Genomic DNA, 72,089 nt, shown 5'->3' on the forward strand with positions numbered 1-72,089 from the left:
TGTACTAGACCAGACATTGCACATGCAGTGGGAGTATTGAGTAGGTTTATGTCACAACCAGGAAAGGAGCATTTGACAACAGTGAAGTGGGTTTTCAGGTATTTGCGTGGCACTAGTGATTATGGTTTGTGCTACCAAGGAAGACTAGGATTGGACAGAGTGTTGGATATTCGTGGCTTTGCTGATGCAGACTGGGCTGGAGATCTGGATCAGAGAAGATCTACAAGTGGGTATGTTTTTAACCTATTTGGAGGTACAATCAGTTGGATGAGTAAGAAACAATCTGTAGTGGCACTATCAACTACAGAGGCAGAATACATGGCAACCACTCATGCAAGCAAGGAATCAGTTTGGTTGTAGAGATTGTGTTCAAGTATGGGGTTAGTACGGGAAGCTATAAGGATAGACTATGGCAGCCAAAGTGAAATTTTCTTGGAAAAGAACCCTGCATATCATTCAAAGACAAAGCACATTGATGTTCAGTATCACTTTGTGAGGGATATGATAGAAGACAAAAAGGTGTTGCTGGTAAAGGTGGACACTTTGAAGAATACTGCAGATGCACTGAAAAAATCTGTGAGCTCTGAGAAGTTCTCTTGGTGTAGAGAAACAATGAGCATTGCAGGGCTAGATAAATGACTAAGCTTTCTTGTGGAAAGAAAATAACATGTGGGAGAATATTGGGTTGTGTTATATTCTTTCCATGACTAGCCCACGTAGTTAACCGGGGGTTAGAGAGGGGGAAGGTCACAGGGGGTTTAAGGGGTACCCATAACCCCACTTTATGGGGTCCAGGGCAACGCCCTGGAAAATTTTGGTTTTGGACCCTATGTTAGGTTGGGTGGACCCACCTATGGTTTTGTGCATGATTTTCGCACATGTTTTTTGGACGCGATGGTTTTCAGTCCATGGTTTTGGACGTGATGGTTTTTCAGTCCATGGTATTGGATGCTTCGGCATGTATAAATATGTATTGTAACATTGAAAGGAACATCATGAAAAATCAAGCTGGTAGTCCCAATTTTGGGATCTAGGGGAAAATCTTTGTGTATATGTGTTTTATGTGTTATGCTCTTGCATTTTATTTTATGTGTTTTAGAATTCATATGCAGGTAATTTCTGTATGGGGTTAAACCTACAATTACCAACCTCAAGGTTGGGTGGAACCATCTTTTCTACTGAAAACTTAGTTTAGAAAGAGGCAGATAAGTGAAATTATGGAATTATTACTGTGTACTTTCTTACTGGAATGACTATTGTGTGTTTATCTTCTTTCTAGAAAGGTTACTCGGTGTTTAATTTATTTCTAGAAAATTAACTAGAAATATCTGCAATGTATAATCTTTACTGTGTTAAGAGAACTAATGAAGAATTTTTGTTATGTTCCATTTACAAAAAAAAAGTAAATGAGGGGTTTCAGTGTACATATATTTTGTTCTATACAAGGAATGGTAGAGTTATTATTGTGTAAATATGTTTGATATGGGTAACCATTACAAACCCTGAAATATCACAGTGAGACCTTGTACCAAACAGTCTCACAGAGGTAACCTCTATTTATTAAAGAAGCAGTGGGGTCTCTCGGTAAAGAACAATAGTTGATAGTAAACAAAAGATTAATCTTACCTATATATAGAAATGTTGTTGAATATTATGATACACTTACAATAGTAAGTACATTGTATGTCTTTCTAAAATGCTAGGATTTTTCATTAATACATATATGCCTATATAAGAAGGTATATACTAGATAATGTGTGTGTGTGTATATATATATATACACACACACATATATATAAGAAAGATATCAAAAGAACGGAAAAACATTGTAATAAATGAGCAAAGGAATGAGGGTTCTGATATCCTCGGGGAAGATGCCTCGATGAACTCAACCATAGATGAAGTAGGTGTCTCCGACATGAGACCAGGGTGACACCAGCCATAGTAGGCCATCCCAAGTGAATAACAACTTATAAAAAGGAAAAGTTGTAAATTTTTTGTTTAAAGGCTCATTTAACTAAAGATCAAGGCACCAATTGGGCATGAAATATACAAGGTTTTGCTGAAGGATTATTGTTGTTGGCTTTATATATGTCCATCGTCGTATCCATATAATATTGGGGAAGAAAATTAGTAAGTGGTAGAAGTATATAGTAACCCTACTGAGGTTCAACCTCAGGAAGGGACTAGAGGAAATTACCAATGCCCTTATGGAAATGCATGTAATCTATGATAAAAAAAACTTCTAGTTTGTGGACAAGCATGAAGAGAAGATGTAACATAAACGAGACTTCTTATGTTAGAAGTGACCCTATATTAGTATTCTGGGTACTCTAAAGCATCAACTAAAACATGGAAACACATCGGAATGGCGTTGTTGACGCTAAAAAAGGTACCAATTTCACACTAGTTTTAGTAAGTAAAAAGCGAGCAAGTTTAAATTGAACTTCCATAATATGGAAATTTAATATGAAAGAAATACAATAGCCCTAACATATAGGAAATAATCGAGTCAACATTGAATCATTTAGGCCCGATGGACACAAAAGATTCAAGACTGGTGTTGAAATTTAGACTCATAACACCAGTTCATGCAATTATTTTATATTTGGTCTATTTTTATAAGGAAAATGTTAGGTTGGCTAAAGTGGGTGATATTTGTAACTCTAATAACAAATATTTGATTTGAAATTAGCACAAGAAGGTCAATAGAAAACATGTAGGCTAGATTTCATGGGAAATCTAGTAGAACTATGGGAAATTTAAACGAAATAATGATTTTAAAAAAAAAAAAAACACTAAAGGTAAAACACAGGAAATATGCTACACATGACAGTGAATATATCTATATATATCTATATATATATATACATACTTTAATAATTCTGTTGTCCTAATGTGGATTAAAGTTGTGAATGATTAGCACCTTGAGATAAGTTGATATAATAAAGTAAACAAGAGTAAAAGGTCGTTAAATTTCAGGGGTGATATAATAAAACTGCAGGACATTATATAACAAGATCAAATGATACAATTGTAATTATGATGAAAATGTTGAACTAAGTCCTTGCTGGTTTGATGCCTTTTCTTAAAATTATGGCTATTATCATAAGCTGAAAAGGGAAATATACATATATGTACATGTATAAGGATATGAGGAACATTCGACAATGAATGGGTATATCACATTATATTGTCTTAACATGCCTATGTGTGATGACCTCGGGAAATGTAAATATTGGAATTTTACTGTAGTAAAAGATAGAATTGAAAGACTGTTTTTTTTTTTTTAAGTCTAATTATATTATTTTGTGAGTTAAATATATATTGAAAAGAAATATATACTTCTTGAAATGCTGGCAACCTCTGAAAGGAAGATTGGAAGAGGAAATCAGTTATGAAAACTAGATGAAACTACCCTCCCTAACTGGAGAGACCTCCAAGGGAAAAAGGGGGGTAGAGACAAAAATTATGTGCTGTAGAGACAGACAGAAAAACAAACAAAAAAACTGGTTAAGTCTGGTTAGGACCAGATAACCAGGCACAAGTTGCATGTATCTTGTTGAGGGATGTAGGCCCGCAAGATAGCTCGGGGGGAGATTCCAGTCTTGGCGATGGGTCTCGTGGTTGGGTGGACAAGAGCAAAACATGGATGACAGGTGAACTTCTGAAGCATATATATACAAATCTGGCGTACCAGGTATGTAACAGTTTTTGAAGAAAATTAGTTCAACAGTGATTGTAGATAATGCTGTTAGCTAAAATCACAGTAGTTGGCAGTGAAGACCCATTACATTATAAAAATCCCACACCAATATTATGTTGCTGTAATATATCTGGTTCAAGCAAATATTACTGATTTATTGTTAGATAACTGTTAAAGGGAAAACCTGATGTGGACATGCTATTGGTAGCTTCAACAAAAAAATATAAACAATAATTCGGAGATCAAAAGTACTGTGTAGGTTTTCCAAACAGTTAGTGCATAAATAGAATGACTAAGTTATCTTTAAATAACTTGAGTTTATCCATTATTCAAAAGAAGGAATGTAACAGGCCTCGAGCTATTTTAGACTGCCAGCCAGGGTTATCAGAACTGAAATATGAAAACCCGTTGGACGAATCATCTTAACGTTACAGTGTGAACATAGTTTAGAGTCTAGAAACTACATGAGTCTGTGGTAGCAAGAAATAGTTTGCTTAAACTGTGAAACAATTACATGTAACTAAAAAAAAAAAATACTGAAAGAGGTAAATATTATGAGAATGATTAACTTAAGAGAAGATTCAAGAGGAATATGAACCAAAACTAGATTCCGTAGTATTCCAATCAATGGACAACGAAATGCAACCGCATAAATCACTATAGTCGTGGTCGTGGATACGACAACGAGAGTATATACATGCATATACATACATTCAAACCAATTAAACACATATACTCCGTAATGACCATAACATTCTCATTACAAATTAAGCTTGTTAACAGTAAAAACCCATATGCTGGTAAGAACAGAATTCCGTATCAGTTAAAAGGAGCATTTAAACAAAACGAGCAGCAAGGAAATAATATCTTTCCTACCCTTCTTAAGGACAATGGAAAACAGTTGTAGCTTGAAAACCGGAGATTATATACAATCCACAAGACAAGATTAAACATCTAACCAATTCAGAATGGCAAGTCCAATTAATATTGGGACGAGCACGCTGAAATACAAACGGCACGCTATTAAAACTATCCGAGAAAAAACCAGATTTGAACCGACATTTACAGAGCAAGCTTTTATTCCAGGAAAACGATGAAACTGGAAGTGAAAATGAAATATATTCATCAAAATATAAATAAAACACCCTTTGAACAGAGGGGTCCATATTCAGTGGCCAATTCAACAATGGCCCTTATCATTTATACATAAACAATTACATCTGGTTGACTAATCATAGAAAAACAAGTTTGCCTTCAAATAATTCAATTGTTGTAAAAGGTTAAGGCATATCCCGCGCAAGGGAACCGACTGTTCCTCACAACCCAACAGGGTAAGCCGGGAACACGAAACCTGGGAATACGAAAACATATGCAAAACCATGAGGATCCTGTCCTGGGAATCCTCGCTCGGATTATAGAAAGCAGGAAGCCAGTAAACAAAAAAAAAGAAAAGAAAACAAGCATGTATGAATCACAGCCGACTCAGGCACATCAAGGGAAAACCCCAGTCATCGCATCAGGACCTTATGGCCGATTTGCATACCTGGCACGCAGTGGAGGAGGTCGGAACGGTGAAGGCCGTCAATCCGCAAGCAGAGAGGTTGCATCGCTATGATCCTTACCTTCATACGACAAATGACAAGAGACAAACTGTTAAAAGACGCATGCAGATCTAGCAGTGAAACTCGTAAGAAAACGCATGCAGAACTAGTAGCAAAACCCGTAAGAAGGAAATAACATATGGCGAAAACTGTGGCTAATTTCTAAAAAATGAAACATTACCTGCATGGTAACTCTGGGAAATTAAGCATAAATCCTCTGAGCTGTTGATGAAGCCCTGGAGGAGGCGAAAAATGAAAACGAGTCCAAAGAGCGAAGAGACAAGCATAATCTGAAAGCCATTCCAGAACCAAATGAGCCGCGAGGGAAACTCCAAATGTTTATGAAGCGCTCTCAAACCCTTAGACGGATCTCTGCCCTCAGATCTGAGTCAATAGATCTCCACCATAGGAAAGGAGCGGGAACCCAAGGCGTGAAGGCCGAGGGTACGAAGAACGACGAGTCACATGGCCAAGCAGGTGAGCCAGGACACCTGTGCTGGGGCATTAAACAGCTGCCATGAAATCTTAATAGCCACCAACAACTCATCGCCGGAAAAGTTACCGGTCGTAACAATGCATACATTCCGATTGCCGAATAAATACACATGTAAACCATGCAAACGAGCCGAACCGTGAACCAATTAACTATATAGTTTGTCAGGGAATAAAATATGTCCAAATTGTATCAATTCCGAATGGCTATACGTAATGATATTCTATGTGCGACAAATAGTTACGTTAAGGGGTTATGTAAGGTTATCATAAGTTTACCATAAAAAAAAAATTACTTTTATGTATTGTGGAAGGGTCGTGACAAATTGGTATCAGAGCATGGTTACAATACTGTGACCTCTGGAACAGCATGTTAAAAATGTACAGATAACCATCTCATATGTCTGTAAGATGGAGAACTAAATAAACTAACTCCTTTTCTTGTTCCATTTTTAGGGGTGAGACACAGGGAAAAAAACGCAAATAGACAATAGACAGAAAAACAGTGATTATGCAGAGAGCTGGCAGCGCTTCGCATAGATCGATGGCAGGTCAAGAACCTGCAGCAAATCCTCGGGACAACCCAGAGCTGTGGGTACAGCTGGGCGAGGAGACACGTAGCACAAACCTTGCAATACTAGAGACGGTTCAGGAACTGAAGAATGAGATGGCACGATTACGAGAGGATAATGCACGACTGACGGTGGAACAGGAAAGAATTCTGAAAAGTTTGTCAGATAGGCAGAACCCACCACTAGCTAATCCCAGTGCGGAACAGCAGAGAATGACAGAAGAACGAAACTATCAATCTGAACCTGAAAAATCAGAAGAAAGGGAGGACCATTCTGATAATGTATTCGAACAGCAGACTTCAAAACGTCAGAGAGTGGAGCTATAGGGAGAATTTCGAAAAATTAAACCCCCACATTTTGATGGGGAACAGGAAGAAGCGGCTGAAGCATGGTTAATTAACATGAACAAATATTTTCAGTTGTATGAATATGACCACAACCTGAAGGCACGATTGGCCATCTTCCAGTTACAAGGTAAAGCAACCCTGTGGTGGGAGGAGGTCAAGATCGTCAAGGGGGTAAGCGAACGGACCATAACATGGGAGAAGTTTCAGAAATACTTCAAAGAAAGATATCTGACTGAGTGCTTCTATGACAAAAAAGAAAGGGAATTCCACGATTTACGGTTGGGACAACAGACTATGGACGAGTTTATCAACCATTTTACCTCCCTGCTTCGCTATGTGCCCTATATTAAGGAAGAGAAAGCCAAGGTGCAAAGATTTGTTAGTAGTTTACCTCTATATATAAGAGAAAGGATTGAGTTTGACAATCCTAGGACGATGGATGAAGCTATCCGCAAGGCTAGAATCTATTACCAGCAGAATAAACAGAAAGGAGATGCTCCAAATAAAAGATGGAATGAAAAAAGAGGTAACAAAACAGTTGGGAATAGTAAAGGAAGTCATAGCAGTGGAAGTAGGGGAGCTGGCAAAGGGCAGAACAGCAGAGCTATATCAAGAGGGTCACTCAGGGCTAGGCCAATCAGTGAGTCTAGAGTGAGTGAACAGCCTGTTAGGCCGGAGGGCGAAGGAATGGCCAGACCTCCAGTTCAATGCTGGGGCTGTGGAGGACCACACTACGTCAAAAACTGTCCGCAGCGAAAGGGTGCTGATCAGATATCTCAGATTCATGAAGCATCGACTGTTGGTGAAGTGGGACGTAGCGTACCAAGGATTAACGCAGCCTTGGATGACCGTCAGGCGGAATACCAGCCGACTATGGTGGAATTTGAAGGTAAAATTTCGAATCTTCCTATAGCTGTACTAATTGACCCAGGAGCTACTTTAAGTTATATTAGTCCAAAGATAGTCGAACAGTGTAAGTTACAATCTGAAAAATTCAAGAATCCATGGCTGGTACAGCTAGCTACGGGGGCCAAGAGACGGGTCTTGGCAAAAATTAATAATTGCTCTTTAACCGTAGCAGGACAGCCAGTAGTAGCAGATCTGAATGTACTTCCTTTGGGCTCATATGACGTCCTGATTGGGATGGATTGGCTAGAAAAACATTGGTCACTAGTAAACTGCAAAACAAAAACCATTTATTACAAAGATGACCTTGGAGAAAAACAAGAAATGCAAGGGATTAAGCGCCCCGTGCAGCTCCGGCCAATCACTGCATCCCAACTAGCTAAATGTATCAAGAAAAGATGTCAAATTTATGCCATTCAGGTAGGCTATGCAAATTCAAAAGATAAAGCAGCCACACTGGAAAACATTCCTGTGATACAAGAATTTGCGGATGTTTTTCCAGAGGAGATACCCGGGCTGCCACCTAAAAGAGATATAGACTTTACCATTGAATTGACACCGGGGGCAGCACCAGTGTCGAGGGCACCTTATCGAATGAGCGTACCTGAATTGACAGAATTAAAAATGCAACTGCAAGAGCTACTAGACAAGAATTATATTCGCCCCAGTGTATCGCCATGGGGAGCCCCAGTGTTATTTGTCAAGAAAAAAGATGGAACGCTTCGAATGTGTATAGATTATCGTCAGCTGAACAAGCTCACGGTCAAAAATAAATATCCTTTACCTCGGATTGATGAACTTTTCGATCAAGTGAAGGGTGCAACAGTATTCTCTAAGATCGATTTGCGATCAGGTTACCATCAGATTAGGATTAAAGAGGAAGATATTGCTAAAACAACTTTCAGGACACGGTATGGACACTACGAGTTTGTAGTGCTACCTTTTGGGTTGACCAATGCACCCGCCACCTTTATGTGTTTAATGAACAACGTGTTTCATGGGTTTTTGGATAAATTTGTGCTAATATTTATTGATGATATTCTGATTTACTCCCGTTCTAAGGAGGAGCACGAGGAACATCTCAGATTGGTGTTACAAACTCTTCGAGAACACCAGTTGTATGCTAAGTTCAGCAAGTGTGAATTCTTTAAGGAGGAAATACAGTACTTAGGCCATATAATTACAAAGGAAGGGATTGCAGTGGACCCGGAAAAGATAAGGACTATAATGGAATGGCCCGTACCAAAGGATGTGGCAGACATCAGGTCCTTTATGGGGCTAGCTGGTTATTATAGAAGATTCGTAGAAGGTTTTTCAAGGGTAGCATACCCTATCACCTCATTGCAGAAAAAAGGAAGAGTATTCAAATGGACCTTAGAGTGTCAGCAGAGTTTTGAGCAACTTAAACATTTACTCACCACCGCACCCATCTTGAGTATAGCTGATCCTAACAAGGACTACGTGGTATGTACTGATGCAAGTAAAGAAGGTGTGGGCAGTGTATTGATGCAAGAAGGAAGAGTGATCGCGTACGAATCAAGAAAGCTAAAGGAGCATGAGCAGAAATATTCTGCATACGATTTAGAATTGGCAGCCGTTATTCACGCACTAAAGATGTGGCGGCATTATCTCATGGGGAGAAAATTTTTGTTGCTAATGGATCACCACAGTTTGACAAATTATTTCAGCCAACCTACCTTAAATACGAGGCAAGCCCGCTGGGCGGATTTTCTAAGTGGTTTTGACTTCGAAATCAAGCACTTGAAAGGGAAGGAGAACCGTGTGGCCGACGCATTAAGTCGGAAGGCGCAATGTTTGTATGAAATTTCGTCCAGTAAATGGAGGAATCCTTTGATTGAAATGATAAAAATAGCAGCAGATCAAGACGCTGAATATCAGCAAATAAAACAGCAGGTGCAGCAATCTTCCAGCGGGAAAAATCAACAAGGATATGAATTGGATGATGCTGGAATGTTGTACTATAATAAGAGGCTGTATGTACCTAATAAGGATAGTCTTAGAAATCTGGTGTTGGATGAGTTTCACATCAGCCACTATGCAGGACATCCAGGGTACCAAAAAATGATCACCGCCCTTCGAAAAGAGTACCATTGGCCGGGAATGAAAAAGAATGTAGCTGAGTACCTAGCAAGGTGTTTGGAGTGTCAACAGATTAAAGCGGAGCATCTACACCCAGCAGGGCTATTACAACCTTTACCCATTCCGGAATGGAAATGGGAAACTATTTCTATGGATTTTATAACAGGACTACCACGGACAAAAAAGAACAACGATTCTATTATGGTAGTGGTAGACAAGCTGAGTAAGGCAGCACACTTTATACCTGTGCAGTCCACTTATAGGGCTGTGCAAATTGCTCACATTTTTATGCAGAATGTGTTCAAGCTGCATGGACTTCCGAAGACAATAATATCTGATCGTGATGTAAAGTTCACATCAACTTTTTGGAGGGCATTGTTTACCGAACTGGGAACACAGCTGAACTTCAGCACAGCCTATCATCCCCAGACCGATGGTCAAACAGAACGAGTCAACCAAGTAGTGGAGGACATGCTAAGGGCATGCGTAATGCAGAAACCAACTCAGTGGGAGGAATATTTACATTTGATTGAATTCGCATATAACAATGGATATCATACATCAACCCAAATGAGCCCCTTTGAGGTCTTGTATGGGCGGAAATGCCGCACACCCTCAAGCTGGGGTGGACCTGAGGATAAATTAAGATTGGGGCCAGAAATGCTCAAAGAAATGGAGGACATGGTTAAAAGGGTACGGACTAATTTAAAGGCTGCTCAGGACAGACAAAAGAGCTTTGCAGATCGGAAAAGAAGGTTCAAAGAATACCAGGTCGGTGACCATGTTTATGTGAGGATCCAAGCCAGGAAGAGTACCCTGCAATGGAGCGGTTGTGCCAAACTTGCACCTCGTTATTTTGGACCTTTTCAGGTCTTGGCAAGAGTGGGGCCGGTGGCTTACCAACTCGCCCTGCCAAGCCATATTAGAATCCACAACGTCTTCCATGTTTCTATACTAAAAAAATATGTTTACGACCCTAAACATGTGATCAAATGGCAGGATGTACGGGTAAGAACTAATCTGGTTGATCTAATTAAATTTTTATTCCAGAAAGGGAGTGACTGGAATTGTTGTTGATTGCAAGTCGAACCGGAAGGCGAGGTTCTGGTCGAGCCACTGAACATCCTCGATCGGAGAAAAGTGCAGCTGCGGAAGCGAGCTATTACCCAAGTTAAAGTGCAGTGGCAGCACTATGGGCCTGATGAGGCCACTTGGGAAGATGAAGAGCTCATTAAAAAGGCTTACCCGGAATTGTTTATGGGGATCAGACATCGGGACGATGTCCAATCTCAGGAGGGGGAGATGTGATGACCCCGGGAAATGTAAATATTGGAATTTTACTGTAGTAAAAGATAGAATTGAAAGACTTTTTTTTTTTTTTAACTCTAATTATATTATTTTATTGTGAGTTAAATATATATTGAAAAGAAATATATACTTCTTGAAATGCTGGCAACCTCTGAAAGGAAGATTGGAAGAGGAAATCAGTTATGAAAACTGGATGAAACTACCCTCCCTAACTGGAGAGACCTCCAAGGGAAAAAGGGGGGTAGAGACAAAAATTCTGTGCTGTAGAGACAGACAGAAAAAAAAACAAAAAAACTGGTTAAGTCTGGTTAGGACCAGATAACCAGGCACAAGTTGCATGTATCTTGTTGAGGGCTGTAGGCCTGCAAGATAGCTCGGGGGGAGATTCCAGTCTTGGCGATGGGTCTCGTGGTTGGGTGGACAAGAGCAAAACATGGATGACAGGTGAACTTCTGAAGCATATATATACAAATCTGGCGAACCAGGTATGTAACAGTTTTTGAAGAAAATTAGTTCAACAGTGATTGTAGATAATGATGTTAGCTAAAATCACAGTAGTTGGCAGTGAAGACCCATTACATTATAAAAATCCCACATCAATATTATGTTGCTATAATATATCTGGTTCAGGCAAATATTACTGATTTATTGTTAGATAACTGTTAAAGGGAAAACCTGATGTGGACATGCTATTGGCAGCTTCAACAAAAAAATATAAACAATAAGTCGGAGATCAAAAGTACTATGTAGGTTTTCCGAACAGTTAGTGCATAAATAGAATGACTAAGTTATCTTTAAATAACTTGAGTTTATCCATTATTCAAAAGAAGGAATGTAACAGGCCTCGAGCTATTTTATACTGCCAGCCAGGGTTATCAGAACTGAAATATGAAAACCCGCTGGACGAATCATCTTAACGTTACAGTGTGAACATAGTTTAGAGTCTAGAAACTACATGAGTCTGTGGTAGCAAGAAATAGTTTGCTTAAACTGTGAAACAATTACATGTAACTAAAAAAAAATATACCGAAAGAGGTAAATATTACGAGAATGACTAACTTAAGAGAAGATTCAAGAGGAATATGAACCAAAACTAGATTCCGTAGTATTCCAATCAATGGACAACGAAATGCAACCGCGTAAATCACTATAGTCGTGGTCGTGGATACGACAGCGGGAGTATATACATGTATATACATACATTCAAACCAATTAAACACATATACTCCGTAATGACCATAACATTCTCATTACAAATTAAGCTTGTTAACAGTAAAAACCCATATGCTGGTAAGAACAGAATTCCGTATCAGTTAAAAGGAGCATTTAAACAAAACGAGCAGCAAGGAAATAATAACTTTCCTACCCTTCTTAAGGACAATGGCAAACTACTGTAGCTTGAAAACCGGAGATTATATACAATCCACAGGACAAGATTAAACATCTAACCGATTCAGAATGGTAAGTCCAATTAATATCGGGACGAGCACGCTGAAATACAAATGACACGCTATTAAAACTATCTGAGAAAACCAGATTTGAACCGACATTTACAGAGCAAGCTTTTATTCCAGGAAAACGATGAAACTGGAAGTGCAAATGAAATATATTCATCAAAATATAAATAAAACACCCTTCGAACAGAGGGGTCCATATTCAGCGGCCAGTTCAACAATGGCCCTTATCATTTATACATAAACAATTACATCTGGTCGACTAATCATAGAAAAACAAGTTTGCCTTCAAATAATTCAATTGTTTTAAAAGGTTAAGGCATATCCCGCGCAAGGGAACCGACTGTTCCTCACAACCCAACAGGGTAAGCTGGGAACACGAAACCTGGGAATACGAAAACATATGCAAAACCATGAGGATCCTGTCCTGGGAATCCTCGCTCGGATTATAGAAAGCAGGAAGCCAGTAAACAAAAAAAAGAAAGAAAAGAAAACAAGCATGTATGAATTACAGCCGACTCAGGAATATCAAGGGAAAACCCCAGTCATCGCATTAGGACCTTATGGCCGATTTGCATACCTGGCACGCGGCGGAGGAGGTCGGAACGCTGAAGGCCGTCAACCCGCAAGCAGAGAGGTTGCATCGCTATAATCCTTACCTTCATATGCCCAAATGACAAGAGACAAACTGTTAAAAGACGCATGCAGAACTAGCAGTGAAACTCGTAAGAAAACGCATGCAGAACTAGTAGCAAAACCCGTAAGAAGGAAATAACATATGGCGAAAACTGTGGCTAATTTCTAAAAAATGAAACATTACCTGCATGGTAACTCCGGGAAATTAAGCATAAATCCTCTGAGCTGTTGATGAAGCCCTGGAGGAGGCGAAAAATGAAAACGAGTCCAAAGAGCGAAGAGACAAGCAGAATCCGAAAGCCATTCCAGAACCAAATGAGCCGCGAGGGAAACTCCAAATGTTTATGAAGCGCTCTCAAACCCTTAGACGGATCTCTGCCCTCAGATCTGAGTCAATAGATCTCCACCGTAGGAAAGGAGCAGGAACCCAAGGCGTGAAGGCCGAGGGTACGAAGAATGGCGTGTCACATGGCCAAGCAGGTGAGCCAGGACACCTGTGCTGGGGCATTAAATAGCTGCCATGAAATTTTAATAGCCACCAACAACTCATCGTCGGAAAAGTTACCCGGTCGTAACACTGCATACATTCCTATTGCCAAATAAATACACATGTAAACCATGCAAATGAGCCGAACCGTGAACCAATTAACTATATAGTTTGTCAGGGAATAAAATATGTCCAAATTGTATCAATTCCGAACGACTATGCGTAATGATATTCTATGTGCGACAAATAGTTACGTTAAGGGGTTATGTAAGGTTATCGTAAGTTTACCATAAAAAAAAATTACTTTTATGTATTGTGGAAGGGTCGTGACACTATGGATGGTGGGTTCAAGTAAAACAATGATTAGAAATGAATAAATAGCTGAGTAAGATATGGCACCTAGTTTAACTAAATTTAAAATCGAGAAAGGAGAATGTTAATGGCACATTAGAAGTAGTATTCACACCTGTTGACATGGAATAAATAACTCAATCACGACCCTATGGATACAAATGGAGTTGAGTTAAATGATTGACTAGAACTATTGCTTACAAATACCATGTCGAGATAACTACACCAAGGTAATGTATTGAGAAATATTGTTGCAAGACTTGGTGATTTTAAGAATAATATATTATTTCACGTAGTGCTCTTAAGTCACCATAGTGATTCTATTAGCACTATTATGTGCTTTTAAGCATAAAGAAGAACAAAAGTAAAGGAGGAAACCTTTAAAAAAAACTAATTGAATTATAAAACTTTGATTAAGACTTCTACGTGAAATGGTAAGTGGTAAGCGGATAAATAATGTGGATGAAATCATGTCCACTTAAGCAGAATAAAAAGAATTCAGCAAAATGACTGCTGCGAACACATCAAGTTAAGAATGTTAATCCTTTTACCAAACCACATGAACCTAAAGGCTACATGAATTGAGTAACTTGTTGACCAAATGAAGTGAGTAATATAATAGATACATAAAAAATAAAAAAAAATATATCTCTGGATATATATGGAAGAAAATTACATACAATGTTTATGCATCATCGGCAATGTGATAGGGAAAAAAGCCAAAAACTGAATGTAGGCTGCAAAGTGGACTTGGTGTTGCATTAGATTCCAAATAATTCAATTACTAGATAAAAAGGGGGTAATCCAAGATGAACATAATTAAGCTACTTGGACAAGTAGACATCCTTATATTAAAGGAAAATAATAGAAGCCATCCTAAACATTACTCGTGTAAAACTAGTATGCATAAACATTTGAATGAAGATAAAGGCGTAGTAGTGCTAATTAGTACAATTTCTCATCAGGGACAAGAATGATTGAATTCTGATCATATTATTATAGCACAAACAAAGTTGATACCTTTGTGGACTGAAATTTGTAGTAGAACTACTTGGAGTGGTCTTGTCGATTGGTGAAATCATTGAGTAAATAAAAGAATTTACAATGATGTGGTTATAATGATGCTAGTAACTCATAATGAGTGTAGGTTATTAACCCTTGCTGGATTGTGATGTGTGCTAATGATATTTGATGGGTATATAAATAACAACTGATAATGTAGTAATGAAGATTGAAACAATATATGTATATATGATCTTAAATAAGTATTGATGAGAAACTAATGACCACAAGGGTGGTGAATGTAAGCCAAACTGGAAAGGACGACCATAATTATAATTGAACCTCTGTGTGTTCTCATTTAGAGGAAATGATGCTACAGAACAGGTGGTTACCACATTAAGTATGGTGCAAGTACTTCAACAGAGAAAGATTACCTGTGAATATGGGAATAAATATTTTATGCATAAGAAAATTCCAACCTGTGTTGAAGGCTAGGAAACACCGAGGATGGTGTTTCACTCAAGAGGGGAAGATGTAACACCCCCAGTGAAAAGAAAATAGTTAACTTACTTTTACTTTAGTAATTCTATGAATTGTAGGAAATTTAATATTTTACTATTTACCGCAGTTAAAAGAATGTGGTTTTAATTGTGGGATGAAAAGGCTAAAACATATAAATGGACATATATGAATGCATGTTTGATTTTATTAAAATTTCATAATGTCTTTTCCTTGTTATGAACGAGGATTGGGAAGAAATGCTAGAGAAAGCTTACCCCAGGTAGTTGGACAGTTATGGGCAAGGTAGTTACCTACCCAAACTCCTCCATTGGAAATAAAAAATTCCAAGAGAAGGCCAAGAGGGTATTGTGTGAACCTGAGGCAAGAGGAGGAAAGAGAATAGAGGAATCAAACTCTTGAGTTGGTTGGCCAGTGGAGTCTATCTGAGGCTTTAAAGCTCAGACTTACGGTTTGGGGCTAAGTCTGGTTAAGATCAGATAGCCTGAATAAAAGTTTACTAAAATGTCCTATAAGATACCTCGGTGTGCAACAAGCTCGGGGGGAGGTGCAGGGGAAAGTATGGCCTCAAGGTTGGGAGGAGCATATTTTTCCCAATGATTGCAATATAAGGAATTTGGTAGAATAACAGAGAATACTTCTGCTAACCCTGTATCTATATGTGATTATAATTTTGAAATGTGAGGATTTAACATATATATATATATATATATGCGATGTCTTGATAGAACAGTAATTAGTTCTAGAAACTTTATTGATCTCAAAGGAGGCAACAAACTTTGAGAGAGAATATGGAAAGTATAGTAAAGAAAGAGAAATTGTGTAATATTAGCTTAACTGTAAATAGCATGTTATCATGTGACAATCCTCAATTAGTTTAGAGTCTCAATCAATATATATATATATATGAAACAAAAATTAGAAAAATAAAGTGACTAAGTTATTTGAAATACACAATTCAATATTACAGTGATTAGGCTAGGGAGTAGAAGGGTTAGTCCTCGGTCTCATCTAGAAAATGGAAGACTAGGCGACAATCCCTAAATTGTCCTCGGCAATAGAAAATATAAATCCTCACTGGCATGTTATACTGTAAAAGAACAAAAAGGAAATACTTGGTTCTCTTTCAAAAATATGAATGTTCTAATTATTAGTTAACAATAATTCCTGTAAGTAGGCATAAATGTGAGTTTAAGTGCTTCAATGCAAACCATAACTGTAAGTGAACGGTCTCAATAATTTCTTCCAAGAATGGACATTAAAGGGTAAACAAGGATAAGAGAAACACTTTACCAACTTTCACAATAATATTGTATCTTTACAATGATAAAAAGAGGATCATGCTTAATTACTATATATTTCGTTTGACAGAAAAGAGGATAATCTACAAAACTTAAACAAACTATTTGTATTAACACAGTTTTTCACTCTCCTTGAAGGGTTGCATTCTTGTAGAGATTGTACAATTATCACAAAAATGTACACAAGAAAAAAAAACTGTGAAAATTCCCTAATGGGTTTTCCACATTGAAAAAAAAAACTACAAATTTATGAACTTCTTCCCATTTGGAATCGGGGAGAGGCAAATTTCACACCTGCAATCATGTAGCAAGAACAGGTAAGAAATTGTGAAAGTATAACTAAACAAACCACCCAACAAAACCCTATTTGTGACATACCTGTGTCATGCATCAATAGTAAAATGGGTAAGTTTAGTTCAGAACTGAGTAGTCTTTAAATGAAGAGAAAATAAAAACGCATATGCAGGATAACCCTAACTTGACACATTGAACAAGAGGAACCATGCGGGAACAACCCAACCAGTATTTGAGATAACTGGGTTGGTTAACTATGAACAACATGTCCAACAGAGGGAAAATAGAAGAAAACCCTTATTGTGTGCATATAATACCTGTAGAGAGGTAAAAAAGCGGATAGGAAACCCGGGAACGGACAAGAAGGAACTTCATCGAGTTCTTGCAAGAAAAACATGAAAAGTTGAGATAAATAAAAGGACCAGTGAACAAGTTATGAAGAAATTATAGTAGAGCTCATCGTTGAAAGTAAAACATAAACCCTAAAGGAGAGGAGCACCGCCATGACCGGAATGTGATGTCCAGGAGAGGAATAAGAGTTCTCATGCTCTGTAACAATGTTTGAAACTTGTTGAATGGACAAACCGTCACCAATGCTGAGAGCCAAAGCCACCACATTAGAGAAAGCGAATGAAACTCCTCGTTGGGTAAAGGGTAGGTTAGTTTCTCTCTAACCATCCCGATGAGTTCACTCTGTCCGATGGGCTCGAATATGGAGGATCGTTGATCAACAACTAGATGTTAGAAATTGTAATTACTTCCGAATGTGGAGTTAGCTAAAACTTAGAGAGTGAGTTAACTGAGTGATTGAGTGTTTGAATGTTTAGTAAAGTTGAGTTAAGTGATAGATGACTTTTAGTGTGTGGTTGCATGTCACTAGTCGAAAAGGTTTAAATACCCTTCATCGAGTTCATTGTAAGAATCAAGTTTTGTGTGATCAATAGAAACGTAGCAACTCATGTTTTATGTGTGAATTCATGTTTTTTCTCCTCTACCTTTCCAAAAATTTGGTATCAGAGCTAAGGTCACGAAGCTGAGCTAGAAAATCTAAGATCTAGAGATAGAGAACCTGCAGCCGCAGCATGTAGAGTCATATTGGGCGAGCGATACGTAATGAATAGAATCCAAGTCTTTATTTTCGGTGTTGCGTACTAATCACTATGCATAATCACTCGTGACACTAACAAGGTGCAGTAGCCACTACCATGAGCCACAGTCAGAGTCACAGTGTACAAACTGCTAACATCCCTAAAGAGAGCGTGAGAAGGGAGAGGCACCATAAGTCGTAGCCGTTAATTTATCCAATTGGCAAGTTTGAAAACGACCATTTGTTGATTCTTTTTAAAGGCTTTAAAGTTATTTGACAAGTTGATTTATAAGCTTTTAAAAGGCTATTCGAAACCTTTGAATATTGTGGAGCTTGGAAAAAATGTTATTTTTTTATTAAAAAAAAGGTGCATTATGGTGGGCTTATTTCAAAACACAGTGATTTAAAAAGACAAGCCTTGGTTATAATAGTGTGAAAGGTTTAAATTCAAGATTGTTTTAAAGTTTTTTTGATTAAAAAAAACCTAAAAGTTTATTAAGGGAAAGGATTGTTAACTTCTATGATGAGGTAAAAGATGTTTTTTTTTTGAGTTTCATTCAGCGAGCAATGGGTAAAATAATTCTATGCAAGGTAGCAAAAGCTACAACTTACACGGAAACATGGAAGATCTTGGAAAAATAATTTGGCACAAAGGAAAGTGACATGCAACAACAGATTATGTCACAAGCAAAGAAGTCAGCCGCAGATCTAAGAGTATATGAGAAAGACTCTGAGAAAATAAAAATAGAGCTTGAAGAATCTCACTCAAAAGTGGATGATGGTTGTCAAGACCATAAAATTGAAACCCATTATGCAACCATGCATATGGATGAAGAAGATGCAACGAAGATTGTAGAGAGAGAATATGAAGCCTCTGTATGTGAAGGAGAGAGAGAGGAAATAAATTCTCAAGGACTCCACTGTAATGTGGATGATACAAATGATCGTGAATCTGACTATGATGAGACACATGTGGATGATGACTGCAAAGTTATATGTGAATTCGTGAATCCATCCGTAGCTGATGGATTTGGTGAAGTTGAAATTGTCAATGAGCACATGAATGCTCGGATATCCCACCATAATGTGGATGCACATTATGTTGATGTTATGTGTGGTTTCTTTTTTGAAATAGGGATTGATTGTGGAAATATGATAAGTGCCATGTTTTATGAAGCATTGAAGGTTGAAGCTGCCAATGTAGCAGCAATATGTGAAGCAGTTGGAATTGCTCATGAAGTAGTATGTCATCTAGCAGCAGTTGATGATCAAGAACAGGATAAAGTGATTGAAGAGTTTTTTATGAGAATATCCACTAACAACATAACAACGAAAGGCAACCTCCATGTAGTTGAAAATAAGGCAGATGTAGAGCAGGAAGCTCCCACTAAAGAGAGTCATATTAAAGATGTTTTTAACATTGTTTTTTAATATGCAGGTGTTCAAAATAACATGGGAGCAAAAGTTGAAAGCAAGGTTCTTAATAAATTTGATGTAGATTTGAAGCTCATTGAAGAATGGATTCAGAAAACAATAAAACAAATTGATGTGAGTATTAAAGCAAAAGATAGAATAAAAGAATTGAATGAAATGGTGAATAATGATCTTGAGTGTGCAGATTATAGAAAAAAAACAACAATACCTGATGATGAAGGTGAAAAGAATGATATGGATGTTTATGAAGACAAAGATGAATTCTTTGAAACCATTTTTTAGCAATGGAGTCAAGAAGAGATAAGATTCTGCTATTCAGAAATATGGCAAAAAGAAAGTTAGGAATATAAAACACAAGAAGCAAAGCAAAGAAGACAGTTTGAAGATGCAATGTTTTGGCAGCAGTCCATGGTTGAACAAATGTTTGAAGAGGAAGATGTAGTAGACAATATCAAATTTTGTTTCAGCACAAATTCAAGAAAAGTCAAAGAAAAATTGCAGCAACAGAAAGTAAAGGAATATGGAGCCTACAATAAGAAAGTGCAACCGAGAATGAAGCAATTTTGAGGATTTAAAATTTTGGAGAAGAGAAAAAGAAAATGCAAAATTGTGAAAGCCTTGAGTCATTGTAAGCCTAGCAATACATAGACGAGCATGTATGTTTGAGTGATAATTGAGTCAATTTCTATTGTAAGCCTAACAGGCATAGTTGAGTCATGTTGAGTCGTGTTGGTTCAAGTTATGTCATACGGTCGTAATTAAGGGGGAGTGTTAGAAATTGTAATTACTCCCGCATGTGGAGTTAGCTAAAACTTAGAGAGTCAGTTAACTGAGTGATTGAGTGTTTGAGTGTTGAGTAAAGTCGAGTTAAGTGATAGACGACTTTTAGTGTGTGGTTGCATGTTAAGATATTTTAGGTGAGTCACTAGTCGAAAAGGTTTAAATACCCTTCACCGGGTTCATTATAAGAATCAAGTTTTGTGTGATCAATAGAAAAGCAGCAACTCGTGTATTATGTGTGAATTCATGTTTTGTCTTCTCTGCCTTTCCAACAATAGGCAACAGGGAGGCGCTGCCAAACGGATGATCAAATTCAGTTTCTGGAGAGTTCCGAACAATGGTAATAATGCTGATGGAGATAGCTAATGGTGTGGGTTGTGTCAATGGATAACTTTATATTAAATACCATATGCAATTATATGTTATGCCTGACCCAAATTAAGTTCGCATGGTCATTATTTTAGCAAATTTTTGTAATAAATCAAACACTAAACCTTTAATATTTACAATGCTTTCATATTCTCTTATAGTAGTAACAACAAGATTTACTATATATAGTTTTTTTTTATTTTTTACAACTATATTCATCATAAGGTCAAATAACCTTGGATGTACGAAAAAAATAGAGGGTTGAATGGAAGTTAGACTTTTGGCCTGTTTCGAGTTAAAGTACACCTGTTATTTCAACTCACTTAATTGTCAGAAGGTAGCTCTAGGACTCTCCCAACGAGTTTCATGGTGCTCGACCAACTATTTTTATGGTGCACAACCAACTCCTTACTAATTCCATGACACACTATCAACACATTTTTTCTGTTGTGTCGGGTCAAAGTAAATTCAAAAACAATCTTATCTAGAGTGAAGCTTTATCCATATTTATTTTTTCTCAGTTCCCTACTAACTCAATGAATTATTTATTAATATGAAAAATGTTAATAATTTTATCAAGTTTATTTGATGTATTAAGAATATCAAATTTAATTGATGCATTAAATTTTATTAAATAATTTTGATATTTATACAAAACTTCATATCTTTTTATGTATTATGTGTATTGTTAATTATGTAACTTTCATATTATTTTATGCATAAAGTTTTCTAACATAAACTTATTTTCATATTATTTATGCATAAAATTATTTTATAACTATTTTTGTAAACACAATTTTTTTCTATAAATTTATTTTACAATTTTGATATTTATAATTATAAATAATTTTTATATTCATAAAAATATATTTTATTATATAATAATTAATTTATTATTATTATTATTATAAACTTAAATCATAAATTTCTCAATTTATATCTTATCAACCTCTCTTTACACCCTTTACACCTTTTGAAACCTCTCTTTACACCTTTTGAAGACCATTGCTAATTTATAAATTTAAATTCCATATATAGGGGAGGGACGCCATTACCTGTGCGCCCTCCCCTCCACCTGGCCTACGAGCATGTGGACACCACATGACGTTGTACGACACACGTCCAGCATGGACTGCCACATGTTGTGCAGCGTGTCAGGCCATAAAACTGCATTTTCCAACCTTCCGCCCACTCGTTTCTGCCTATTTGCCGCAATGTGTGGTTTTCCTGTGGGTTTTCTGTTTGGGTCCGGTGTTTGTTCGAAGCCCTCTGCCGACGATGGCGTGGGACGGCTCCATTACCTGTGCGCTTCGTCCGCCATGGTTGAGCTGATGTCCGCCATTGTTTGCTTGCACGAATCCATGGTTGGAACAAGGTTTCTGTTGTTCTTGTGGTTTTCCACCTGCAATTGTTGTTCAGTCTGGACTGCCAGTGGTTTAGGGTTTCCTGGGTGGTTGTTTAATTCACATTATTTGTCGTTTAGGGAGGAGCCAGTACCAATTTCAGCCAGTTCGAGGTCGAAGGTGGGATTTACAGGTAATTGCAGGTTTCGGTGGTTTTTGTGTGGTTTTTTTGGTTTTTCTTTTCTCCATTTGCTAATTTCCCACTTGTTGCAAGTGTGGCAGGTGTGGCGAGCGCTGGAGAAGGTCTGTCGAAGGTGTGGCGAGCTCTGGACTTGGACATGGCTTCTATCCGGTAGGATTTTAATCCTACCAGCCATTTCTGATGTGTTTTTCAACACCTCACCTTGTGTTTTTCAACACCTCACCTTGTTTATTGGAATTTTTGTTAAATTTGCAGACAGGTTTTGGGTTTTGTGGAATTTTTGTTAAATTTGCAGACAAGTTTTGGGTTTTGTAGGTTAGGGGTTTTGTTTTGAGGGTACCAGCCATTTCTGATGTGTTTTTCAACATGTCACCTTGTTTATTGGATTTTTTTTAAATTTTCAGACATGTTTTGGGTTTTGTTTTGAGGGTTTAGGGTTTTGCAGGTTAGGTTTTTAGGGTTTTGTTTGTGTTCGCCCATTTCAAAGAACAGAAAGGGAAGTTTGCATGTTGGGGCATTCAAATAGATGGAGAAATAAAAAGTTTTCTCAACTTGTTTCGGGCTTCCCTAATTGCCTTTCCCGGGTTGCAACTTCTGTAAGAGGCAGAAATCTTCCTTTTGACAGTCATTCACAAGAGGTGAGGGGGTAATTCTATCATTACAACATGATATCTACTAATCTACACATGTTACGATCTGTTTACAGTTTCAATTATGTGGTCGGCAGATATCGTACGTTATGGAATATGGTTGGCATATAAATTTGCCAAGATTGGAAGCAAGAAACTACATCGAGGTTTTTGGACAGGACCCCATTTATTTGTAGGTCCACGAATTCATGATGTAACAACATTTTTTTATTTGCAAAGATACTAATACCATAGATCCACTTATGTTTAGAGAAATCTAAACCCTTTTTAGATATGGATGAAAATATATATGTTATTGGATATATAAACAAACACAGTTAGGTCATTTGAGCTTGTCTTGCCAATTAAGCCATGGGATGTTGTTGCTTTTCTGACCTGTATCACTAAAAATCTATCTTAATAATTTAGCTTCCTGTAAATTTTTCAATTAATGTTTTTGACATTTGTTTGTTTCCACGATGCCAAATATGAAGACTCAAAAGGTTTTAGAACTTGCAAAATTGGAGTTTAATATGTTTCACTCTTTACAACATCAAGAGTTAAAGCTTATCTCCCAGTAATGTGATGAATTATGTTTTCTGGTAATACATGCTTAGCACACAAACTAGGATATGCGTGGTCAATTGTAAAATAATGACCTTCCCTAGGCATCGTAAGCATATTGTGACTGTTCGTATTGATTGATAGCCATCTCACAACAATGGACTGAGCATAATGAAGAAATTTATTGTTGGAAAGTGCACTGGTTTCTTAACCATTTCCTTACTGTTCTTTTTGGGTTGAACATTGTGAGATAAGGGCAATTGGTTGCCTTCTTAAAAGTTCTTATTTTTTGTGTAGACAATATTCTTGTCTAGATGGCATAGCAATGTTGCAGATTCATATAGCAATGAGATGCTTTAAATGTGTGTCTTGGGTTTTGTGCAACAATCCTTGCATAGAGATGGCACATTTCTAATCTGTAGTGTAAGGGAGGTGCAATTATGTAGGAGTGTAGAGGGTGCATACTTGTGTTAACATGCATATGCGAATCTTAGTATCTTTCGTGTGTTTCCACCTTCAGTTAATTCCATTCTGCAGGTTGTTCAGATTTAGCAATTCCGGTTTGTCTTTTGTTACTGTTCAGTTTGGCTTTAAGTTTAGTTCAGTTTTGAGGGTGCATGCATGGTCCGTTTTTCAAATAGCGTACATCCTTAGGCTATCCAAGGTGCTTTTATGGGAGTTGTCTATTTCTAGATGAGAGCTTAGTTCTATAGGAGGCACCAGCAGATTTGCCTGATGTGTAGTTATCCATGGAGTTAGGGTGTACTAGGTGTTTTGAGTAGGGTTAGGATTTGACACAGTGAAACCAAGTTCTTATTGCACGTGTTTAGAGACATTATTTTACCTTATTCTGTTATCTGAGAAAGGAAATGTAGGGTGCGCCACTGTGTTGGTTAGTGAGTTTTGGTTTTGAGCTATTGCTGTGTATTAAATTCTTTCTATATTCAATAGAAGATGGATGTGTTTGAGAGTTAAGATATTTTATAGAAGTATGTGCTTGTAGGTAAGCTTACTTAGATCTAGGTTATTCTTTCAAAGTTGAAAAACTGCTTACAGTAGCCTGCTTTCTATGATCCTTGTTGACTGCAATGAATAATTAGATCTGAAGCATATTGCTACTGTGACTTAATAAATACCATAAGACAATAATAATAAGCCTAAGACCATTGCACATTGACCATAAGAGGCTAATAAAGTCATATGTTTTTCTGTTGGTGACTTTCCAAGTGTTTTTCTAAGGTCTGGTATATGTTTTCTGATATCTGAAATATTGTTTTCGAGATCTGGTGTACTTGTTTCAGTAGGAAGAAATCAATTTGCTAAGGTTTAATATCCATAAGAAATAACTTATCAGTCTTGGGAGCATCATTTTTAAGCTAATGGTGAAGTATTAAGTGATTTATTTTGTGAAATATTGTTCATCTTTGCAGTGGAAAAAGAAGCCCCAAGACATAATATGAATTGACATAACAATTTCAAAAGGGGAATAAGTATCTAAGTTATCATTGTAGCATCTTTTGTGGACTGATATCATCTCTCTTAAATATTTCAGAGGTTGGTGTATTTTTTGAGCCATTGGTTCCAAGTCTAACTATTATGTTTGCATCCATTGGGTGGCAGACTTCATTGGTTTCTCTTTTTGTATTTCTAGGTACTAACATTTCTTCCACTGTAATAAATAGTCTTTCAATGTTAATAATCATTTTTTTATAAGCATTTGTGCCTAGCTCGCATATAAAACCGCTTTACAACCAACCAAGCTATTGTTGGCTTTTCAATGTAGTGAATGCATAGAACCATAATGTTGTTAGCGTTTCAAAGCAATAAAACAACCTAGGTTGTAAGCCAGAATGTTTGTGTGACAAGAAAAAGACACAATCCATCCGAAATCCACATCATAATGTGGTTACAACCAAAAACATATGACACCCCTAGTCTTTAGGACCCTGAGAATCTTGTAAGATTTCTACATTATAATAGACTATAGATGTTCCTTCTAAAATGGATTTTGGCTACAATGTATCACACATTATGAAATAAAACAACCTAGGTTGTAAGCCAAAATGTTTCTGTGACAAGAAAAAGATACAGTCCATCCAAAATCCACATCACAATGTGGTTACAACCAAAAACATATGACACCCCTATTCTTTATGGCCCTGAGAATCTTGAGTGCCAAAACTCCCCAAGTTACCTTCTTGAGCAAAGTAGGTTGGCCTACCTTTCAAGGGTTGATTAGGAAATGGTTGATTGCTTCCATATGATTGACTCTAATTCGCAGCTTCCAACCATGGAGGTATTGAGTACCCATACCTCACATTTGCACTACTGACCCCTGCATTAAGTGGAGGTGTGTAATGAGCATACATAGAATTGACACCAACTCTAGTAGGAATAAGGCAAGTGGGTAAACCCTCAGTTTGATAGTGAGGCACTTGAATGTTTATGAGTTCTTGGAATAATGGTGTATTATCTACAATGGAGTCCAATGAGTTTGAAATAATCTTGGTTTCATCAGCGATTCTTGTATCATTGTCAACCATATTGATCATCCCTTGTTCCTTTTCAAGCATTTGTTGTGCCTTTCGTTTTTCCTTTTCCTGCCTTGTCATTTTCCTTTGTTGGTCCTTAACTTGCCTTGCTTTATCTCTTTCAATCCTTTCATCTACTCGACATTGTGCTGCAACAATCCTTGCTGCCTTCTTCTCCTTGAATAGATCCTTCTTTTTCTGTTTTAATTCTTGCATTTCAAATTTCTTTTTTTCAGACTCAACTAACAGGTTTATATAGTCCTCTGAGGTGAGTAACTATGAGCTTCAGCCCAGACGAAGACTACCCGGTGCACCTTGCTTTTTTTCATTGATACTCTCTCTACTGGTAGCTTTAGGAACCATCCAAGTGTCTTCTCCACCCCTCCCACTTGCATGTCATTGCTTGGTACTTTCCTTTCAGTATCTGTTGGAACTGATTGAACTATATCATTATCTTCATTTGATGCCTCATTATGTCCTTCATCTTCTTCCATTGATCTATTGTCCACAAAAAAATGAACAATTTCACTGTTCAACTCTGTTGGTTGTGAGGGCATGTTCATGCTTTCTTCATTGGTTGTCGAGACACTATGTGCATTCATATTGATCATTGCTTCTGCTAGCCATGAAGGTGGGGTTACTTGGCTTGGCAATGTCAATTGGTCATTGTCAACTGCATGTTCAACAATATCATTAACAATATCAGCAACAGGAATTTCATGTTCTTGATTTGGTGGAACGATCTCCATGTTACTGCAAATTTTTTCATTGTTATATTGTGTTTCACATACAGTTTCATCATCTTCATCATAAAAGTGTCCTTGAGACAGGGAAATCATATTACCAGTTGCAACAACATCAGCTTGGTCATCTACTTCTTGTACTTCAACACCTGTTTGGGCATTCCCTTCTTCTTGACCATCCACATGAAACGCTTGGCTACAACCAATATCATGCATAAGAGCATCATAGTTCAGTGGCCAGATTCATGTCCTCCTAAAGCCAACCTTGATATTTGATGGTGTCAAAGCCCTTTTAAAAGCTTTACTTGCAAGCTCTGTTAGCTCAAACCTTTTCACCTCAACCCCTGGATTCTTTGCCATCCATGCAGTGCGCTCCGACCTGAAATAGTTCTTGAAAGGGCCAAACACACTAACATCAAGGGGTTGCAGTCTGTGAGTGGTATGAGCTAGAAATGTCAACAGGTCGATGCCTAAATTGTTTTCTTCCTCAATTGTTTGTACAGCCATGTGGCTACCATGGCCATCTAATATCAAAAGGTGTCTGTTATTAGGCGAGACACCACCTGGTACCGATGCAGCAAAGTGAAAAAGCCAACTTAGAAACAGTTCTTTAGTCATCCATGCATGGGGATGTGCAGCCATGCATACACCTGGTTCACAGTTCTGTATATAGTTTTTCAGTTGATTTTTACCTTTGAATAGATAAAATCCTGAGATTGAAGTACCAATTGCATTGACACAACATAAAATAGTTATCCACTCCCTACTCTTGGGAAAAATCTTTGGCACATTTCGGCTCCCTCTCTTGGCAATTACCCGCATGCCACAATTCGTCCCTCCCTGTAAACTTGTTTCATCACAGTTCCATATATGGTCTGCTCCATAAGAATGTTTATCGTAAGCGTTAGAAAGTGTGTCATAGAACTTTTGCACAACTGCAGGGCGCAAATTTAATGCTCTGTCTCTGTCAAGGCCCTCAGCAGTACGCAATACAAGTTTTGGATGCCTTTTTTTAAACCAAAACCACCATTATTTACCAAGAAACCCATCTTTGAATTGGTTTGGCCTCCCTTGACAGATTTGAGCAACTGTTGATTTGAGTTGTATCAACTCTAGCCCATGTCCCAGTTGGGCCATCTCTTTACACCACTCAACCACCTCAGTCTCCTCCTCCTCAGTCATGACTATAAGAGGCCCTCTACGTTTTGTATGAGTCAGTCCATTTATCCAATAATGTATTGATGAGGGAGGAATACCATGTTTTTTTCAGATGCCCGAACTGAGTATCCATGAAACTCTATGTCGTCAATTTCAACTAACATTTGTTCTTTTTTGCATCCTCTTATAGCACTGATCTTTTTAGTTGAGCTTCCCCTTGGACTGTTGTTGATGGTGGTTTTGTGGCTGATGGTGTGTTAACATCAGTTGTTGTCACATGGTCATCCTCAACAATGTTCCCTGGTGCATTGTTGGCATTGACATCAATTGGCCTGTCATCATCAGACGATGTGCATCGCAGCTACGCACCCCTTGTCACTCTCCTGCCACTTCTCCTTGTACGAGAAGAGTAACTTACTTTTGCCATAGATGCAACAACTTGTAAAATTATTCCATGCATTTAGACATTAGAATATTTGTAAATTATGCTTTATTACTTCTGCAAAAATAATTTTCCTTTATTACAGGAAATTATCAACATGTATGTTACAGGAAATCGAATTGCATTACTTATGTTACAGGAAATTGAATTGCATTACTTATGTTACAAGAAATTGAATTGCATTACTTCGTAGTCTCTCATTGCAAATTACTTTGTAGTCTCTCAATCGCCTACCTGTTCATCAGTTTAGCAACTTTAATATGGGTTCAAGTGGGATTCTATGATAGTTGTTTCAAATATCATTTTCCATTTTTTTTTTGTTTGGCATTGCCAAAAATGTCTCAGTATTGCAACTTCTCCATTGCAATCCATGGCCACCATTCCAGGCATAAATTCTATGTTGGGAACAACTTGCAGCTGCGATGCGCCTTGTGGTCTCTCAATTGCCTTCCTATTCATCAATTTAGCAACTTTTATATGACCAATCACACAACTATGAAATTCTACATCCAATTTCAAAAGATTCTCTTTCTCAAGCTGTTGAAGTTTGGATATGGGAGCACCAGAAGTGATAAATCATATTAATATTGCACATCAATATGAATTCACATTTTCTAGCCTTCGATTTAATGCAAATCCTCTTTCCGCAGGGAACTTATCGAGCATTTCAATATTTTGGAGTTACTCTGAATATTTAGTATTTTTTTCATTCACACTGGATTTTTCCATGTATTCATCTGTTTTCATAATGAGTAAATGTTTAACTTTCATAGGGCAGTGTCAAAATTTTGCAAATGTCATTCCAAGTAAATCCATAGTTCATCAATTTAGAAACTTTTATATGGATTCAAGTAGGATTCTATGATAGTTGTTTCAAAATCCATAGTTCATCAATTTAGCAACTTTTATATGGATTCAAGTAGGATTCTATGATAGTTGTTTCAAATATCATTTTCCATTTTTTTTGTTGTTTGGCATTGCCAAAAATGTCTCAGTACTGCAACTTCTCGTGGATTTTCAAAATTTTACTTCGTTTTCCTGAAATAAGCAGTCAAAATTCACCTCTTAGGGCCACCTGCAAAAATTAGTTTTCACATTGATGGATTTACATTTTAATATTTTCTCTAGGTTTTGGATAGCACTCACAACCTCAAATGTCTAATATTCCTTATCTCACCAATATGGGAGAATATTCCCACAAAAAATGAAGGATGTGAGAATGGAATACCATATCAAGGTGTCCATGAAATACATGAATAACCAGGACCCATGATCACACCACAGAAATTTTGTTACTTTGATTAAGTAAAACATGCCACTTGCATGGAATATTTTTAATCTTCAATTTTGTGTTCATTGGGGAGACCATAGGTTTGATTTGGAAATAGTAGTTGAAGAGGAAATTTGCAAGCAACAATCTCAAGGAAGAATAAAAAGAGGCAATACCAAAATCTCAGAAGTGATGGAAACCAGGATAACTGTCAAGTAGTTTATCAATGTTTTGTTTTCCTCCTTTGACCATCTCAAAGCATGATTCCTTTGAGCCCATATCTCACTATAAAACACAACAAAGATAATGGCCCATGCCAATACCACAATGATTTTTGATACCATACTCATTCAAATTAGTGAAGTCTCTTTTGACGCTAAACTGTATTGTATTCCAGCATCAAGCAATGACTACCAAAAACATAGGCTTACCTATGTAATGAAGGCACTAAAGAGCCCTGTTGATGTGTCTATAGTTTATGATAAATTATAATCAATATTGTTTGCTCTTGTTCTCATCATTGTTGCCGCATGGTTATTAAATAAAATTTTGAATTTATTTTTGCTACAGTAGCATGGAACTCTTTTGAACCGCATCCCTATTATCTTCAAGAAAACCAAGAAAAACCTCCCTCAGAATATTTAGTTACTCTGAATATTTAGTATGGCCAAACAGATCATGTAAGAACTCTGATAAATGAAAATGGAACTGTAAGAACAATGACTTTCAACGGTTGTTTGTGAAACCATCCAGGTATCCTTCTAGCAGTTATGGCAAGACAGATCATGTAAAAAATCTGATAAATGAAAACAATGAAAACAGAACTGTAAGAAGAATGAGTTGTAATTCATATAACTAACCTGGATATATTGGCAATTGTTTTGTGATGTTGTCTTCAAGTTTGCTGAATGGTTTGAAAGCACAAGATGCAACTTCAATAGTGGGTGGACTTCTTTTATAGTTTTGGGCACTTGAACTTAATTGGTGGACATGGATGCACATGGATTGCAATGGCTTCATTTTGAATGTGTGGTATGGATTTAATTTGATGTGATCTAATGGTTGGGAATTGGTTATTTGTTGATCCATGTGCTTTGATCTGTTTTAATGAGAAATAGAGTGAGTTGGGTGTCATTTATTGCAGTTATTGGGTCTGGGTGACATTTATTGCACAAAGTGGGTTTAAATGTTATTGGGTTGGGTGTCATTTATTAAACATAGGGTGTTTAGTTGTTGAACAACACAGCGATTATGGCTGACATACATTCCCTTTTGTTATGTGCAAGTGGCATATTTATTTGGGATCCAAAGCTGCAGTTCTGATGAGTGGGGGTTGAAGTGACTGCTGCTTTCTACTTCTGGAATAGACCATTTTGGAAGCCTTTATGGTTTTAGCTGTTTTCTAGTTGGGTCAATATGGTTTGCAGTCTTAACTAGTAAAATACTATTTATGGACAGTTGTGGGCCCAGTCAATGTATGGGGAAATTTTGGACATAAATTAATACCTATTTATACTTAATTTTATTTATTTTTGTTTAAATATTGGTTTCAAAAGTCTCAATTTATGGTAGTTTGGTGGGACCAGTACTATATCAATTAGTAGTCCCTGCACAACATTAGGAATCTCTCCCCTAACACATTCATTTTTTCAACAATAAATCCACACTGCTTACCATCTGAAAAGGGATAAATTATACACTTTATGAAAATTATATAATATTTATTAATTCAAAAATAATACCGTACTATTTACCAACTTTAAAAGAAATGGAAAGTATCCACTTTAAGGGAATTATGTACCTTACCGACAACCGAAATTAGGTATAACAATCATTTGATACTAGTGCTATTGCTTCCAACTTGCTCTAATAAAAAATAGATAAACGGGTTCAATCAGTTTTGCACTTAGTCGCTTAGGTTGACTAGGTTCCAATTGTTTTGATACGTTTTTCGTTTTCAATGTTAGATAAACCGGTTCAATCAGTTTTGCACTTAGTCGCCAAGGTTGACTACGTTCCAATTGTTTTGATACGTTTTTCGTTTTCAATGTTAGAGAAAAAAATTGATAGAACGGAAAGAATGGAAAAATATTTCTCCACCTACCTTACTTAATAAATTATTCTTAATCTTAATCCCATTCCCAACCTCACTTCTTCCCATAAAAATTTAAGCCATTTATGAAGAGATTTGAACCAAATTTGAATCATGAAAATTATGCTCACATAAAACAAAATACAATTCAACAAATATACATTAATGGATTTTTCAATAATTTTATGCCCATAAAAAAAACTATAATATTATTTATAAAAAATAATGTACATTTATAAATACCAGTGGCATTTTGACTGCTCTAGCAACCCAAAAAAACATAAAACTATTATGCTAATCATTAAAAAAAAAAATATCTTGCATGCATTCGGTCAGGCTGTAACCATTTTACATTTCCATTTTGATAACCGTGTAAAAAATAAACTACCTTTTTATTCAACAAACTAATTTATATATAACCTGCAAGTGCAACTGGACAATTTGGCTGTGAAGGTCGCTTTCAGTTCCACCCTTTAAAATGGCTAACAATTTGGCTTTAAAGGTCGCTTTCAGTTCCACCATTTAAAAAGGCTAATAACTGGACTTTGAAGGTATTGGAAACCTGTAATGTGATGGTGTTTTGTTCAAGCATACAATTCTTTCAGCTTATGCATCCCAATGGATTTAGATGACTCTCAGTGCTATACTGATTCCCCGATTTAAAGATCATTCCAACATAATAGAGAAGACAAAATAACGTCCAACGAAGACAAAGATAATACTGAGAGGCAATGCTTAAACGTCATCTCGGTTCCAGAATGCTTGATGAAGGGTCAGCATCTCCAGGTTGGGTATGGGAAGGTCTCGTTGAAGAAGTCGCTGCACTGCTTGATGTTGTATCTGGCTCCTCCTTAATTCTAGGGCGTTTAACTTGGTCGTGTATCCCCACCACACAATCCAGATCTATGAAAGCAGGTTTTGTGGGCGAAGGAAGATTTTCTCGCTCTTTTGTGAGCATCAACACCACCTGCGACATTAAAGGCCGCAACGCTGCAGCTGCTTGCGTACACAAAAGACCAACTGTAATGGCTCTAATTCCGTCCTCCCCTGCATAGCTGCCCTTCAACGCGGGATCGATAAGTTCTAAAGCTCTCTCTGCTTTATACAGTCTCCATGTCTGGTAATTGACAAAACATTTCACTTGTGTTAGCAAAGGGGCATAACGTTGTAGAGATCAGAGAAAAACTCTAGTGCAAGATGAGATCACATGAGCCATACTCTTTCGATGAGAAACTCCGTATCATGAACCAAACTCTGACTCTTTCTTCCGCTGATAATTTCAAGTACAAGTACTCCAAAACCAAATACATCTACTTTCTCTGTTAGTTGTCCGTGTAAGGCGTACTCTGGGGCCATGTAACCTCTGCAAGTGTCATCATCTACAATGAAATCTCTATATCTTCACCCTCTCAGAAAACCATGACCCGTTTTCTACATATAATCGATCAACGTTTTGCCATTTTTCTTAAATGCCGTTACTGAAATCTAAATTTGGAGAAATTGAGAATCAAATTGATTGCAATAGCAGATGGATTTCATATATGGATTTTGCAATCTCTAAATCTCTACTCCATTATAATGATACAATTTATATTCAATTTCATCCAGCAAAATAATGTTAACAGGATATGTTTTTAATCTCCCAGTTAACTGTAAAAAATAAAGGCAAAAAGAGTTGAAGTTCTGTGGATTGCAGATTTTTTAATATCTTGAAACCTCCCCACCCCCACAAACCAGAAAATTTCAGAATATTCTCTAAATCTACTGGCCAAAAAATTTGCACGCTATCCAACTGTTATTAAGATATGTTGCACCTCGTAGTCGGTTTATGTACTGTAATTCATTAAGGAATTAGTATTAAAGAGATTAACAGTAGAGAAAATTCTTACAAAGTTCCTGCAACGTTCGTGCTCACGTGGCTCTTATCTTCCGGAAAGAATCTGGCTAACCCAAAATCTGCTATTTTTGGTCTATATTTACCATCCAGTAAAATATTACTTGCTTTAATATCTCTGTGGATGATTGGAATCTCAGATTCCTCGTGAAGATATGTTAGCCCACGTGCAGTTCCAACCATTATTTCATACCTCTCTTTCCAGCCAAGTAAATGATCTTTTGCATCTGCAAACCAACACAGGAAAAAGCATATATTAGTAACCTACATGTACAAACTCAAATAAATCCGGGATAGATGCAGTGATTATGTAGTTAATGGGGTAGAAGGAACCGAATAGAATCTTGTCCAGACTACTGTGCTGGAGGTATTCGTAAACCAGTAGCCTTTCTGAGCTTTCAATGGAGCAACCAAGCAATTTCACAAGGTTCTTGTGCTGAAAATGGCTGATGACGTTTGCTTCATTCAGAAATTGAGCATCTCCTTGCCTTGAACCCATATGCAATCGTTTAACTGCAACCTGTCTGCCATCAGGTAAAACCCCCTGCACATCAACGCAATTCGAAATTAATCTCATTTTCCATATGATCAATTGGAGCTGCTATTTTCAAATATCTATGTCAAAGCACTGATCATAAGCGCTCACTTTAAAGACGGACCCAAAACCTCCCTCGCCGAGCTTGTTACTTGCATTAAAATTGGAAGTAGCTTCCCTCAGAATTTTGTAGTTGAAAATGAATTCCGAGTTCGATATACTGAGCGGGAAGTTAGATTCTCCCGTGTCATCTGCGCAAATAATTGCAGAGCTTCAATATATCTTGGTAAACAAATAGGTGAACAGTTTACAAGATGCAAGATAATCATCGTATCTGAAGTCCTTAAACCTGAATATGTAGCTGCAGTTTCAGGACCTCTGGTTGTAGGATACTGTTCCGGACGTTTACGACAAGAGAAACCATTCCGCTTCAGAATGAGTATGGCAGCAATAAATCCAAGTATACCGCCGACTATTACGCCCAGAGCTATCCCATACACCCTAGTGTTATTTTGTCCTGCAAATAATTTGCACAAATATTCTCAGCAAATTTGTGAGTTAGTTCCCCAGAATTTCTGCTGACCTCTTATCCAAAAGAGGTTTAAAGATGGGTCTGGTAAGATCTTTTATGCAGTTTTTGAAAACCATGTCATGATCAAAGATGAGGGTATTTCTGTTTTTTCCTTTTTATGTAGATGTCAAAACATAAAATGACAATAACTTTTTCTTTTTTTAATTTCTATGCTCCCTTTTTGTATGGACACCGAAAGAAGAGGTAACCAATTCTTGAATCTGGAAGAAGAAAGTGAAACAAAGAGTATAAAATAGAAAAACATGGATTTCCAGAGGTGATGGAAGACAAGATATGCAGAGTTTCATAGGAGATAAAAAGACAGAAAATAGGTTATTTATATGGGTAGTCTAATGTATTTGGGCTGGGAAGAAGAATACCATAAAATTTGAAATACATGATATTTTTACTTCCTCTTTTATCTACCCATAGAATTTGAAATACATGATATTTTTACTTTAATTTTTCTAATGAAATGAAGTGTTTTTTTCGTCTGAAAAAAGGTTCTCCAGAATTAAACCACTATATTACTTATCATTGTTCGTCAACTAGGTGAGGATTAATATACCGGAGGATACGCTTATACTGGAGCGTACGCGAGGACTTTCTGCTGGCCGTGGCCGTGGCCGTGGCGGGATAACGGAAGTGTTGAAAAATTCATAAACCTCGTAACGTAAATAGCAGTTCTCAGATCCGAATTGTGCCCCAAGAGCTCCAGGTTGGCATGCAAAAATATCTTCTATGGCATAAGTCAGGCACGATCCGCAGCTTGTCCGGGACAGATCTCTCCAGCATTGTGCTAAGCTGTAGATATTCTTCGTTAAACCAGAGGGGACACTGACGGAATCGGCAGCGAAAAAGTTGGGGCTCTGTTGTGCTTCAGCGGTACTATTCGAGAGCAGGGCTTTCACAGCAGTTGTGAACTGTTGTGGCTGACTGCTGTTCCCACTATTGCAGAGAATATTTATTTGCGCATCCTTCGTACTTTGAATATCGTTGTAAAAATTATGATTGTCGTAACGCAAGAAGCAGCCGTCTAATTGAATGAATCCAGAAGTGTTGTGGCATCGCTGAACAAGATTTGCTTTAGCCGTGGATGCGCACTGTTTGCAATCGGAAGAATCTAAATCTCCCCTGCACTGGACAAGCCCGTAAACAGTACTATTGCTGTTTGTCCCCTGAGCAACAATACTAGAGGTATTGAATCCGCTGGCATAAACATTTTTCACCAGTGAATCCAAAACCTTGTTTAGATTAAGCTGAAACGCGCTACCGTTTCTATATGTATAATTGGTACAATTGCCCCAAACGGTAGAAATCTCCGGATCAGCTGCTGCGAAGCGCATTCCCGTACACAGACAGATTATAAGTAACACGCTGCCAGTTACTGAATTCATCTTCGTCCCCGCCCAGGTGCTACCAGAAGGCATGGCATTGAAAAGGCAGATGTTGTGATCCAATTGCCTTATAATGTTGAAGTTATAGCATTAATTTTCAGATTCATTTTCCAAAACCCAATCAATACCGGATAAAACAGCTGCTAAGGACTCTTACCAGCCGGCCATGGAAATTAAGGGCGTAGAATACTGTCACGAAAAAGAAACTTAGTAGCGTGTCAAACTTGCCTGCTGTAGGAAAATCTTATGTTGTGGTTTGTGCGTGACCGGGTGTCTGTTTCTGACCGACTTACTCTGACCCGATGCCTCCTCCACATGTTTAGATAATACATACTGGTTTCATTGCGGCCAAATCAAATTTTGTGACAGCAAAGTCATATTTTTTTATTTGAAATAGTTTAGTCTTTGTCAGTTAACAGCTCCGGGAAAATGGCCGGTTGTGACGCGATAAGGGTGTAAGTTTTCATATGTTGACAAATTTCTAATGAGTTGTCGGATGGGAGTCAATTTTTAGAAATGTAGAATGGTTGGATTGAAGGGTAGAGACACCAAATTGGAATGGTATCGAACCATCTTAAATGGGAATATTTTATTGTAAATCAATTTTAAGTTTTAAATAAATCAATTTTGAGTTTGAATAAAATAAAAACACATCTACCAGGTTTGAAAGTTTGTAATAATTCTAATCAAATACCAGGTTTGAAAGTTTGTAATAATTCTAATCAAATATCTATCAATAGGATTGCAACATCTTTACATCAGCCAGACATTGCACCTTCGGGATGGTTAGTGACATAATGTTATAAAACCAAATCACCTTTGGCAACCGAATCTACACTGGTATATAATACTGTAATTTTTTTTGTATAAATTCGGCTTAGTGTAACGAGGCAGAGGAGTTGCTCAGAAAATTATGGAAAATTTCGTTATATTTAGCGAAAATTTGGCAAGGATTTTTGTAAATCGAAGTTATAGTTGTTAAACTTCAAAATTTGGATTTTTGTAAATCGAAGTTATAGTTGTTAAACTTCAAAATTTTAGGTGTCTTAAACGTTTTTGATGGTGCTGAGTGCATTTCCACTATCAAAAACACAATTCAATCACTATCTCTACAAAAAAAATTTGAATTTTTTTGCCTGGATTCCGACCACTTTTAGCTGTCTAGACAATTCCTCCTCCTATGTCATGAGAAGAATATAAAAATATCATAACATTTTCTTAATATTAATCATTTTTAACCATTTCTTTTACATAGTGACATTAAAGAAATATTTAAAGTTTAGATTTTAAAAAGTGAAGGAATAAACTATCAAACTTAAAAATAGTTTATAAATGATTTAGAAATTTTAAATGAATGATAGTTTATAAATGATTCAGAAGGAATTATATAAAAATAATGGAACTAAAATATTTGTATTCATTAAAAAAAAGTAAAATACTATTAGATTTTTATCAGGAAAGAATTTTGACTTTTTAAAAAGTTAATAGATAAATTATTAAAAAATGATCATTTAAACGTGATTTTAGAAAATTTCAAAGAAATATATAGAATAATGAAATTATAATATTTTTATTTATTAAATTTTATATTAAATAATAAAATACAAATAGATTTTTATCATGAAAGAACTTTGACTTTTTAAGAAGTTAAGGGACAAGATATTAAAAAATAATAATTTATTAATTATTTAGAAAATTTCAAAGAAATATATATAAAAAGTGAAATTAAAATATTTTTATTCATTAGCTTTAATATTTTATTTATTGAATTTAATGGTAAATTATAATTAGATTTTTATTATAAAAGAACTTTTTGAACAAGTTTAAGTAATTCAAATTGAGACTTGTAAGACAAAAGTTGTACCCGTTGTTGTTGCTCTTGAGGATTGTGTAGTAGTTCTTCTATAATTTTTATATTTTTTTTATAATAGTTTTTGAATAGTTATTGAAGATTTCATTTGTATTTTAGTTAAAAAGGTGTACAATGTTATTTTCAATTAGTATTTATCAATATTTGTCAACATTTCCAACTGGTAGTAGTTTGAGGATTTTGATTCCAATTTATAATTGCCCAAAAAATATAATTAAACTAAAACTTCTCAACATAATCTTCTAATCATTTCTTTCCTCCTTGGGTCATCCTAAAGATCTCATCTATAATATTTCAAAATTTGCAATAATCCATATATGTTTTATAAACACTTTCTCCATCTTTTCTTCAATATTGATGTTTTAAATGTTTTATAAAGACTTTCTACATCTTCTCCTAAGTATGGATATTATTTTCATCCAAACGCATAAACATAAACCAACATAATCATTGCTTCCTTCCCAATACACAAAAATAATCTTGACATTTGAGCATTGGTTTTATAATCATATACCAATATAAGCATTGTTTCCTTCAAAGTACACGAGCATAGCCTTCCTTCAATATAAACATTAAAAATGACTGAATTTTTGATGTCAAAATAAATACATGTTTTAAAATTCCAGAAGATAAAGAAAAACGCACTCCCGTAAAATCCACATGTTCAAGTAAGATGTAAATCAATATAACCGATATTCTAAAAGATAAAGATAAATGTACTCTCATAAAATCTACATGTTCAAGCAAAATGTAAATCAATATAAATTTGCTTAGATTGTAAAAATGAAAAAATGAAAAAAACATTTTATGTGATTCTGGATTTCCTTTATTCAATACCCATGGAGTAAGGTTAAGAAGATTAATAGTTGCGAACATTTTATGTATTTACATGTTCAAGTAAAATGCAAATCAATATAAACTTGGTTATATGGTAAAAATGAAAAACACATTTTATGTGATTCTAGATTTCTTTTATTCAATACACATGGAGTAAGGTTAACAAGATTAATAATTGTGATGCAATATAATGTCTAGCTTGATAATTAATGTGTTTATATGTTTGTTTGTGTTTTTTTTTTTAATAACCATTTCTTACACAACCACTTTTATACATGGATAACCATCCTCTCCGCATGCGCACAACCATTTTCATACACGTATAACTGCCTCCACACCTATTTCTGCACTCAATGATACTTTCCGTCACGTGCACAATTACTTATGTACTCAATGATACTTTCTGTAGAGTCATTGACATTCAAAGTTGTTATTAATTAATGAATTTGTTCCTAAATAATTAAACATTGGGCAAAGTTTTCTACATAGTGAAAGCTCTGGGCACATGCATTTGTTTTATGTGCATGCTTTTTTTGAGGAATCACCTCCGCACATCTTCATTTGCACCCCTCGGTGGACCAATACAATATTTTTGATAATATTTTAATTGTAAATAATGTTTATCTTCATATTTCTAAATATCTCTATATTGTGCAGATCCACATTTCAAATTAATTAAGCACATTTGCGGAAGTGCGGAAAAAGTCCATTGTATGGAGAAAGCTTTCAAGATTTCATCATGCAAATATTCACACTTTGCATTAAATATTTTTATTGCTAATAGTTTATTATTAGATAATCCATCTTTGTTGTTCACAATAACACCAATGAAAGTGATGGACCCATACAATATTATTGGTAATATTTTAATTATATCAATAATTAATTTAGCAAAAGTTGTGCAAAGCACAAACAAAATTCAATACAATGAAAATGGGAATTATTTTGGAAGTCCCTGTTAGTTCTCCCACACATAACGACACACAAAAACATAACAATATTAATATCTCATATTATACTCGTTATTTTTACAGTTTAACATTAATGTTTATAACATATTTTGTTACGTAATTTTTGTAATGATAACAGGAAACATAGAAACTATTGGAAGCATTTAGTACTAAAGCATGTGAGAAAGGATAAATGTGTTATATGCAAAAATTTTATTGAGATGGTAATGTTTACACAGACACAAAAACTTGGAAATCAAACTTAGTATTGAATAATTAATTAATGCTTAGTAGTGATATTAATATGTATTTAACAAACCTTTCTTGCAATAAGAATGAGGCAAGCGAAGGGCCCATACGATATTATGAGTAATATTTTAATTGTAAATAATGTATATCTCCATATTTATGAATATCTCTTTGCTTAATATTATTTTTGTCAAATTAGGCATATGTGTAGAACTGCGAAGAAAGTCCATTGTGAAGATGAAGCTTTCATTGTGCATATCTCTACATTCGAATTAATTAAGCACATGTGCAGAAGTGTGGAGAAAGTTCATTATGAGGAGTTTTAATTGTGTAGATATTTGCACTTCGCACTAAAGACTTTTATTACTAGTATTTAGTATTAAATAATCTATATTTGTTAATATCTATTTAGCAAAGATTTTTGGCAATAACAACGAGGAAAGCAGTGGGCCCATACAATATTATTGGTAATATTTTAATTATAAATAATGCATATCTCTTTATTTTTGGATATCTCTTTGTTTATGGTTATCTTTGTCAAATTAGGCACATGTGCGAAAGTATGGAGGAAGTCGATTGCATTCAGGAAGCTTTCGTTATGCAGATCTTCGCACTTCGCACTAAAGGGTTTTACTGGTAATACTTTAGTATTAATTAACACATACTTATTGTTCACAATAACACCGAGATAAGCACTAGACCCATGCAATATTATTGGTAATATTTTAGTTATAATTAATTCATATCTTTGTATTTCCTTTTGCTGGAAGAGCCCTCTGGTCATCTTAGTCTTTTATACATATCGATAGTCAATTGAGTAAAGGTTGTCCAAAGCGCGGACAAATATTTGTCAAGGAAAATATGAATTGTTCTAAAAATAGCACACGGAAACACACTAATATTAATTGGAGATTTTTTCAGTCACCCTCGCCCCCCTGAGCCTATGCAAAGAACATGCAACCACATAAATTGTTGCATCATCAAGAAGAATCTTTGTTTATGGTTATCTTCCTAAAATTAATCACATGGGTGGAAGTGCAAAAAAAGTCTATTGTGTGGAGGAAGATTTCAAGCTTTCATTGTGCGGATCTCCACACTCCACACTAAAGGCTTTTATTGCTAATATTTTAGTATTAAATTATCCATATTTGTTGTTTGCAATATTTTAATTATAACTAATTCATATCTTTGTATTCCTTAATATCACTAGTCAATTGAGTAAAGGTTGTGCAACCTCCCCGACCCCTCCTTGCCTGAGCCTATGCAAATAACCTACAACCACATCAATTATTGGATCTTTGAGAAGAAGCCTTGTTTATGGTTATATTTCTGAAATTATGCACATGTGTGAAAGTGCGAAGGAATTCCATTGTGCAGAGGAAACTCTTAAGCTTTTGTTGTGTATATATATGTTGTATAAACACTTCATAACAAATATGCAATATTAATTTTCATTTATCAAATTTAATACTGCATATTGTACTTGTTATTTGTTCAATTCAACATTAGTGTTTATAACATATTTTATTATGTAATTATTGTAATGATAATTGGTAATATACAAACTATTGGAAGCATTTAGTACTAAATCATCTTAGAAAGGACAAGTGTATTATATGGAAAAAATTTATCGAGATGGTAATGTTTACCAAGATGCAAAAACTTGGAAATCACACTTAACATTGAATAATTAATTAATGCTTAACAATTAATAACAACGAGGTAAGTGGTGGACCCATATGATACTATTGGTAATATTTTAATTTTAAATAACAAATATCTGGTATGAGCCTAAACATATCTTTGTTTATGGTTATCTTTGTCAAATTAAGCACATGTGTGGAAGTGTAAAGGAAGTACATTGTGCGGAGGAAGATTTCATCGTGCGAATCTCCACACATTGCACTAAAGGATTTTATTGATAATATTTTACCATTGAATAACGCATACTTGTTGTTCGCAACAACACTGAGGTAAGTGCTAGACACATACGATATTATTGGAAATATTTTAGTTATAAATATTGCATATCTCATATTCCCTTTTGCTGGAAGAGCGCTCCAAACATCTTGTTATTTTATAGATATTAGTAGTCAATTGAATAAAGGTTATGTGGAGTGCAAAGAAAGTTTTGTCAAATAAAATACAAATTGTTCTGAAAGTAGCACTAATTGGAGATTTGTTTCATTGCCCCTACCAACCCCCTCAGGCTTATGCAAAGAACTTGCAACCGCACCAATTCTCGCATAATTGAGCATAAGCTTTGTTTATGGTTATCTTTCTAAAATTAGGCACAGATATGGAAGTGTAGTGAAAGTCCATTGTACAAAGGAAGATTTCTAGATTCCATTGTGTGAATCTCGGTGATTTGCACTAAAAGATGTTATATTTTAGTATTAAATGATTGATTTTTGTTGTTCGCAATAACATTGAGGCAAGTAGTGGACCCATATAGTACTATTGGTAATATTCCAATTATAAATAATGCATATATTTATACTCCAAAATATCACTAGTCAATTAAGTAAATGTTATGTGGAGTGTGGAAAAAATTATGTACAACGAAAATTTGAATTGTTCTAGAAGTCCTAGATCATTCTCCTTCACATAACCACACAAGGAAACATAACAATATTAATTGGAGATTTGTTTAGCTTCCCCCCCTTCCTGGCTGAGCTAATGCAAAAAACCTACAACTGCATTAATCCTCACATCATTGAGTAGAAAATTTGCTTATGGTTATCTTTATGAAATTAGTCACATGTGTAGAAATACGAAGGACTTCCATTATGTAGAGGAATATTTCAAGCTTTTATTGTGTGAATTTGTGTGCTCTACACTAAAGGCTTTCGTAGTTTTCTTCTCAAAACACGTGCGTGAGTACACAAATTTGTTTGATTGCGGAGACTCAGTGTGGAAAAGTTCAAAGCTAACATGCAATGCCACACGACCGCTTCATAGCCAATATAAAACATCAATTTTCACTTATCAAATTTAATATCAGATTTTGTACTCGTTATTTGTGCAATATAATATTAGCGTTTATAACATATTTTATTATGTAATTATTGCAATGATAAAAAATAACGTATAAACTGTTGGAAGAATTTAGTGTTATAGCATGTGAGAAAGGACAAGGGTGTTATAAGCAAAAATATGTTGAGATAGTAATATTTATGAAGATGTGAAAACTTGGAAATCACAATTTTCATTGAATAATTAATTAATGCTTAGCAATCTTATTAAGATATATTCAACAAATCGAAACACACTTACGTTATCCCTGAAACACTTAATAGCATATACTCTGACGTATTATGTAATGATTACTAGTTTCAAACATATCAATAAAATCATATCTATTGATATTATAAAATACTCCTTTATATATTTATTTGGTGAAATGAAGATTACATAGTGCTTTTAAAGGAGCAGCTTCAGTTAGATATATTGTTGGTGTTGGTACTAGTGATATGTAGTTTGTATCTACATGTCACGAGTCAGAAATATTAGTCGTAAATGAAGGATATGTGGAGGAAGTACAATTGGTGTATTAGACTTTAAGTTGGAGGGAAAGTGATAATTATGTGAATGGACATAAATTTTTTTCTTCGATGGTAGATTGAAACTATTTTGAAGACTATTTCTTGACTAAATAGTTTGAGATTAATTTCTATTATGTTGTGCCCATATGAAAATGCAATATTGAAATTGATGGTGATATTCTGTTATAGCTTTCTAGTGATGTTCAAAGAAAAATGGTTTTTGGAAATGTAATGATCCTGAAATTTTTTTGGATCCTAAAAGTTTTGTTAAGGTGTTAAAGTGTAGAGTTTAGAATCAAAGCATTTGTTTTGCCTACAAAGTTATAATAGTTTTGAAATGCTAGTTTTTAGCTTAAGCAAAAATGATAAAATCCACACGAAGTTGCAAACTGTTAGCTAATTTACTTATTTCAATGAAAAATTTTCATTTAATATTTGGATAATGAGACAAAGGAAATAAGGCATCCAAGTCAAAATTGACATATGAAATCTAAAATCACTTCGTCTTCTACAAAGTAAAAGTTGATTGATAACAAGGCAAGTCTACATAGTAAATGTGTTGAATACACATTCATTTAGTGAATAAATATGGAAAATAATTTCATTTTTTGATAGAAAAACTTTAGTTAATCAAAATAAAATGTGGTTTACAATATTGATAAAATAGTATCTTGATATTGATTTATAAAGCGTGTAAAACAGATCAATCATGAAACATAATCATATTAATTGGACTATGTGAAGTTGGAATTTAAGTAAAGCATATATGATTTAAAGTAAAAATTTGACAACAAATTTTTTTTTATTAAAGATGAGGTAAACTAGTACTGACCATATTGATTATGAACACTGGTTAATGAATACCATTAAAATTGATAGTAGTTAAATTTTGTTTCAATACTTAGATGTCAATTCATGATTTAGATGAATTATCGCCTTTGATGCATTATATGTAGGTTTGTTTCCCATTAAAGCAATTTTTCAATGCTAATTTTGTTATAGAATCGTTAGTAATTTATAGGCTACCGACTTTCTCTGTTGTTCTGAAACTGTTAAGTGTTTCGAGGTTTTGCTTTAGAATTTCTCTATTGTTTTTTGAATTTGTTACTAACTACGAACAAATGGCCCAAATAAAAAATGGTAGGAGCACAAAAACGGAGGTACATCAAGAAACCAAGATATCTTAATGCTTAGTTAAGATATTTTAATGTTAGTGGATAAAATATTAAAACTTCTATAAACGCTTAAGCCAGTTGAAGATGTATTAGATGCCATAAAAATGTTTTCATAAGAGCTCTTGCAAACATGAACAAAGAGATCAGTTCTCCATTCTGGGAACATAATCACTAGAAGTGTTAATGTCGAGAAAGATCGATTAATTAGTAAATAAATTGTACCAATTTTTGCTATTTTCTAAACTAATTTTGAAATTTAGTATATGTTAAAGGCTATGTACTGTAATATTCTCAACTTGTCCTGATGATGAACCACACTTGTTGGTTCGAAACGCGTCGACAAATGTATTATCATGTGATTTATGCCGAAATTTTTTTCTCATAAACTTGATATGGATCACAGAAGCCTCAATTCAACAACAAAAAAAACATATCAGACTATTCTGGATTATAGACATATGTATAAATGAAACATGTTTTATAAGTTATATCATAATATTTCTTATTCGATGTTGAAATACGTTTCAACGTTGTATGGCAATGATTTACTTAGACATTTGTTTAAATCTTGCATGAAATAACTTTTTAAATAGAAAGAATATTGGGTTGGTCGACACTGTAAACAAGTAAAACCATGATTGTGAAGTCCATTAATTAATAACATTGTCACTAGAAAATGATTAACTAAGTTGCTAATTGTCATGTAACCAACTTGCAATATTGTCTAACTAGTTATAGAACTTGCAAATTTGATAAATCAACAAAACAATGTAAGAAACGAGACTAAAATAAAGTAAACATGACATAGCATAGTACAAAACATAGAGTCATAACAAAATAGTGCATTGGAATATGTTCTTGTACAATGTCATACTAGTATTTGCATTAGTAGAAGCAATCACTTTGTTTGCTCTAATTATTAAATTGCTAATCTTGTTCTCATAAGTATAGCATATTGATTGACCATGTGAAGTCAAATTTGAATCATTGAGTAAAATAAAAGCGTTGTTCGACAAAAGATCAATTACTAAACCATAAAATTTAAGGTAATGTTAGTATACTTGGCAATTTGAGAAACAAGAATTGTGTCGTTACCAGATTTCTTGACAATGTAAATAAAGAAAACTCTCATTATATATGCATAAATACATTTTGATTATTTATTGTAAATGTGCCACGTGTCTCGAAATTGGACAAGATGTCAATAACATCTGTTTTGTCTGCATAGTATTGCTCATAGGAAATTTTTCGTAGTGTCAATAATACACTTTCCAGCTCCACGCCCCTCATAATACACTATATTTCAGTCCTATCATTTTGATGTATGGTACAATTTAATCGATGGAAATAAAGTAAGCAAGAATCCTACTTGCAAGCGGTGCAATAAAGCATAGTTTTGTTCATAGTTCTAGTACTTGTAATTGGAGTACTATATTTCGCACATACAATATCGAATGGGTTCGTATATGCACTAATCATCGCGAAGTATCCTTGGAAGTACTATAAAATGAATATAGAAAACAAATGTTTAGTAACATGAAATCAAATGTCTTTTTTATTGCTTGTTCTTTATCTATGTCTATATAAAAATATAATATAGTTTACATGCATATTCCACTTGGAGAGGAAAACATGTTTCTTATATTTTTGGCTTTCTTTCCTATTTTCAATGGACATATGAACATCGATTGTGAAATTTGGAAATCTCTTTCTTGTTTTCTAACTATTTTATTTAGCAAGATCAACAAAAATAAATAAATAAATAAATTTTGTCACAATTCTCTTTGAATTGAAAGACATTCTGAAACATCTTTATCGTGTACTTGAACTTATTACATATGCAACATTTGTAGAATACATTAAAATTGTATAACATATGAAGAATAACCTTTTTTGAACAACAGGATATACAAAGCTACGCATATGTAACTTCATTTTTATGTCAATGACAATTTGCTTTTTCTAGTGGGAAAAAAATGGAAAATAACTTTGTAACAATAAAGCATCCAAATAAATCAAACCTTATTGTGACCCTATCCTAGTCTACATTGCCTTCTTTGATTTCTAGTACATATTGCATTGTTGTGTGCGTTACTAGAATTGTAATAGCAACGATTGTGCCAACTGAAAATGCATCATCATTACGTGATAGATTTGCAATTGTCATATTTGGAAAGAATTAATACTCTTCACAAATAGGGCAAATGTTTTCTACACTGCTAAAACCATTTAGAAAATTATTTTTTTCACAATCACTATTGTCTTATTTATTCTTTGGGATTATTTCTAAATCTATAATAGAAACACCAACATTTGCAATAACTTTTGACTCATGTTGTTTGATTAGTTATGTTGGCACAAATAATGTTATTCTCATTTCCACTTTCTTATTTGTTAAGTCTGCACTGAGCATTTATTTTGTTTTTTTTTCTTTGTCTGAAAAATTTAGATATGTAACCATGACAACGCCATGAAAAATTCTCCTAGTTATATTTTTACTAATATATTCGATGAACAATGGTGTAGACTCGATTTATTTTTTTCTGGTCATGAGCATTGAATTGAAATAAATTTAAAAAAAAAAAGAATCAAAAAAGACAAATAAAAAAAGCAACCTGATACACAGTTAATTAAAACTGCCGAGAAGTACCTATTTTCCTTTATTTATTCACTTCTTTCTGTTGCTCTCATTTTGTTTGTTGTGATATCTTTTTATTTATTATTTCTCATTGCTATCTCTACACTCTCGTCCATCTCTACTGTGACATCATTCGCATTCAATATCTTTTCCTGTTCACAAATAGTACACTGAAATCACTACTTAAAAGGACATTATACTTGAAACTAAGTAAGAACTTTCTAATGAAAACATAATAAGATAATAAAAATTGATTACTAGTGTACATAAATTCTAATTAGATTTTAGTTTTAGCAGATACAACGTTTATAGAAATGTTTAAAGTACTTTTTCCTTGTAATTGTTGTCCTGGATCCAAATCCCTAAGTGTCATATGTTTCTTGGAAATTGAAAAAGATTTTCTTTTAGTTATAATACATTAAAAATATGGGGAAAAAAACATTGTGTTGTGTAATGAAAATATAATCAAATTACAATAAATAGAATAGGAAAATGGGTTCTAATTTCATAGCACAGAAGTAATTCATACGTAATAACTATATGGCAGTAACACATTTTTTGTAAATGTGTTTAGTATTATCACATTATGCAGTATTTAAACAGTTTACATCATTACTACAATATTGTACCATATATTTTATAAATGTTCTAAGCACTCGCATAAAAAAAAAATTAATGCGTTGTTTACCTGTAAGAATGCTACACGTTTTGTAATTCCACTTCAAATGAACTTGTAGAGATCATCCCTCATGAAATGAAATTACAATAATAATACCGTGTAGCCCACACGAGCATTCTATTTGTAACCAGCTCGTTCAAAAAGTAATGTAACATGCATTCATAACATGTATGATAAAAATATTGCATGATGGACATCTGGTGAATGCCTCTACGGACAACACAACCATATTGCATGACGGACACCTGGTAAATGCCTCTATAGACAACACAACCAAAATTGGTGGTTACAATTGTCACGTTACCTTATAAATATTGAACATACATATTAGATAGTCAATCGAGTTTGACGTGTAGATAGGAAAAATTGTAGTAAAAAAAAATCGATAATCAATGGATTTTGACAATAAGACAAGTTCTCTAGTTTCCACAAAAGCAAGAAGATGTCAACACACATCATTCATGAACAAACTGCTACTAATAATACAGACTTATCATTGAATAAATTTGATCCAATGTATCATTGTACAGTGTGAAGAAGACTATTCTTCGAAATTATTATTATTATTGTCATATGAAAAAATGTCATAAGTGAAGAAATATGCGGAAATAGATTTGAAATATTAATTTAATGTGAAATATTGGAAAGTAAGATAGAGCACTAGTTGAAGGAACAACATCCCCCCTTCCCGCTGAATAAATTTGCAATTAATATTATTATGTTTCATCATTGTGATCACAAATTGTTCTCTTATTATTAAATCAAAATACTTTACTAATTCAAAATTATTTTAAAACATTTAAATATTTTTTCTAAGTGCCATGTTTTCACTGTCATACACAATGGCTCATTATGATACACTTGTGTGGATATTTTCTTGTGTGGATCTTTCCGTGTGCAGAAATCTATACACAAGAAAATATTTGCACATTGTTGGAGAGGGACAAGCTAATATTATTATGTTTTATCATTGTGAACACAACTTGTTGTTTTCTTAATTACTAAATTACAATGGTTTACCAATTAAAATGTATTTAAAAAAATTTAAATGTTTTTTCAAATTGCTATATATTTTTTCACTCTCGTACACAATGGGGTGAATGCATGAAGATGGGTTACACTTTTGGGCCAAATGTGGCGATGAAATTTCAAAATTTTACTCTTTTATCGAATTGAATCCATCAAAATTCATATAAGAATTGTGAATTTTGATTAAGAGTAAAAAGACAATTTGTGGAGAATTATGTTGTTGTCTTAATGATACTTTTTGCAAAAAAAATTAGTGTCATATAGTCTATTAATTTTCCATTAAATGAAATGCTCATCCTTGCAAATTTTTGCACATCTTAAGATGTATGCATGTGTTCGCATAGCATATATTAGTCTAAAATGTGTAATTTTTTACATATATATATATATATATATATATATATATATATATATATATATATATATATATATATATATATATATATATATATATATATATATATCTATATATATATATATATATATATATAAGCATGATCTGCAAAATTACATTTTTTATTATTTTTTGAAGTTGGCGAAGTAATATTTCAATTTCCTTTTGCATACACGTGTTCACGTAAGTTTTTTTTCAACTATTTAAATAAATTGAAAAACCAAGAGTACCCTTTTGAAGAGGACTCATAAACAAAGACACTGGTATTTTTTCTTTAATTTTTTCATTGTGTATATTTTATGTTATTGTTTTTTTGTTCAAACCCTTTGAAACTATTGAAAAAAACTGAAGCATTATGTTTAAAAGAAATTAGATCAAAAATATCATATGAATTCAAAAATGTCAAACTCAAATTCCATTAGATAGATGATTCCTTCACGAACGCAACATGATCAACTCTGCCACTTAAGGACAATTTTTTTCCCAATTCCACAAGGATACAAAATGGTGTTGCAGATAAATCTATAGAAGGGGTGCTAAAATTGTTATTTTTAGGACTTTAAGAGGTCGACTGAGCACTTAAAATGCTCGATCAAGCTTTAAATGTGGTTAAACAAAGGCTCGATCTAGATTTAAGGGTCGATTAAGCCACTTTTTCTAATTCCATGCCTAGGATGTATTGGTGGGAAATTTCAAAAACATGACTCGATCGAGCCACTAGCTCAATCAAGCTTCTAGATAACCTCTATTTACACAAGAGCTCAATTGAGGGTTTGTTTTAACGTTTGATTGAGATATCTTTAGGTCTTCAAACAACTTGATTGAGGGTTGAAATATTTCTTGATCAAGTGCTTAGAATGGATCAATCGACTTGTTGTTTTTCACCCAAAACACACCCCTACATTAAAAAATGTGTAACCCAGATTCATGCATAGACTTAATGATTCATTATATGACCTCTTGAGTGAAGCTCTTCTTGTGTGGAGCTTTTCGTGTGCAAAAATCTCTAAACAAGCAAAGCTCTGCATTTCAATATTTATAAATGATCAACTTGAGCTCGTGTTACCTCTTACCCAATCATACATAGAATTTGCGGGATCTGACATTATGTTTTCTAGGATGTGGCTAATGTTACGAATGCTAGTCTAGTATTCTATATTGTGGAAGCAAAAATATTCTTTAAATATTTGTTTAATTGAAAAGTGTTTGTAAGGAAAGTGTATTGAATGGTAAGTGGACAAGAGCCTCCTCGAATATCCGTATGGGATGATGTTTTCCTATGTGTCAAAGGGAAACATGAGGAAAGAGAAATCAATACAGTTATACGAACTTAGAATTTCGAAAATAGGCCATTGCTATTGCCGAAGTTTGTTCTAAATAGGTATTTTGTTGCTAAAGTTTGTAGGCAGTATCATCATTGACTACTTACATTTGAACAGAAAAGGAGAAAGAAATTAGAGCTCTTCAACAATATGTCTTGGAGACTAAAGCCATTTTTCTTTTTTGCCATGAACACCATACACTAAACGATAATTTAAAGACTGATTAATAATATTATGTATCATTGTTCAAAGATTTTACTATGAACAAGACAGGGTATGTGCGAGAGAATGAGGGTGCACAAGGAACTTTATTTGGCAGGGATGAAATTAATGTTAAAATATTTCCTTGTATGGAGCTTCTACTATGTAGATGATGGAGTATGTGCAGGAGAGAAGTTTTTTTGTGAGTCTATTTCCAAGAGTTCTGGAGAATTTTAGAGGAATCATATGTAATAGGATAAGGTACATGTTTCATTTTGCAGATATTTTACTGTGCAGAGGATGGGGTATGCATGGGAGAAAAAGGGTACATAGGGAACTTTATTCAAAAAGGATGAAATTAATGTTAATAGCTTTCCTTGTGTGAAGCTTTTATTGTGTGGAGGACGGGGTATGTGCGAGAGAGAAGTTGTGTAGAGCTCTTATTTTATAGATCTATGAATATTTCCAAAGGATGGGCTATGTGTGGGAGAACATAATAATTAATATGATTATCTTCACATATTTAGCTGTACGAGAGAGAAATTGTGTAGAGTTGTGATTTTCATGACTGCTCTCACAATGTGTTATTGCAAACTTAATAATTATGTTAAAGGTATTTAACCTTTTTTTTTTAATTCCATAGTGAACAATTTCATATTTGACACTATCAACATGGTTTGATTGGGAACCCAATTCAATATATATATAAAAAATGATATTAGCAGTGTTGTCCAATTTGGCATTATTTCAAAGAATATATGTGGGATTGTTGAGGAAGTATTGTGTGGAGGAAGCTTTCAAGATTTTTCTATGGTATTCAAAGCATTAAAATATTAATATGAACATATAAATTTTTATTAGTTGACTTAAGTTACATGATGGGAAGATCCACCCAAATTTCAGACCTCAAGATGTCTAATGTTCATGTTTATAAATGATCTAATATTCATATTTGTTCACTAATAGTCTAACGTTAACAATAGTGTAGTTTGGAGTGCATAAGTGGAGTCGAAATTTTTATTCTATGAAACATTCTTGTGCTTTCTCTTACCTCTACATATAGTTTTTTTCAATAGCTCTACACTTCACACATGTATTTTCTCAACGATGTGTCTTAGAAATATAGGAAAATGTAGAGATGCGGAAGTTTTAATTATGCGACGAGACAATCAATGTTTTCATTGTACAGAGTGTGAAGGGATGTTGAACTTATTTTTGTAATGCCTTCACTGTATGCAATGAATTACCCCGTTATGACATAATGCACCAAAATAAATATGTGCAACAAAATTTTCATTCATTGTTTATGAAATCTCCCCACACAATGAAACCTTTTCGCACAAAGCTCCACCACTAATTAGTTGGTTAAAGGTTGTGTAGTGCCACACAAAGAAAAATTGAAATCAAAATCACATAAAATCAATATATCAATTTTATTTTGAAATACAAGTAAAAATCTTCCATTATGTACAGTAGGGAAATATGAGGAAATCATACTAAAATCATTTCCCAAAGTACCACACTCAGCAAATATTTAAAATATGAAGACAATCAACATTATTCAAGTTTCATAGTGAAAAAAACTACTTTCATGTTTCATGTTGTTGGCATATATGTATCCATGACATTATGCAAGATTTCAAAGAATTGGTTTATAACATTAAGCAATACAATCACAATAACAAGGACTATATCAAGCTTTAAATTTCAATCATCATAGATATGATTAAAATAAATACTTAGAATATAGATGCATATAATATCTTATGCAGAGCATTGAGAACTTTGATTCTTGGCCAGAATCACTTATATCGGTAATGAAAATTCTCAATGGCTAGTTAATTAGCTCATCCCCAATGTTATTTGGGCATATTTTACTTAACTATCTTCTCCTGCATTCAGGAAATGTAAATGCGTTCAACCCAATGGGAACTCGGATTTGGCTCTTATGAACTATAATATGGAAAGAGGCAATTGCAAAAGAAAACAAGGAACTGCATTGGGAAACTGGACTATGTGACAGTAATAAAATTAATAAGTCTTAATGATAGAATACTGGTAAAAAAATGAATATGTGAAGATTTAAGTACACTTACAATACGTGAAAGCATATACATTAATTATTTCACTATCAACTGTCCTATGTATCCATAGTCTATTAAAACAATGTCTTCAACTTAGCTTCAATTAATTCTTTCATTAGACTCACTGTAATATCTAGCCTAACATGTTAATTGAATAATTGTTTTTCAATCTCCATGGCCTCTTATTGCGAATGAGAAGCTAAGACAAATTTCCCGTCGTTAATACTAACAAAACCAACTATCAATTTGCTATTTTCTTCTAAAGTAAAATTAGTTATATCATCAAACTATTTTTTCATTGACTCTTTTATCTTTTCCAATTCAAATGTTAGCATATATTTTATGATCAAATCAAAATTATGTATGATGCATGGGCCATCTAGATTTTGAACCATTTTCATTTCCTTTAGAAATACATCGCTTGTTCTATTATGTATGCTTTCACATTCAAAAATAATGTTTTCTAGTGTATTGATTCTTTTGGACCATCCGACTTTTATTTGCCTAATTTGATTAGAATTTGGAAGTTCTCTATTTTCTTGTCCATATCAGACAACAATTCAAGCCTATGACTAAAACAAAATAAGACATTGTTAATGAAATACTTGTCTCCGCTAATATTAATTCTCACCAAATCAAGAAATGAGTTGATTTCATGTACTAACTATAGCAGATCAGAAACTGCCTTCCATGCATGTTCAATGATTTATAACCTCTAACATATATTAGTGACAATATGACATTTAGATGCATTAACGAGTTTCAAATCTATAATGGATCCATGAGATGTGCTAGTAGTGGGAATTGCAGATTGCAAAGTCCATATTGCAATTGAAGTCATCAAGAAAGGACCCAGATTTAAAGCATTTTCTATCTCTTCTATTGTTTCCCTCAGTACCAGGTTCTCTACTTCTTGTTCCTCAATATACATTTCAAGCGAATTCCCAATAGCTTCATGGAATCTCATAACACCGGTTGCTACAATTCTAAACATATGAACATTTGTTTCTACTTTATCAATAATATTTTTACTATGCATTCTTAATTTTTGAATTTTCATTGTTTTTCTATCCATGTTATAGTTTTCATCTTGAAAAGTGACAGAGTGATCATAGAAAATAGGAACTTCTTTGGTAATTTTCTCCATTACTTCCTAATTTTCATTCAAAGAAGTATTGACCCAATCAAGTAATCGAGAACTTTCAATTTACACGTTTATAACTTCTTGGTTGTTTCTTATTTCTAGGGGACTTTTGGATTTTTCCAATTTAGTGATTTACATTTTCTATGGAACAAATGTCTAATGAGGCTCCTTTTCATCTCCTCCAATTGGTAGTTGATCGTAAATTAGCTTTATGGTTTCAGTATCTTTTCATTTTATTTCACTTGAAGATGAAGCCATAACAGTTCTAGATGTGCAAACTAAAGATTGTACAGGTTATTCACCTTTTTTTTTGCACTTTGTTTTAATGTTGATGCTCACTACTTTAGCAGTTTCTCTAGTACTCATTGTCGATTCTTTATTATTGCTTGGAGCAATGTGACTCTTTTCACTTCCATTTGCAATTATTTTCAACAAGCTCTTGCATTTAATAGCACCTAGATGTGTGATAAATAGGTCTTCTAGATCAACGTCTCGCCAGGATTCAACTTCTTTTAAATTAAAACAATTCAAAGACTTCACAAGATCTACAATGTTGCTTCCATTCTTCATGGTTACTCGTCCAATGGTAAATGGAAATGGAATAAACTATTTTTTCTTTTGATATTCAATTTTAACTTTACAATCATAGTATTTTAGGTAGACTTTGGCAATAAAATACCTGCCTATAATAGTTCTTGGAAGCAATAGTTGTTTACCTTGAAACCCATAAACTCGAATAACCATAATATTTCCTCTTAATTCATGTATCCTATTTCCCCAAAGGAAATATTTTTCTTCACTAGATATTCGATGGTGATCTTGCCCAATTATCATCCAAATAACATGTTTTACAAAAATATCTTAGATTAGACAAAAAATTGAAGTAGCTTCCTATCTCCACAAAATGAGATAGCATAACTGCATCAGTTCTTCATTAAAATTGAAGTTAGGGTTATGCATCAAGTCATAAAAGACATGAATCAAGAGAAGGGTTGTTATCAAATACACCATCATGAAGAATCTATCGCTTTTGAACAAATTGATTAATTGAAAAGCTATTTCATTTGAAATATTATCAGCCCATTCGAATACACAATTTTTTTTATATGAATAATGGAGCACATAGAAAATGGATCTTGGGATACTGGCCATATTTTCTTGAACCATTAAATGGGCACAAATCCAATTGAACTCTCTAAACGGTTCTCTAATCAAAGTGACATCTAGAGAGGAAAGATTAGAAGGAACCTCATCAGATGGAAAAATGAACTCTTGTATGATGTTTGATCCACTTGTCTCTGACTCTAAAAAAATATTTTCTTTTGATAATTCTAAGTGCATATCTAGAATTAGTAGCTTGAATATGCACCAGAATGCCTCTAAACTCAAAGAAATATGAGTATTTCTACCTGCTAGACTAATTGATCTCATCTTTAAATCAAATTTCTCTACGCATAAATAAACGATTTCTCTTAAATTAAAGAATTATGGAACACATGCAACATTCACTAATTCGGTAGAAAAAATATTTTCTCTATTCTTCTCTTGCATAGACATATCCACATATCATTGATACACAACCGGCCACTGAAATCTCTAATTGATATGTGCAAGTGAGTTAATAATATCAATGCAAATAACTTCTTTATTTCCCCTTGTAGCCATTTTTGCTTTGCACTTCTAAAATATTATGTCAATCAACAATGCTTTCGCTACACTCTAGGTATAGATTTATCGATACGCTAAAAAACCACCACCTATTACTACTCTGTATGTGAAATCTATTCTACATGACACTCTAAAAAATAACAATTCAGAATATAAAAGTCGACATTTATGGGAAATAGTAGATATAATTCACATAGTCTAAACAAGCTACAATTCTCCCCATAAAATATTAGAAATTCCAACATGATTTTAAGAAAACCTAGCAAAGATTTTTGGAAAAGTGGATTATGTTGGAAAGCTTCAAGATATTTTGTATCATGGTAATTGTTGATAGTACTAAATTTTCTGCTTCTTTTGTCTCTGATATCCTTTACTATTTTTCATGTGAAATTTCTTTTATGAGACATTTTAAGTAAATAGTGATTCAAAAGAAACAAAGCCAATGTTTTTGAGAAATAGTGGAAATAATTTAAAAACAAATCTCAAAATTCAGAAACCATTTACTCCATGTACATAACAAATTAAATGTCAATCTTTTCTAATAATGACATCTAGCTTATAGGTTATCAATAATTACATCCACTACTGTATCGATTTCCATTTATAGGTAATATCAATTACATTCCCGATTACGCGTTGATTAGTTCATTCACCAAAAGGTTTCCAAACTATTAATGTCATTATATCGTGTACAAAAATGAGTAAACCATACTCCACACAATGAAAGTGTTTTTTTTTGTGTGTGTTCTTTCTTCCAGTTGTTCATAACTATATTTTGTAATTTTGTGCCTTTCCCATTCACAATGTTCCCTTCCCACATTTATTACAATTACAAAATTGTATTAGTACCATTTCAATAACAATAAAACTTCATGCACAAACTTTGAATCAAGATAAAATTTCTTCATATAATGAAAACTTTGCATACACTTACAACTCAAAATGCTTCGAAAAAATAGAACCCATAGTTTAATGTACTATTATTATTATTATCATATGCTGTTGTGCATAGGTTTTACTCCTAGCATGAATATTACTCTGCACAACGAATGCTTTCATTCTAAGCCTCATATAATGAAAATTTTGTGCATTGAAACACTGATATGTGTAATTCCCATTTTGTACATGAATTCATAAATAAAGACAATTGGGACATGATAATCAATCTTTCTCACTGAGGATCCTTTAATATTAATCAACTTAGTTACAACAACTGTAATTGTATTCAGATTCAAATTCTAGTCACAAAAAATGCAATAGATATCTAACAACCAAAACTTTTGCCAATCATTCATTTCCATTATAAATAGAATTAGAACAAAGTAATGAGTCTTTGTGCTTCACAAGCCTTGAAAAATAATGAACACAATTATAGAAACAACAATTGTATTCAGATTCAAATCCTAATCAATATAGCTATCATTAAAATAAACATCACAAATGTAATAGAGATCTCTGAACCAAAACGCCAACTAAACATTCATTTTCATCGTCATCAATTTCACACCATTACATAGAATATAAAAGCTCAAAAACGTATTCTCATAAACTTATGTTCAATCAATGATATTGAGGAATGATAAAGAATCTAGAGTAATACAAATTCACATTCCAGAAAACTATATGTTGAAGCACGAATGTCAGTGAACATAGAGTAAACATAAATCCATTTTAATTATCATTAATTAAATAACATTAGCTAATATATAAACTTCCAAAGGCAATATTAGAAAACACATGTTCAATTAGTGTTCTATGTACAATGGTCCAAAACTCAGGTCTATACAACATCCCATCGAAGACGACATCTGAGAATTGTTTACATAATTGGTAAACATACATAGAAATAGAGAAGACAGTAATTAGAATTCAAGCAAGCTATGATTGCAAAGCCATGGTCTAGAAAATAACCTTTGTTGCATAAATGATTTATGAAAAGGCTATTACTTAAGTCGCAAAAATAAATGCATTCATCCCAATGGGGACTATGATTGGGATCTCGTCAATAGTAAACTCTAAAAGTCATCTGCAACAAATAACAAAGAAATGTATTTAGGAATTAGACAATTCCATCATAAAATACCCAAAAAAGTTCAATATCTAAATGCTTTCAAAAGAAAAACAATGTTCCAATGAATTAAAACACATACAATATGCAAAATCACAACTCAATATTATTTAGCTCTTAGTTATCTATCAAAATCATTCTTTTTGCAACAAATAATTTCACTTTAACTTCAATGAATTCTTTCATCAGAGCAACAATAATGTCCTATTTAACACATTCATTGAATATCGCCTCCTGAATTTCTCTAGTTTATTCTTGCAATTTTAAAGCCATCACAAAGTACTCTTCGTTAACACTAAAAAAAGTAATTATCAATTTGCTTTTCCTTTGCAGTAAAATTAGTTATATCATTGAACTTTTTTTTCTGTGATTGTTTCAACTTCTCCAAATTAATCATCATCTTGTCTTTCATAATTAATCCAAACTCATATGTAATGCACAGACCATTTAGACCCCAAAAAATTACTACCACCTTAAGATACACATCTGCTCTTTGATTTTCTATACTTCCACACTCAGAAATAATGCACTTCAATGTTATGATTTTATCAGACCATGCAACCTTGATCTACCTCATCAATCAACATATGGAAACCCTTGTTTATTTTTTTCTAGTTTGAATATTAAATTAAGCTTTTGACTAAAATTTAATAGATCATTATCTATAAATTCTCGTTCTCCCTCGAGCTCAATTTTGACAACATCAACAAAATATTTAGTTCTCTACTTTAAATGCCACATATCGAAAGAAACTTTCCATGCAAATTCAATAATTCACAATTTTTTGGATATATTACAAATGATATATGATTTCACTACATTAATAATATTGAGAGGTTTCTCAAATCTATGAGATCCATCAGCTCTAGATATTTCCAATGGCACTTTGTGTATTTCTAGTGGAGTCTTCAACAAAGGACCCTAACTCAAAGTGTCCTCTAGCTCTTTTATTTTTTCTTTTAGCTTCAGATTTTTTTCTTTTCGTTGACTAACAAAATCCTCGAGTTCCTCACCACTATCTTAATGCAATTTCATCAGCCCTTGTGTCGCAACACCAAATAAATCAACATTTATTTCTACTCGATCAACAACCTTTTATTGGAAAGTTGTACCGTTTCAATCTTCAATCTATTAACACCCATGTCATAATTTGTATCCTACAATGTGACAGAATGCTTCCACAATATAGGATGTCTAAACTGCATTGGTTCCTCATGAAAATTGAATTTAGGATTATAGGGTAAATCGTTAAGCACATGACTTGAGACAGGAGCTTCTATCAAGTACACCATCATAAAGAATATATTGTTCTTGGATAATATATGTAAATAAACAACTAATTCATTGGAAATTACATCCATCCAATCGAAAATACAATTATTTTTGCATGCCTCATAAAGCACATAGAAAATGCATTTCAGAACATTTGGTGTACTTTCTTGCCCTACTACGTGGGAAAAGAGACAATAGAAATCCCTAAATTATTGCCTAAATAAAGAAATATATGAAATAGAAAGTTCAAAAGGAACCTTAGAACATGGAGAAATGAACTCTTGCACAATGTCAATCTAGCCTCCTTCTAGATTCAGGAAACTATTTGCAATGGAAAACTCTAAATGCTTGTTCGGTTTTGGTAACTTGAGATAGCATCTGAATGCATTGGGATTCAAAGGAACCTTTGTCAATCGCAGCTTTAATGTCATCCTCATTAGAGTAAATTTCAGCCTAAAAGTGCCCATGAAATTTTCATGTACAAAATATGTAAACCAATCAAAGTCCTTTAAATTTAAAAAGAGGTATATGTAAATATTTTGGAGGGAAAATAAAATAAAATAAAAATCATTTTTTAGTTGTATTTTTGGCTTATCGCCCTATAGGTTTACTCAAATTTCTTGTGTAAACACTCGTTGGATGTAGAATTAAATTCCCCATCCAGCAAGTACTTATTATGCATACTTCTGAGAATACCGACATTGATAAAAATTGAGAATACATTAAAAAGTGTGTTGAAGACACTTTTTTAATGTGTCTTTAATTTTTATCAATGTGGGTCTTCTTAAAAGTATGCATAATGGGTACTTGCTGGATGTGGAATTTAATTACAAATCCAATGAGTGTCTACACTTGAAATTTGAGTAAATCTATAAGCAAATAATCCAAAAATACAATAATAATAAAAAAAAAGTAGTTTTCTTCTTCTCCCTCCAAAATTCATAACTCTTATTTTATTATTTTAACTATTATTTTATTATTTTTCCTTTGGAGGCCACTTTTGGCTGTAATTTCCTCTAATAAATCAAAATTATTTACATAGAGCCAAACAATTTCTATGAAATCAAAGACCACTGGAATACACCCAACATTTGCTAATTTGGTACTCCAAATCTTGTTTCTTGTTTTCTCTTTTGATGACAGATTCATATATCACTCATACGCTATCAACCAGTCAAAGCTATCATCAATGTCAATGGGTGAGTTAACAATATCACTGCAAATAGCCTCTTTTCTTCGTCTACTACCCATTTTTATATATGTGTCATAAGAAACATAAACTTACAATATATTATAATAGACATTGTCTACCAAAACGACAATTTTTCCTACATGACCAAAAATCACCACAATTAGACATTTTTTATTTTTTCAATCAAATATGTCAACATGAATGTTTGAATCATGTTGTTTTATAGTGGAAATTCATCTAGCATCATCAAAATCCCCATCGACAAATTTGCACACACGAAAAAAATTCGTCGCATTCCATAATATTTTTTTTTAATAAAAATATGGAAGCACAAGTGCTTGATCTTGTTTTTTGGTAGTGGAAATGGATTCAAGATCATTGAAAAACCCATCAACACACAAGATCATCAAATTCAACAGTTATAACCTAGAGATACAAAACAATTCCGCTATATTTTATTAGAAACACGCTAGAATTTCCATTATTTTTCTAGTCAAATTTCAAGTCTCGTAAAACTATCAATAATAGATATAAATAGTAAAGTGCACAAGGACATTCACAACTAGTCCCCACTACTATGTAAAACCAAACCAAGTTTGATTTACGAATGACTTGACACACTTATTTCTTGCAAAACTTGACACAAAATTTTGATGCAATGGGGACTTTATTTTGCATAAATTGATTCAATTTTAAACTCTTTGATTTTGTAGATGCAAAAAATAATTTAATTACTCGAAACAAAAAATTTAATTTGTAATGTAATAGGCACAACTATGAACTTTTTTTTGTAAACTTTCAATAACGAATATTTTATGGATTAAATACATATAACTATTATGCAATATTAGATTAGGCGCATTTTTAATGGATGCCAACAAGTATTGGTCTACGGAAAAATGTATGTGCGTAAAAAATATGGGAAATGTCCATACCTTGTGTGCATTGGTATATTGAATAATATTTACCCACATTGGTATTTTTTTAATAAGAGAGCATACATCAAAATGATAAACAATCTGGATGAAATCTTTATCTTTAATAATAAAAATATTTCGTAACATGTTTCAAAAGAAAAATAGTAACACATAGTGATGTTTAGTCAAACGAATCATCAAACATTTGAAATCTCTACTATAGTAATGAAAAATGCCATTTAACATTAGAACTCATTCGAAATTAAAAAAACTAACGAGTTTGAGTAAACTGCACAAGTTAAGGAACAAAAAATAACACTATGTACATCCGCATACATTATGCTAATTAATTAGCCACAATTAATAATGTATACAAATGCAACATAAGCACCTTTACTATAGGTTTCGCACAAGGAAAATCTCCTATCAGTATTATGTTTACATATTTGTAAGAAAACCTAATGTTTTCAATCTTCAAATGTTAACCTCTAGTAACGTACTATTGCTATGAAATTCAATAACGCAAATACGAAACATACTCGTTGCTTCACACACTCGTTTCCCTGCAACTGTTACTATCACTTATGTAAAAAATGCTACACACAACATGATCAAAATTAGCAATCAAACACACCAAAGCTAATCACAATCGTGTCCATTTACTCCACATTTTTCCATTGATTTAATATCATTGTTATACATGTCATAAGAAATAGAAATTTACTATACAAAATAAGTTTGAACTAGTTGTTGTCATGATAATCAACTAAGAAACTACCAAATGGGAATAGAAAGATGACAAAGGTGAATCAATTTAAAAACTTGCAGTATTGTAGAGCTTTTGTATTTCTGCACTATTTTTATCATCCACAATTTAACATAAATTCCATTAAGACACCATTGGAGTTGCAACCTCAACTTTAGTGATAACATCTTATGTAAGGAAATAAAAGCTCAGACAATACTCCAAGCTTTTAAACTCAATTTGCAAAGAGAAAATGTTACATGACCCGTTATTCAAAATACGTAAATGATTAAAAAAGGATCCTATTGATATCGGCAAATAACTTCTTTACGTTTCCCGCCAACGATTTCAAAATTCTTGTCGACTCGTTTCCCTATAAATCACAACTTATTACGTTTTTGCGTCTAAAATATGTCACAAAATATTTGTATCGGAGATAAAGCTGACATCCAGACCTTTCTATCATTCTAATGTTCATCCTGTTGTTAATATTTTTATTATCATTAATTCACAAATGTAAAAATTGGAACAAAGTGAGTTATTTGTTTGTATCACTTTAAATAATGTTTTTTCCACACTATATTAGCTATTTCAAATGCTTGCATACTTGTTTCTCTAGAAATCACTACCTATTACTATTTTTCATTTGAGACACATTACAAAAATAAAGTTGCCATCTAGAATTTTTATCGTCCTAATGTTTGTCCTCTGATTAATATAAAACAGATTTGTAGGTAAATACCAGTTCTCTCAATGGTCAATTCAATGACTACACACCTGCCCACGTATTCAGTCAATCAAATTGCACAAACCTCTTTGAGTATATTTACTATCATTTGCCAACTCATACATCTTGTGTAAACTGTGCGCTAGAGCTACTAACTCATCCATGGCTATGACGCGGAGATTTGTCAACTCATACATCCTTCTAACATACATCACTAGAGAGTTAGATCCTCGAAGCCCCAGTACCTGTAAATTTTCGTAAATACAATTTCGCTAGAATTACGAGCTTCTGGGTACTAGCCCACCAGGGTGCACTATCCTTGGTGCCTTTCCTTTGATTTTCCCTGTGCTCCTTTAAAATTATTTCCTGGGGTGGATTTTCTTTATTAGTAGCCCAAAGGCCCTTGGTCACAGAACACATGAAACCACTGTAACACCTCGACCTGATTGCACCTTTTGTCATTTGATGGAATTTTTAACTTCTAGAAAACTTTCTGTCTCCCGACACTACATTGAAATCAATTCCAAGTTTTCAACTTTAGAGAAATTTATATCATGGGTTTTGTCAATTCATGGACTATCAACTATTGTCCCTTGCTACACCGGCTCCTTACCATTCCGATCCACCTTTTAAATAAAACTTCATGGTTCTGGGCCTTCCAAGGTTTCGGGCTTTTGGGCTTCCCACTACCCTAGATCTCTACAATTTTGTAACATTTTTTTAAATAATCCTCCGAAGCTTTGGGCCATCCGAGGTCCTGAGCTTCTAGGATTTCCACTACCCCATCTCTCTGCAATTATATAACAATTTTAAATAAACCTCTGGGGTTTTCAGCCTTCCGGGGTTCCGGGCTCTACTACTAAGGGCTTCAAAGTCCTTACTTTGGTTGATCATGACTTTTTATCCAGAGGCCCATTTACAAGATTCCACATACAGTTGGAAATATATTTCTAGGAACTTTCCAACTATGTCACTTTTAGGAATAACTAAGTTGATATCTTGAGACTTAATATCCTCCAAATTCTAGGACTCCCTAGCCAACATAGTATATTTTTATGGCTTCTCCACTAATCCTGCTACTATGATGATTCTCTATAGAATATTGTAGAAACCATGGGAATCCCCCTGAAAAACATGCTCATCAACACTAACATTTTTTCTTTTATCCTTAATGATAGTATAATTGACATCAATGCCAACAAACCAGGTGCCACCAACCATTCAGACAATGCCAATTGTCCAACAATCTCCCCCTTTGGTATTGATGGCAACAAACTAAGCTCCCCTAAAACCAGGCATGATTTTCTTCATCATTGTTCTTCTCCTTGACATTAGTAATCTTCTCCCTCTTTGTCATCAATGGAAAATGATCCTTTTGAAGTCTCCCCCTGAAATACTGCACATTACTCTTCACTTTATCTTTTATGTCAAGTAGTTTCCAACACGCATTGTAATTGAGTCATTTGTAAGGAGGAGTCACAACTCCTATCTGATGTCAGAGATACACAAAGGATTCTATTTTAAGTGTATTAGTAAATATGTATGAAAGTTTTTCTTTAGTGGCCACATAATCAAGAGTAACAACACTAGCAGCAACATGTTCTCTTAATAAGTGAAACTTAATAGGCATGTGCTTGTTATTTGAGTGCATGACATGATTCTTAGAGATGTTGATGGCACTAGTGTTATCACACATCATTGGAATTTGATCAATACCTTAATTTACTTCAAGGTTTTCTTCATCCAGAGAATTTGTGAGCAACAAGTGGCAACTGAAATATACTATGCTTCAGCAATTGATAAAGAAACGAAGTCTTGTTTCTTGCTGACCTAAGACACTAAGAAGTTTCCCAGAAAGAATGTTGAACCATAGGTGCTCTTCCTATCATCAATATTTCCTGCCCAATTAGCATTAATGTAGGCCTTTAATCTAAACTCTTTGATCCTAGCATAACACAACACATAGTCTATTATGCCTTGCAAATATTTGAAGATATTTGAATAAGGACATCACTTTCATGGGGCTGGGTTTTAAATCTGGCTACCAAGCCTACCGCTTGCATGATATCTCATCTAGATGTTGTGATAAATAACAAACTTCCTATCATCAATCTATAGATAGTATGATTAACCAGAATTGTCTCATCTTCTTAGCATAACTTACATCCTGTAACCATGGGGGTACTAACTGGCTTGCATTCTTCCAATCCAAATTTCTTCAATGTTTCTCATAGGTATTTCGATTGGTATATAAATACCCCATATTTTGATTGAGAAATTTGAAATCCTAAGAAAATGGACAGTTCTCCTATCATGGATATATCAAACTTTATCTCCATACAGTTTTCAAATTGATGTCCCAACTTCTTTATATTGATGCCAAGGATTATGTCATCCACATACACTACCTCAATTAGTAGGTGGTCATCTTCAGATTTTATATATAGATTATTGTCTATAGTTCCCCTCTTAAAGTCTTATTTTTAGAGGTATCTATCCAATCTTCCATACCAGGCTCTAGGGGTCGGTTTGAGTCCATATAAGTCCTCCTTCAGTTTGCACACAAACACTTCATTTTGGATGTGCATAAACTCCTATGGCTTCTCAATGTAAACTTCTTCTTCCATATCTCCATTGAGAAATATTGACTTCACATCCATCTGATACACCTTGATGCTTTTATGACTGGAAAAAGAAGGAAACACTCTAATAACTTCTAGTCTTGCTACAAGTGCAAAGGTTTCTTCAAAATCTACTCCCTTTATTTGAGCATATCCTTTGCAGACTAAGGGGGCCTTGTTCCGAACCACTTTTCCTTGATCATTTAGCTTATTTTTGAAGACCCATTTGGTGCCTATGACATTTTTCTCTTTGGGTCTTGGAACTAGCTCCCAAGTTTCAATCTTCTTGGTTTGATCTAGCTCTTCATTCATTACCTTTATCGAGGAGTTATCCTCACTTGCTTGATTGAGACTCTTGGGCTCAATCTGAGATTACAGAGCTAGAATTGTGCAGCTTAGGATATCAAGGAATATTCTCCTAGTTTGAACCCCAAGTCTTTGATCACCAATATTTAACTATATGGATGTTATTTCTATATATACCTTGAGGGGGTTTTGGACCTTGCTATTGTACTTATTTCTTCATCTTCATCATCTGCCTTTGTTTCTGCTTGATCTGAGATTCTGGTGGCTAAGCTTTCTTCTCCATCTGGGCTCATGTATCCTTTATAAGACTTGGATTTTGGAATTACTTCATCCACTACTATATCAATGAAGACCTCAACTCTCTTTGTTATTTTTTTGTAGCACCTGTACCCATTACTTCAGGCTGAGCACCGAAGAAATATAACCTTGTCAGCACGAGAATCAAATTTTATAGGATTTTTATCATTCTTCTTGTTAAAACATTTTATCTCAAACACCTTATAGTGTTTTACTAATGCAGGTTTCCCTTTTGACAACTCATAGGGAGATTTATCACTATTGGGCATGAGTTGTGCTTTGTTTGATATCTACATTTTTACTTTTGTTGGTTCTCCCCAAAAGGTGAGAGGTACATCTACTTCATCCAACATAGTTTTAGCAATCTCATAGATTGTTATATTCTTTATCTCAACTACTCCATTTTGTTGTGGAGTTTTGGCCACAGAATATTGCCTCCTTATGCCATGCTCTTCACAAAATTATTCAAACTCTCTTGAAGTGTATTCTCCTCCTCTATCTAATCTTAATAGTTTGATCTTTAGATCCTTCTCATTTTCTACCTGAGATTTAAAAGTATTAAAATGATTAAGCGCTTCTAATTTCTCTTTTAAGAGCATGATTCATGTGGCTCTAGTAAAATCATCAATAAGAAACATAAAATACCTCTCTCCTCTTGGGATTTTTGTTTTTCTTGGGCTACAGATATTTGTGTGAATTAGCTCAAGAAGTCTAGAATGAAGATAATTCCTTTGTCTTGAAATGAGTCCTGGTTTTCTTACCAAATTGACAAGACTTGCAGATTGAATTATCTGGATTTAATAGCCTTGGAAATCCTCTCACAACTCCTATCTTTCAGACTTTTATCACATTGTAAAAATTCCTATGCCAAAGTCTCTTATGCTATAACCAGGTTTCATTTGTCTTGCTCAATAGCAAACTACTCTAGAGTCATCAAACACATATACATTATTGTGAGTTCTAACTGCGTTTCCCACCAAATTTCCATTCTTTTCATGATGGATCTCACAATCTTTGGCATTAAAGGTCACATTATAGCCATTATCATGCATTTGGATTACACTAAGCAAGTTTTGCTTGAGACCCTCTACATAAAGTACATTTTGGGCTTTAGTGTTTTCATCAAGGCTCACAATGCCTTTGTCTTTATCTTTTATGGAGCGTTCTTGCAAAACATGACATTGTCCCTCTGCCCTTTTCTTTTAGAAATAAGAATTTACTTTTATCCCCATTCATAATCTTGGAACAACCACAATTGACATACCATCTATTTGCTTGACCATGTGTTGATAGAGGAAGTCCACATTCCATATTCTTTCGAGACTTACATTTATGATTCTTCTTATCCTTTTGAAAATTTGACTGCCAATCATTATGGGACTTAGATGAGTACTCAAATGCTTCTACATTCACTTGCCTTGTGCCCAAAATTATTACATTTGAAGCACTCAACATCATCCATCAAGTGAGAGAAGGGATTTCTATTTTTAGGAGGATATTTTTGAGATATATAATTCTGATACTTGTTGTATCTAAACTTTTCATCTCTTGCCACTTTGAGCCTTCTAGAATAAACAACATTATGTCCAAAGATATGACATTTATAACAATGAACATAAAATAGATTAGAGTACCTAGAGTTGAAAAGTTCACGAGTTTTTAAATGAAGGTACCTATGTTGTCTTGCTGATTGATTCATTATACGTTGGTATGTCTCTGTTAAGAAGTTAAAATGATTATTCTAGTGAAGGGATCACCCCTTGATTACTACCATTATATATTCATTGAATCTTTCTTGATGCTCCTTTGCATAGCTCTGAGGTTCCTCAAATCCTGCGGACCTGAAGTTGATCTTCCTCTTAGAAGATTCTTTTTCTATAGAATATCCCATACCTGTTTTGTTCTTTGGAGACATTTGACTGCTCATAATATGTTCTAGCTTTCGTGTCCCTTCTACAAACTTTTCCTTTAGATTCTTATCAGCCTCCAGTCTCTCAAGATTCTTTCTCGTAGAAACAACTTCTCCCTCGAGACTCAGGCAATTCTCTTCTGATTCATAAATCAAATCATTAAGAACTTCTTTTTTTCACTTAGCTTCTTCTAATTTAACTTTTAGGGACATAATTTATTCGAGTATGTCTTTGAGATAATCTCCTTCTTTTGATGTAGGATCATCTTACCCCAAGTTAAAATATGTTTTGGCTAGGCTAGGGGTTCCTTCATTTACCAAGGGAGTTGGTTCCCTAAATCTGTGAGTGTGACATTATTTTAATGTGTTTCCTAAGTTTTAGATAAATTATATATAAATTATTAAAGTTAGAAATTGTAAACATGTCTCCTATTAAAGAGAGAGACCTCAAGAATGTTGAGAGAGTTAGAAAGATTATATTCTAGTTATATCTCTTAGAGGATAAAATGGATCTAGAGCCCTAGAATAGGGATTTGTTGAAGGAATTGTGGATCTAAACCAAAAGTTGTGTGGTATCCTATTTTGTATAAAAATTTAATTAGACAGAGATGGAATTAGAGTATAAGAGAATAGAACCAAGAAGTATTCGAAGATCAGGAAGGCCTAAGGATGAAAGAGGGCTTATTGTAGATCAAGCTGAGAGGGCCTATATAAATATGTTTGTCTTTTTTGTAAATTAGCACTCTATTGAGTATCCTGAGTGTTTGGAATTATTATCTATTTTTGTATATATATATATATATATATATTGTTGGATAAACCAGTTGTGACTGTAGGCTTGAATTGATCAAATCTCAGGAGGGATTAACTATCTTACAGGAAGGAAGGACATAGCAAAAGCATAATCTTTAATAATGGAGTGAGAGGATTTAGAGTCTAAATAGAGAAAAAGGAGCCACAAGAAGTGGGAGGAGCATTGAGGAAAAACATACCTAATAGAGCGAGTTCAACAGAGTTACAAAGGAACCCCGTGGGAGGAAGAATGAGAACTAAATTTATTTTCTGAATTACAACCTAGGAAAGATAATGTAGGCAAGATCAGAGTGGTACAGTGGAAGTGAATTAAACATTTATAGAGTTAAGAGGATAAATTAGAAGCACAAGAGACCACGAGAATCAGAGGAGCATTACACAAAGAAAGGTTAAGAATACAACATAGCCAAATTTTGACTTTTTTAGAAAATTATGTCAATTTGCTGATCCAAGGTTGGCTCTTAACATAATCCTATAACATAATTACAGCTCGGAAGACCCAGAGGCATGAAACCCCACAATTCGTTTAAAATTACCGTTGAGATATGACAATTGACAGAGTGAGGAGATGGAATTTACAATGCCCTATCGAAACCCCAGAATCCCATAATGTTTTATGAATTGGCATTTCTATAAGCGCCCGGCTCTAGGGATTTTTAGTTGACAGAGTGTTAAGTAACACGAATTTTCCTGTTACCTGGGATTGTCAAGTCAGAAGGTCAGAAGGGTTTAAATCTTGAAAGTTCGAATAATCCTACCCTGTAACTATTTTTAATTAAATTTTAAAAAGGCGTCAGGTAACTTGGTGGGACCCACAAGAAGAAAATTTGAAAATGTAAAGTTTTTCAATTAAAGGTAAAAGGGTCTTGATCAAGATTTTATAAAGGAATGGCTAATAAGGAGCAGTTCTATTGGAAGGTGGGCCATAGTCAGGAGATCATAATTCCTCTAAGATTTCATAAATGCATTTTAATAAAGCTATAGGGATGTGGGGTTACAAGATAAAAGTTATTGTACAATTCTTGGGTATAGCTCTTGATTCTCGTGACCGTCCAGAACAACAACGGAGATTGGCTCTAGGGGATATCCATAAAGACTTGGCCGTGAGAATTTATGCAATGTTGGCTTGCCCCATAAGCATCTCCCACTATAAGCTTAATAAACAAGGGATTTTGAATCCGGTAAGGCATATTTAGCAAGGATTGAAGGAAGCACCTTTTAAGAAGAGGACTAGGCCATGTGGGTTCAGCGAACGTGAGATCAGTTATGAGATTTGGTTTACATAAAGTGGTATTAAAGAAAATGATACCATAGATAAAGTGGTGGTTAGATCAGTTTTCTAAGAGGAAAGTGGTATTAGAGGTAGACTATTCTGAATAGAGAAGTTGAAAGGAGTACTAAAAGAGATAAAGGGTACTATATGGAGAAGAAGTTCCACAAGGTAAATTTATTTTGTTTTGAATTTTATATGACATTTGAAGACTGATTACCACAAGGAGATGTTTGATAAAAGAATTGGAGATTTGAGGAGATGGTGCAGCAAAATGTTATGAGACAAACGACATGGAAAGACTACAATTGGAGTAGTTCAAAGAAAGAAAGAATTTGAATATTGTAGGTGATTTTATAGAAAAAGAAAACAACCCTTGGGAAGCTTTCCAAAAATTTGGTAAAAGACATGGAAGGATAATGGAAGATTTAATGTACTCTTTAAAATAAAAAATGTGGATCAAAAGGAAGACTTTGAACATGAGATGTGGACCTAGAACTTATGAAGTGTGTATATATCTATCTATATATATATATATATATATATATATATAGATATATATATATATATGATAACTCTGAGGAGTGTGTTTGTAGGAGGTGACAACCATACAAAAAAGAGCAGTGATAGAAAGGAGATGCAATCATTGTAGCAGTAGAGCTATCATAAGGAGAAATATATAGAAGCCAAAGGATTTGAAGAAGGATTGTGACAAGACCCGATAGTAGCAAGTGATATTGTGAGACGAGGACAATAGAGTTCTTGGGAGGAGTGAGCATATGAAGATGTAGAAGCCATACAACTTAGGAAGATGAGGAGAAAACTTTCTCTAGAAGAAAGAGGAAAGTTTCTACTGTGGGGAACTAGGAGAAGGAGGGAAACTTTCAACAAGCATAGGTTGGGTAGAAGTTGGAAGGCAGTTCCACAGTGAGTCTGGGTAGAATTTTCCAGATGATGTAAGAGAGAAGGAACCAAGAATATCAAAAGACTAAGTTCAGGAGGGAGCTTGGTGCATACTTTTTATAGAGGGGAAGGAAGAGATTGGCTTCTTGCAGCTCAATGGTGGACAAGGAGAGTTCACAAAAGGAAGAGGTGAAAATGGATATTGATAGTTACATACATGGTTCAAGAGGAAGTCACAAGGAAAGAAGAGAGAATTCTAAAGCAGCATGCATAAAGAAAAAAATTAGTGAAGAAGAGAGAAAGAGAGAATTGGTTGACTTGAGAACAAACCTTGATAAGCTAAGACAATAGCTTCAAGAGTGGGGATGTTATGGCTAGAGAATGAGGAAGAAGGAGGTAAGATGCCTTCTTTGTAGAGGAAATTGAAACAAAAGGAGTATAACATGATGAAAAATGAAATCAAAGCAATCAAGTTGGAAAGATATGTGTTCTTTGGTATAGGGAAGGCCATATAAATTGAAGAAAAATTTATAGGCAGTCTGCAAAAAGAAGAAGAGGCGACTCAGGACTTGGGAATAGAGGAGATTTGTGTTTTTGAATCTGAATTTTTGTGTGTGTTTGCGGATCTGATAGATAGTGATCAATACTTGACTTATATATTTGTATAAGTGAATGAGGAAATGAAACTTTTTGAAGAGATGGATGAGATGGAAAAATTTTGTGGGCATGTGCTTAATAACTTTGGAGACAAGGAAGATGTTATGCCCTAGGAAATTAAGGGAAAATGATCCTTAATTTTTTACTTAAAGGAGAATTAAGAAACATTATTTGATAATACAATGAAAATGTAGAAGATGGAACAGTCTTATAAGATGAAGTAGCAATTGAAGAAGATGAATTATTCCAGGAAGATATGGTCAAGAAAGTTTCAGTTGGAAGTTTCATGCCTGAGGAAGAAAACACAAGGTAAGAGAAAGAGGAGTGGCTGGAAAAGGATCTGATCACGGAGAGAATATAAATAGTTCAAAGTGATTTTGAATTGTTTGAAGAATTAGATTTCCTAGAGAAGAGAATAGAAAGTTAGAAACAACGCATTCAGATTGTAAAAGTAGTATTAGAGCCAGAATAAATTGTGCCCAACAATAAT

The 72,089-nt window shown here is 34.2% G+C and overlaps 1 protein-coding gene across 1 annotated transcript; it reads right to left on the bottom strand.

Annotated features, from left to right (window-relative positions):
• Nucleotides 1-31,988: 31,988 nt before the first annotated feature.
• Nucleotides 31,989-36,275, bottom strand: LOC149237231 (cysteine-rich receptor-like protein kinase 1). The gene is made up of 7 exons (XM_089372604.1): nucleotides 35,289-36,275; nucleotides 34,499-34,666; nucleotides 34,261-34,400; nucleotides 33,948-34,158; nucleotides 33,610-33,841; nucleotides 32,939-33,083; nucleotides 31,989-32,837 (listed from the first exon to the last, which is right to left on the bottom strand). Exons 1-7 carry the CDS (start codon nucleotides 36,148-36,150, stop codon nucleotides 32,463-32,465), a joined length of 2,133 nt encoding a protein of 710 aa, XP_089228730.1. The 5' UTR covers nucleotides 36,151-36,275; the 3' UTR covers nucleotides 31,989-32,462.
• Nucleotides 36,276-72,089: the final 35,814 nt, after the last annotated feature.

The sequence above is a fragment of the Pinus tabuliformis genome, chromosome 8 (genome assembly GCF_031772625.1).
Source record: "Pinus tabuliformis cultivar Carrire ecotype Pingquan chromosome 8, CPIR1, whole genome shotgun sequence".
Lineage (NCBI taxonomy): Eukaryota > Viridiplantae > Streptophyta > Pinopsida > Pinales > Pinaceae > Pinus > Pinus tabuliformis.

Bases quoted from the DNA above. Each gene is read 5' to 3' on its own strand.
- LOC149237231 (XM_089372604.1), bottom strand. From the start codon at position 36,150: ATGCCTTCTGGTAGCACCTGGGCGGGGACGAAGATGAATTCAGTAACT. The intron at 34,667-35,288 runs GTATATTAATCC...AATTATTTGCAG, and splicing joins CAGTATAAGCGTATCCTCCG to GACAAAATAACACTAGGGTG. The intron at 34,159-34,260 runs GTGAGCGCTTAT...GTTGATGTGCAG, and splicing joins GTTTTGGGTCCGTCTTTAAA to GGGGTTTTACCTGATGGCAG.